At 33.7% G+C, this 54,506-nt stretch overlaps 3 protein-coding genes and 2 long non-coding RNA genes across 5 annotated transcripts; 1 reads left to right on the plus strand and 4 right to left on the minus strand.

Annotated features, from left to right (window-relative positions):
* Window positions 1-22,291: 22,291 nt before the first annotated feature.
* On the minus strand, window positions 22,292-26,065 carry LOC143076955 (uncharacterized). The gene is made up of 5 exons (XM_076252851.1): window positions 25,878-26,065; window positions 25,062-25,232; window positions 24,286-24,370; window positions 23,240-23,293; window positions 22,292-22,354 (listed from the first exon to the last, which is right to left on the minus strand). The coding sequence occupies exons 1-5, from the start codon at window positions 26,015-26,017 to the stop codon at window positions 22,292-22,294; spliced, it is 513 nt and encodes a 170-aa protein (XP_076108966.1). The 5' UTR covers window positions 26,018-26,065.
* A 7,581-nt stretch (window positions 26,066-33,646) lies between these two features.
* LOC143074980 (uncharacterized) lies at window positions 33,647-35,847 on the minus strand. The gene is made up of 2 exons (XR_012978204.1): window positions 35,599-35,847; window positions 33,647-34,711 (listed from the first exon to the last, which is right to left on the minus strand). It is a non-coding gene; the product is annotated as an uncharacterized LOC143074980 (long non-coding RNA).
* A 611-nt stretch (window positions 35,848-36,458) lies between these two features.
* Window positions 36,459-39,212, minus strand: LOC143074265 (uncharacterized). Its single transcript, XR_012977763.1, has 2 exons — window positions 38,937-39,212; window positions 36,459-37,794 (listed from the first exon to the last, which is right to left on the minus strand). It is a non-coding gene; the product is annotated as an uncharacterized LOC143074265 (long non-coding RNA).
* A 6,016-nt stretch (window positions 39,213-45,228) lies between these two features.
* LOC143074981 (bis(5'-nucleosyl)-tetraphosphatase PrpE [asymmetrical]-like) lies at window positions 45,229-51,506 on the minus strand. The gene is made up of 2 exons (XM_076250186.1): window positions 51,412-51,506; window positions 45,229-46,179 (listed from the first exon to the last, which is right to left on the minus strand). The coding sequence occupies exons 1-2, from the start codon at window positions 51,493-51,495 to the stop codon at window positions 45,349-45,351; spliced, it is 915 nt and encodes a 304-aa protein (XP_076106301.1). The 5' UTR covers window positions 51,496-51,506; the 3' UTR covers window positions 45,229-45,348.
* LOC143074982 (bis(5'-nucleosyl)-tetraphosphatase PrpE [asymmetrical]-like) lies at window positions 51,357-53,955 on the plus strand. The gene is made up of 2 exons (XM_076250188.1): window positions 51,357-51,504; window positions 51,919-53,955. Exon 2 carries the CDS (start codon window positions 52,016-52,018, stop codon window positions 52,865-52,867), a length of 852 nt encoding a protein of 283 aa, XP_076106303.1. The 5' UTR covers window positions 51,357-51,504; window positions 51,919-52,015; the 3' UTR covers window positions 52,868-53,955.
* Window positions 53,956-54,506: the final 551 nt, after the last annotated feature.

Consider the following 54,506-nt stretch of genomic DNA (forward strand, 5'->3'; position numbering starts at 1 on the left):
TTGAAAATTATAGCAGGTGTGATATAAATCAGTAGATTTAGGACAAAACTATAATATGGAAATATAATATGAAAATTAAGCCTGCTTTGTACTAGACTGACACACTGAGATGGATTTTTAACGTGTAAGTTCACAAGCTAACAGTTCGAAAGAAAGAAAAAAACTCTTTGTTAGACCCGTTTGGGATTCGGACTAAAGTCCTCTCGCTGTCGAGGTGAACTTATTCTCACGAGACCAACCAGGAGAGAGGTCGCATAGTCATACCAAAAACTCGAGCATAATAAACAATACAGTTTAACAGAATTATCACCGTTACTAATGCGATTTTAAATTCATGATCTTATCTAAATTAGATACCGTTATGTGATGTTGGTATCTACACGTATGAATAGAGATGGCCGACATCAGAGTAGATTGAGAGGACCATCGCTCTCTGCAAATTGAAAACTCTTCCTCAATGATGTTAGTGGTCCCACTGTAGCGAGCTGTTGCAAGGCTAAATTTCTATCCTTATTTAATCTTCTCTCATTATTCAGTGGTATTTCAAGTTTACTTTTAATCTTATTGTCGAACGACTATTTGAAGTGCTTCCTATTATATTTAAAACTTGTGTTCTCGTTATGAACACGAATGAAATATTTGCCACTGGAGGTGACTGAGGCCAACAACAATGAATCACCATCACTAAAATATAAGTATTTGTTCTCACAAAATACTTTGTAATTAATTAGAAGAATGATGACAATTTCTCATCTATTCACGTTTTGATCGAGCCGCTTCAACCTCAAATCTTGCTGCAATTGTTTTTCATTTAGGCTATACTAGTATCAAATACTATTGTATTCATTGAAGTTTACATGCGTAGTTTTTTTTATTCAAAAGAATAAATTAATATTTATAAATAAATTGGACTGAACAAACAACACTAATTATTTCGCATTTGCATGTAACGCAGTTTAGAAAAATAAAAGATTGGATTTTTTTTTAGATAAGCACACATGCAACGCATCCCCACTTAGGAGTCCTCCAAAAGTGTAAAATTTACCTGTAAGGGAACATGTATGTCTGGTGTATGTATATCACTCGTTCCATCTACAATATACGGAAATGACACGACCGGGTATTGTAAAGCTTTGAGGGACTTTTAATGTCAAATTCATATCCCTGGGCGAAGAAATTACCAAGTTTGGAAAACACCGTGTGTACACTGACTTATAAAAGTGTTTATGTCTTTCATGCTGTCTAGTCTGAGAATAAAAGTTTGAGCAGTTTTTGAAGGTAAAAAATAAAGGTTTAATATTATTGCAAAAGTCGGTGAATAATTGAAAATAGGGCGTTCCGGAAAACACAAGTCGCTATATTAAATGCTTGTAAATCTCTGTTACATGTGGTGCGCTTCTATTTAAATACCTTTCTGTTAATTAAGAAAGTGTAAAAACAGTTATTGAAATCCGGCTGAAAAAAGGGAAAACAAATAGTGACTATCTAACTTATTTTTCAAATATCGAATACACAAATAAATCTCTAACCATCCACGCTTACAATTTGTTTTTACTGACAGGTGTCTGCTGGCATTCGATTGGATATCAGTTTTATGTAGGCGTAACAATTCATCCCATTTATCCAATCAGCTGTCTTGTGTGCGATCTCATACGGTATACGTAGTCTAGTTTTTTATAATGATAGCGATAAAAATTATTCGTGCAGAATATACATACACTATAAAACAAAAATATCTTGTCCAAAAATGACTTACAAGACACCATATTAACCAAATAACTATTTAAAAACTAAGACAGCATACATATAAAATATTATCATTCATAACAATTACTATTTAAAAGGGAAATATTATACCAGAGACATATAATACTATTAGTATCATGGTCCCAGCATTTTAACAAATTTATCAAAACAGGACGTTGTTGCAATGGTGTGACTGGGACTTTACGGTGCGTCTTAAAATAACCTAGGCCGCCTCGGTGCACTATAAGCTCTCGAAACTGCACTAAGACCACGATGGAACACTATAGCGAACTTTCTATACTAATGAAATGTCCATGTGTGAAAAAAAGATCTTACTATACACTGTACGGACATTTAGACTTATTCACTAGCTGTGATATACAGTAGAAGATTTAGCAAGGATAGCAAGGATACAAAAATTACGATATTAATAACGCTAAAAATTAAAAGGAAAGTGTACGCTATGTCGCCCGGAATCCGACACTGTCAGACCTAGCAAATTACGACATAATTAAACCATTAGCAACTTTGTAAAAAAATATATAGAAAAAATGTCTTTTCTTTTCCTTAACCTGGGAATATTATGATAATCAGATAAAGGTCATGTCTGTCAAAAAACGTATTTTACGAAATAATTGAAATCGGATTTAGATTAGATTTGTGATCGTTGGAATTTAAATAATCTATCTCTTTATAATTAACGGAACACATACTATAGGAGATGTGGGATATGTTTCAATTTGACAGCAACCAAACGACAAAAAATCATAAATGAATCAAGAGCGCATGTTTAGTCTTCAACAAGAAACAGGTGTCTACACAAAAGGTCTGACAGCGTGAAAGACCAAAACCACACTATTATAAGTCATGGTATTCGAAAGCAGGAGATTAGTACTCTATAAGACAAAACTGCAATCACGTTTACCAAATACTTAACCAACGCACCACAAACTAATGCCTGCACCAAGTTAACGTATAATTGTGATATGAAGAGATGGCAGATACCCACAACCAACTTGGAACCACCACCAGACAGAAGGACAAATAAGCATTTAGAGGGCTGGCACCCCATATGGAATTTACTGACCCCATATATACCGTATTAGGTCACTAACACACTGTGTAACTAATAATATTCAGTATGGTGATGCAGCATCTTACATCCTCTAACTTGGAAACTAAATGAACATTGAACATTCATATGTGTATATCAGTGCCTTGTACTTGTATGATATTTGTCTTTATTTATTCATTAAAATATAAATCTCTAATAAGACTTTATTTACAAAATATAACACATGAGTAAAAAAAAAACACTTTCAGAAAAAAAAGAGTAACTATAAAAAGTGCGACCCCAAAAATTAAAAAAAATATCTTTCCTTTAAAAAGTATTTCATGGTAGAATTTGACATCAAAATGGGTTAAAATAACAAATATCAACTTATTGCAATACTAACAAAACTTAACTTAATTACATTGTTTACAGAAGCTCCCATTTCACCTTAGTTAATTCTTGTGTACCTAAAAATTTGTACTAAGGCAATATAATAAATATTTATTATTTTTTTTACTAAGGCAAACTGGGATTAATTATATATATATATATTTTGACAGCTAAGGCGAAATGAGAATAAGCCGTTCACACAGTGTTTTCACAAACCGGTAATTTCTTCGCCCAGGGATATGAATTTGACATTAAAAGTCCCTCAATAGCTTTACAATACCTGGCCGTGTCATTGCCGTATATTGTAGATGGAACGTGTAATATATGTTCCAGACCGTATGAGTATTTGGGCCGTACGCGTACGGTCTGGACCGTATGCGTACTTTTTCAAAATACTCATACGGTCGGACAGTACGCGTACGGTCTGACTAATATTAAGAAGTTGTCAAAGTTAATTAGATCCATATAACTTAACTCTCAAATAGATATAAAAAAGTTTAATTTGATAATTGAAAAAAACAACTATATATTTTAATGATTTAAAAAATTCACGCTAATTGAATCTGTTAATCTCTTGTATTTTAAAACATGTCGATCACTCAGTAAAATAATTGAATTATGATCACTAAAATTGAAAATATCGGAAGTAAATATAATGTGGGAGGACAATTGTTTTAGAATATTTAGCAACTTTACCAAAAAATATTTTTGCTAAGGAACATACAGAACTGCAAAAATGTAAATGTAAAAAAATTTAGTACGTTACTTGTGGTAGCAAGTGTAACATTGGTTGAGAGTACCAAAATTAGGATTAAGATATACAATTAAACAAATATTTTATTTCAATTGTTCATTTGTTCATTTTATCCGTGTAATTGTAATAATATTAAATTAGTAAATCTGAAAATAAAGATTGTGATTAATGTTAATTTTTTGAAATTTAACCCATATGATCTAATAACATGTATGGTCAGCTCGTACTGGACCATACGCGTATACTCATACGGTCCGACCGTACGCGTATGGTCGGACCGTACGAGTATACGTATACTGTCCGGACCGTGCGCGTACGGTCCAAATACTCATATGGTCTGGAACATATACACAATGAATTTCATACACCAGATATACAAATACATGTGAATTTTACCTTTTTGGAGGACTCCGAAGAGGTGGTGCATTGCATGTGCGCTAAGTTTGAAAAAAAATCCAATCTTTTATTTGGGGTACGTCTGAATACCGCTAATGACCTCCTGAGTGCACTTAGGACATACAATGTGCACTCAGGATCCTTCATATTCATCGTATTTGCAGGATGGATGCATATATTCGTTACACGCTGCTTATCTAAGAGTTAAATTTTGGTAGAATTTGAAATCGAACTAAGATAGATTTGTTAATTCTTTTGAAAAAATGACACCAATTACTGAGTGAATTATCCAACCAAGCAGGAAAGTCCCTGAATCAACAAAATTGATCGGATTATCTTATTTTTGTTTATGAATTGTGTTGTTAGTACTGGTCCGGGAACACAATGATCCCCCTTCAATTTTCGTTGTCAATTTTTGTCACAAATATAGTTCCCTTTAATTTCAGTATATTTTTTCTAAAAAATTTTTTTGCCTTTCCTTTGAATTTTTCCCCATTTTTTGCTATAATGTGAATGTAAGGTCATCTAAGAGAATTTCTGTAAAATTTCTTTTTGATATTTTGAGCAGAAATGAGTGATTTGGTTAGGTAAACATAGGTGGGATTTCCCCTTTTCGGAAGCTCTCTGGCTTAACCCATACTGGTGTCCTTGTGTTTAGAATTAGAATTTAAAATATTTATAAGACAGATCAGTATCTAAAAAAGAACACTTTAATGAACGAATGAACTTTATTACCTTAAAACTACATTTCATAGTAACAGAGAAAATATATATTTACAATTATTAATACCATGCACATTGGTTGAAAAAAAACCTTGATTTAACTTGCATGTAGCTTGCAGGACCGATTTACCTGTAACATTTGTAGAAATTTAGATTATTTTTATGTAAGATGACCGATAGTGCTGTCTCAATTCAGAGTTTGAACTTTAAAAAACATGATTAAGTGTGTATTAATATAGTACATAATAGTATAGAATGTGAAAGCGATTCCTTTGATATAAAATTTGCAGCAATATTCCAGTATAAAATGTCTGTCTATCTGTAGCTACATCCAACACTTAACATGTCATGATATAATGATATTCGTCACAGATATCTCTTGAGCCGCAGAAATGACAAAGTCTGTCTTGAAAGGGGTTAGTTATTATAACTTTATGAAGTTAATCTCTTTTCATGCTTTTGGAGAGTTGTCTCATTGGCAATCTATACCACATCTCGATCTTTTTTTTATTTTTTTTATATATATAAAGTTAGACTTCAATGCCCCCCCCCCCCCCCCCATTTTTCTTGAAACTCCTCGTAGATTTATAATAGATAGCTTACATATAACATATGTTTTGATAACTAATAATAAAGATCTTATTTTAGTTTAAAAACTTTACGAATGCCCAGCAAAGATTAAGCGTGTTGCATTCGAAGTGATCAGACTACCGCTAGGCCATTTCAACTCAAAATATATAAAATATCGTTGCATCGGTAAAACTTTGAATCATTTTTGACAAAACTATTAGAATTTAAGACTGCTCTGCTTTTACAATAACTGTTTACTTGTTATCATTTCAATGAATATCGAGTAATATTTGTCGATGGACGGTTGTTGAGTTAATGCACGGTATTGTGATTTTTTTCACAATTGAATTTATAGAACCTTTTGTTAAGATTCATTGTCATATGTATCAAATCAAAATAGCTTTCTATTACAAGTTCCTTGGCTTTGCAACACCACTGCATGGTCATCCAATCAAAAAAGGAAAGTTATAATATTTATTTTATTAATAATATAATCTATTATTCGTAAGCAATACAACTTACAGAAAATAATTATTACAAATATTCAATTACATCAGTGAAACATATTTACATTTAAACAATTAGTCAAATAATCATATAAGTAGGTATACCATTATAACAGTACAGCAGAATAGGATCAAATGGATTTTTAGCATTAATGAATGAATTTAATTTCGTACCTTCTCAGTCAGAAATAAAAACTTCCCTTTAATTGGTTAGTTCCTTTACATTATGAACAGATACTGGTGAGAACCCAACCACTTTAAATGGGGGTCCCAACCGAGCATAAAAAAAGGGGCGAGTTCCAACTGTATATATATGCCCCCTTTCAAATGCATTGATCGTCTAAATGTTTAAGATTCGACGGTTTTCTCCAACAATGTGGTTTGATAAATTTCTTTCGAAGTTCATTATACTTTTCACATACTAAAATAAAATGTTATTCATCTTCAATTACTTGTTTATCACACCATATTACAAAATCTCGGATATCTCTCAATATTATAAAATCGACAAGTTTCTATATTCAAACAGTGAACAGACTGATTTATGCGGTATTTACAAATAAATGGTTTTATAAATATAATTTACAGCATGATCTAAATAAAATTGTTGGTGTCAAATACATCTATGCAACATACATTTAAGCGAGTCTTCAAAAAAATAGTTCATTTCACCATTAAGGCAGCAACCATTTGATTTTCTTTGGGAGGGGGGGGGGGGGGGGGGGGGGGGGGGGGGCTATGGATTTTTTTCCAAACATTTTTTTTGGCGACAAATTTTTTTTCTTTCAATATTAGCATTACATATAGTGTCAGCTGAGGGTAAAACAAACATTTTTTTTTCTCAGGGTCAAAAACAAATGATTTTTTTTCCAAAACTCGAAACAAACTTTTTTTTCCAAAAAAAAAACATAGCCCCCCCCCCACCCCCTTTCCACCCCCAGAAAATCAAATGGTTGCTGCCTAAAGCTACCGTTTAATCTATCTTTGAATTCAATTAAAAACAAGTTCACATTTTTTTGTAACCCTAATGTAACCGTATGTTAAAGCGTTGTCATCCGTATCAATAAATTGTTTATCAAAATTGAAGTGCATGAGTATTATTAACGTCTGGGATGAGTGTGAGATTTCTCTGTTGATGGGAATAAACAAAATTTAGCTGAATTTGTATTATTCAAATTAATGAAAAGGCAAGCTAGTGTGTGTTTAAAATGCATGATATTGTTGGAATGGATTTATAACATTAAAAATGTGTGTAACCGATTTTAGGTTGACTTGGACTGCGAATTTGAAAATGATTTATTTGTGAAATCACATTCTTTAAGATGACATATTTTGTAAGTACGTTAACCTTTTATTCTAATTATAGTATCTTTGAAATGCATTTTATAGCTGACTATGCGGTATGTGCTTTGCTCATTGTTGACGGCCGTACGGTGACATATAGTTGTTAATGTCTGTGTAATTTTGGTCTCTTGTGGACAGTTGTCTCATTCGCAATCATACCACATCTTCTCTTGTATATTTATATAGCTGTTACTTACAACTGTCATGTGTACATGTTCCAGGCTCGTGCCGCTGAAAGAGGTCCCTTTTCAAGTTTGAAAATAGGGGAATAGGTCGGGAAAACTATCAGAAATATATATGATAAAAAAAACAGTAAAGTTCCCACTACTTTTTTGGTAAACTTTCTTGCTATTCCCGAATGTGTTTTTGTGATTTATGCAATTTTATTCATGGACTAGGTAGCATAAAGAATTACATGTACTTTAAATGTATAAAATAAATTTTTTCTACAATGATATATAATTAGGAATGGAAATTAAAAGCCTAATTCAAAAACATAAAAAGGATTTTTTTATTTGTATCTTTAAATATCCTCGAAAATGACTGCGTTTGAAAGCTTCTTTTAATATAATTTACAAGTATATCGAAATGTGTTCATACCAATTGTCCCGCTTAATACCGAACCCGCGTAACCTTAAAAATTAAGACATTACACAATCAAAACATTACAATTTTGTTTATTACAGATATTTTATCATATCCACGGTTGAATGCACAATATCCCCACCAAGAGAACCGTCTACTGTTAGAGGTGGGACGACAGCCTAAAACAATGTATTTGTTACATGTTATTGGTATTAAATTGTATATTTTGAAGATCATATTCCGTAATGTTATGCCCTGAATTCTATTCGATGTCTATAAAGCAAATAAAATCTATTTGTACTCGTAACAAAAAGGAGAAAAGATTGGGCTGCCTCTCTTCAATTTTGTCCAGTTACCAAAGTAAAATCAAAATTAAATTCTCCGACAATGCACATGTTGATATATTGTATATGTCATTCCAACACTTACACTTGTTCTTTTATTTGTGTGGCAAATTTAATGAGCATTTTAATTCAAAGCTTGGATTTGCATCCTTCATTCTCCAGTACGTTTGAATTTCTACATACATCACATGCAGTCAGTAATTAAAGTTGTGTGTTAAACGTCAATACGAAAGCAAACAATCCATAGTAAAAAAAGATATTTAGAGAATACACCACAGTTATCGTAAATTATATAAACATATAAAAAAAATCATTTTTTTTTTTTTTTAAGACAAAAAAGAGAAAAGAACTGATAAGTGCGGGTAATCCATGCGCCTTGCCTCCTTTATGTTTCGATATCTTAAAAATTAATTATTCTTTTATCTATTATAACACGTGAAAACTACACCGGTGAGTTCCATACATGTCATAAACTTACAGCTGGTCCTGAACATGCATGAAGTATTTGCCACTGGACTTTAAACAACAATCAATCACACTACAACTTATAGTATATATAGTTGTGAAATACAAAATGTATATTATAATGATACATTTAGATGAATAAATAGAATACAAATACACACTACTTTATATAACTGACACAATTTAAAGGAATACTCTCTAAACTATATAGAGAAGCGAAACGTTTCTTTTGAATACTAAACAAACTTCCTAACAGTACATGTTTTTTTAATGGTTTTACATGCGGCGCTCAAATATTTTGCATGGTCTTTTGGTATAGTGTTTAGAAATATATGATATTGTAAGAACCTTTAAGATTCACATTCGTTACTTTGCTCAATATAAAAAAAACATAAGCATTAATTTATATTAAAAACTGAAGGTCAGACATCACTAATACGTGTTCATTCATTCTTTATTAAAGTTTAGACCTTTTTATCAAGAATGATGATGAGAGTAATTGTAAAATATAATAGGCATGTACTTTCTTACGTTATGGATCATTGATTTTGTTACCTGTTGACCCGGTTGATTACTAGCACGTGCCATTGAACTCGACCGTTTTAACTAAAACAGATTTTATTTTAAATCAACGCAATATATACAAAGTATATACAAAGTACTATATACATATTATATGGATAAGAAAATAAATATTATAAGGATATATTGTTTGAATGAAAATTTTTATACGGTGATACTTTAACACCGTCCCGACAGAGACTGAATGCAGTATATGATCAGGTTTCTGGATCCGGAAAGTCTTTTTTCGAATTTCCGAATGTCGGGAATATTTTTTTCCAACTTTAATAGAGTAACTCGCACGAAAAAAAAAATAAACATACCAAAAAAAGCAACAGCTTCAACGGTAAACTAGAACATATATCAACAGAAAACGAATTAAAGAAACTGTCATGCATAAAACAAAAATATGCATGACTGTGTTAATTTGCCTCCGCTGCATTTCTGTGGATTTTCTCATTGGCAATCATACCACATCTCCTTAACTTTTTTAGGTTACGTTTAGGATTTTCCGTTACTAATCTTCAAATACAAAAAACATTTTTACCGGTGTTCACAACATTTCAAGGTTAAATGTATGGCATACATTCTGGTGTGTATACAATTAACGTATGTCCTTGCATTTAATTATCAATATATATTTATATCAACTAACATTTATTAAAAAATAAACAACATATATATATATAGACGAATAATTTATTAGTTCCTCAACAAAACAAAAAAAGAAATAAAGAATTAACACAAGATTTAATCTTTTTTTTTTAATTAATCAAAATATACTTCAAATTCTAATAATAAAATACATATATACATGTATTAATCTAAAATGCATTATCGAGTAGAAGGGGCGCAACTCGTGGTATCAAACCGGTATACTGAACGGATCAAAACAGGGTCTGAAAATTTTGAACGTTCTTTTGTATCCATGGTCTGTTTTGGTCTGACACGGTCTTAACGGGTCTAAACAACCCGCTAGACGATTCAGTCTTTTCCGTCTTGACACGCCTTAACGAACTGATTTACCCGATGAGGCTATCGATCTGAACGGCGACTTAACTATCTTAAATATCTTGACGATTTTTTCTAGCGGTAAATCCAGTCAATCAAGATGTGATCAGACCAAAATGACCGTTTCAGACTGAAATCGTGCTACTAGTGCATATATCTGTATAAACAGGTATATATTATTATATAAGTATGCCTGAGCCTGTGACAACTCTACAACAGATTTATTCATTGGATCACCAGCAGTGATGCTGATACATGGCTATGTACATTATGTATATACAACTCGTCTAAACATCAACCCAACAATGTAAGATCTGTAAATTTGCAAATGTATATATATATACTGACCGACTTTAGAAACGCAACACTAAATTATTTTTGTGTTATTTTTGAATGAATGTGTCACGGTCAAAAGCAATGACTGCATGTTGCAAACGCCAAAATAATTGTTAGAAAGGTCAACAAATTCTGTCCGACATGTTTTGGGTTCTGTTTTACACCTTCTGGTTTTGCATTTGTTCAACCCATTAATTGGTTTTGGCAATTATGCGGTTGGAACTTGAGGGCATTTAAGGTTTTCCTTCAGTTGATTCTTTGGCAATTCAGTTGATGGGAAACATTTATGGCATGAATCTGTACTCAATGGCACTCGGTAATTTGATTAGCAGTTGACGTTGCGGCCGTTAACATGTTTGGCAAATGACGTTGCGTAATCAAATTCTGTTGACGTTTCATTGTCTCTAAACGTTTATCTGTTCATTGATGGCCAGCAACAAATCTTGTCTACTTGTATCGTTGTCGGAAGGACAGTAAGACAAGTTTCTGTAGCCATTCAGTGTGGTTGCAGCACGTTTATGTTTTAATGTTTGCAGTATTCTTAAGGGGCTATTCAGTTTTTTGTTTCTCAGTCTTGGCAAAATAGAGATGCAACATTTTTAAACTGGTTTAAGTGAGGCAAAGGATTGAAAGAACTGTTTCACAAAGCAAAACAACTGAAACAATCTTTCATGGGTCCAAAATTTCGCTTTAAGAAATTCGTGCGACTTCAAAAACTCGGTATGCTCAATAACCACAGGTAAGTTAGATTTTGATTTTTAACACGGAGAAAGAAGTATGATAAGCATGCAAAGTAGTTGTAAGAAAATCAAACAAGATTTGGTAAGAAAAATTAACAAAATGAGTGTTGCGTTTCTAATGCCGTTCAGTATATATGGATAATTGACCTTTCCATGCATAGAAACAAGAGACTAAAGTCTGTAAGCATACCACATGTCTGTTACCTTTTTAAAGGTTATGTTTTGAATAGTTTTATAATCATGCGTAAAAATGCAGTGTAAATTTTAAAATGTGACCCGGCTTTGTTGTTAAGCCCCATTTGTGGGCATTATGTCTTCTGGTGTATGCGTCTGTTCGTATGTGCGTATTTCAGTCTGTTCGTCCGATTGTCCCTGTGTCTCGCTTCAGGTTTAAGTGTTTGGTCAAGGTAGTTGAATCTGACATCAGACTCAAACTTTTTTTGAAGTAAATTTTACTGTGTGTATTGTGTGTTTGATTTTTTTTCTACTTTGCCTAGAGGTAAAAGGGGAGGGGGTTTGAGATCGCAAAAATAACATGCTTAAATCTGCTGATTTTTTGGGCCTGTCCTAACCTAGGATTTCCTGGCCATTGTTAGGCTTGCGATTTAGGCATCCATGTACTAAAGACACATTCTTGTTTTCAATAATTTTGACGAATATATAATGAATATTGTCATGATGATCAAAGACCAAGTCATACGACGCTAAGATTAGTGAAGGCGAAACTGAGTAAACTAGTCACATTGACAAAAACTACAATAAAACAAATAATATATTTATATATATATATAATGAATATAGAAAAAATCTAAGAATACAGATTTATTTGATATAGTAGCATGTTCCAGTTTTGTAATTCTATAGAATGATACGGTTATAAGTCTTGACGACTGAAATAGATAATAAAAATAAGATAAATTTGGAAAAGTCAACCTTAACGATCCTTTATATAAGTCTAAAGGGGGTGGGGTTTGGAGGGGTGCACTTCAATACTTAATTGATAGGGGGTGCCGTTGTTTTGTCACCTTACCCAGTTTTACATTTTAAAAATATATACCTTTTCATAAATTGCGTAGGAAAAAAGTTATATCATATATATCTGATAGTTTTCTCAACTTTTCACTTATTCAAGCTTAAAAAGGTGTAAATAGAAGTGCCCCCCTTCAACCCCAACCCCTTCCGGAAACATAACTACTGTCATGGAAATACACTGACTTTTGAAAACACCCTTTAATGCATGTGTCTGTATCTATTTATTTAAGATAATCAATATTAAGATTTCTAAGCGCTAAATGTGTCGTGTCTTTATATTATTCTTCTTGTCGCTGATAAGTGAGACCCCACCCAGCATCAGATGCACAATCTGTATATATCAGCAATACCCGGTGTTTTGTTTTGTTTGTTGGTGTTTCAATATTGCTTTCCCCCGTAATATTTACCTTGGAGTGTTCTTCTTAAAATTTACATTTTAAATTGCCTTTCTGTTTCAATATATTTAAAATTAAATCTTGTAAATAGAAAAAAAATTGCGGTTGCCATGGGCACAGCTATGTTGCTAGGGAGAAACAACAGTGAATTGGCAAAAATGTGCAATTAATTATGTAATATTTAAATAGTGTACAAGTGTAAAGTTCACTACATGCTAAACAGGTTCAATTTCAAATATAGATATATTTAAGCTGTATAATAATCATATTTGATGAGTTTAATTCCGCCATTTTAGTGGTTGCTAGGCAACAGAATAAACGAGCTAGACCCAAAATTCGATTATTTTCAGAAGGTCTATGGTATAGACTTACAACATGACAAATTAAATGGAATTTGGGGGTGGGGCCAAAAATGGCCCTTATAGCCCCTAGTCCTTTAGCTATCAAATATGAAAATGCTCTAACGAGTGTGGCATCCTTCCACACGAAAATCCCAAGCAGAAATAAAATTACAACGTGTCCAAAGAACTCATCTGACCACTGTTTAAAAATAGCCAAACCTGTCCTTACATATACGAAGAACTCGATTGACCACTATTTAAAAATAGTCAACAGGTGTGTAAATAGGCTAAGCCTAATCAGTGTGCGTTTAAACACAGGTAAACCAAACTTAGGCCAAACGTACATATATACATAAAAGCGTATGTTAAAACTATGTATAAAATAAACTTGTGAAAAAAAGCGTCCTGCGCAAAGACTGCAAGTGCAATTCTCTGATCATTACGACAATTTCGAAATCATTATCTATATACAAGTTTGACTGAATAAATATGTGAATTACTCTATAAAATTCATCTGGATCGTGACATCACCTCCCCAATTTAAGAAAGTATTCTTACTTTCATTTATCTCCACGATCCTACATACGACTAAAAAAATCTGCTCCAACGTTGTCCTTTCCTTTGATGGCAACAATCCCGAACCTATACGGCTGTAACAAGAGTGACCATCTCATCAATCGATCATTTGCAATTTTAGACTTTTGCAAATATATCAAAGGTTGATGGTCTGTCTCCAATATAAACTGTTTACCATATAAATACCTTTGAAATTTGTTGATTGCCCATACAATGGCTAGGCATTCTTTCTCGATAGTGGAGTAATTTCGTTCACTAGCTTTCAGTTTTTTACTAGCGTACGATACAGGCAAGGCAATCTAGTATTACCTTCATCCTGTAGCAGTATAGCGCCTACTCCGTTATCAGAAGCATCAGTTTGAAGGATAAATACCTGAGAAAAGTTCGGCAACTTTAAAACAGGAGCTTTTACTAATGCATTCTTCAAACTCGAAAATGCTCTTTCATGATTAGCTTCCCAACGTACCTGATTTGGTTGTCCCTTTTTCGTCAGATCAGTAAGCGGGCTAGCTATATCTGAGAAATTGGGAACAAACTTTCTGTAAAATTCAGCCATGCCAATGAAACTTCTGACTTGTTTCTTTGTTGTAGGTCTATGAACATTTTTGATTACCTCAATTTTATCTGGATTTGGTGAAAGACGATCTGTTCCAACAATGTGACCTAAAACTTCAAGACTGCTATACGCTATATAACACTTTGAGGGTCTTGGTGACAAATTAGCAGATGCCAACCTCTCAAATACACTCTCCAAAACCTCCATATGGTGATTGAAAGAACGTGTGTACACTATAATATCGTCAACAAAGTTATCAACGTTTTCCAACCCCTCTAAAACTTTTCTCATACAACGTACAAAAGTAGCACCACTATTGACCAGGCCAAATGGCAGAACCTTGAATTGGAACAATCCTCTAGGTGTTTGGAATGCTGTTTTGGGTTTTGCAGCATCTACAAGACTTATTTGCCAATATCCCTTGGTTAAATCAATTTTAGATATAAACTGATAACCAGACAACTTTGAAAACATCTCTTCTATATTACCCATCGTTTCTGCATCGAAAATTGTAATACTATTTAAACCTCTGAAATCTATACAAAACCGATTACTCTGATCTTTCTTCTTCACAATCACAAATGGACTTGAATAAGGACTATCTGATCGCTCGATGATATCCATTTCTATCATCTTATCGACTTCCTTATTTACCGTGTCTAGCATAGCATATGGTATGGGATAAGGTTTAAATCGAACAGGATCATCAGAAGTCAACTTGATATCGTGCTGTAGTACATTTGTCCTACCTGGAATATCTGTCAACACGTGTGAGAACTTATATAGTAAACACTGTACCTTAACTGTTTCATTTGCTTTTAAAGCTTCGTTGATATGAACATCTCGTAATGTCTCCTTAGCAACTGCAACAGGCGTTTCGATTAACTCACTTTCGTAATTGTCCACATCGTCTGTATCTTCATTTTCAAGATCTATAACTGATACTGTAGCAACAAAACTTACCTTGTGATCTGGTGCACTAACGCACACGTTAGTTTGCTCACGTTCAACATACAATTTCAACATGTTGACATGAAACATTTTAAGTTTACCTCTCATATCAATTCTGTAATCAAGATCACTTATCTTTTCTACTATAGAGAATGGTCCTTTCCAATGCATCAGCAACTTATTTGCTTTAGTAGGTAGTAGCACCAATACCTTTTGACCTACCTTCATCTTTCTTGACGAGACTTTCTGTTATATATACGTGACTGTTTACGTGAAGCTTTCTCCAAGTTTTGTTTAACCAATTCACAAGTCGATTCCAATCTTTCTCGTAAATTGATAACATACTCGTATGTGGACCTCACTTCAGGATCAGTAATTTCTCTAGTCCACAATTCTTTAAGAATTGTCATTGGACCTCTGACTGGCCAACCATATACCAATTCGAACGGGGAAAATAAAATACTCTCCTGAGGTACTTCTCTGTAGGCAAATAATGCTGGTCCTAAATACTTATCCCAATCTCGCGGACGCTCTGCACATAGTCGCTTCAACATCATCTTCATCGTACCATTAAACCTTTCAACGAGTCCGTTACACATAGGCTGATACGGTGTAGTAGTAAGCTGCCGAAGAGAAATCAGTCTACTCACCTCAGACATTAAATTGGAAGTAAATTGTGCGCCCATATCTGTCAACATCTCTCTTGGAAAACCTACCCTACAAAATATATCAATCAATGCTTCCGCTACCCTTTCTGTCTCGATAGATGGTAACGCTACTCCTTCTGGATACCTTGTAGCGTAATCAACAAGAGTTAGTATATAACGATTTCCTTTATCAGTTACTGGTACTAAAGGTCCAACTATATCTACAGCTACTCTGCGAAAAGGTACATCTATGATAGGGGTTTTACCCAAAGGTGCTCTCACTTGCTTACCTTTTGGTACAGTGCGTTGGCAAATATCACAGGACTGGCAATACCGCTTGACATCGGATTCAACTCCTGGCCAGTAAAACTCTGATAATACACGATATACTGTACGTCGTGTAGCCATATGTCCAGCCATCAATGACTCGTGTGCTAATTTCATGACATCGCTTCTATAAACTTCACTAACGACCAACTGACGGAATAACTTACCATTTTCTACTTTTGGTGACATAAATTCTCTATACACAAGTTTCTTCTTCACTATGTAATTTACTTTTGTACCATTGGTCTTCTCAAAGTTTCTGCCTTCAGCAACATACTGTCTAAGCTTCGACAAACTTGCATCAGATTGCTGTTCATTCTCAATGTCCTCTAGACTAACATCCTTAATACTTCCTGGAACTTTTAATTTCGGATATGGATTATCTCTCTTCTTCGCTTGCTGTCGAGTTACTACACTTACCGACGGAGATATATCGGGATCATAAGGCTCCCTAGCACCATCTATGTTTCCTATAATAACATCATACAATGGTTGTTCCATACACCATGCTTTTACTTCACCTTGATAATAAGGACTGTCTATAGTAATTATAGCTATGGGTACTTTAACACTCGATCCATCAGCTAATACGCATGTCTGATAATCATCTAGGAAACAATCTATACTTACAAGACTTTTCTTTATAACGACTCCATTACATCCTGTATCGCGAAGTACTGTCACAACACGGTTACCTAACTTACCTTTAGCTACAGGCATTTTGATTGATTTCTTTTCACACGGTTCAGGTATTGTAAGACTACTAACCTGTGTAGTAATAATGCTATCAGTTAGAGTAATAACATTACCGCAAATAGGAGTTTCCTTTACTCGTGAACCACTATTCTGTATATTACCAACTTTGTTTTTTAATAATGGACAGTTCGATATCAAGTGATCTGATTTGTTGCACTTAAAGCACTTTCTATCAAATCTGTTTCCACCACCATAACCTCCTGTATGTCTATTTCTATCTCTGTCACTTTGCTTTGGCGGTTCTTGGTTCCGTGCATTGTTGGGTTTTTGAGACGGCTGTGGCTTACCTTTTTGAGTCTGATTTGTAAGTGATACTATATTTACTCGCCTTGCCTCCTTAAATTGATCAGCATACCGAGTCATATCATCTATGGACTTCGGTACTCTCTCTTTCAGAAATAACATTACCTCGTTATTACATATGTGTAAAAACTGATCTCTTAACATAAGATCATAAAGTCCATCAAACGTCTTCAAAACATTAGACATATCAATCCACCTACTAAAATAACTACCCAAACGAACAGAAAACTGTTGAAACGTTTCACCAAACTCTGGACGACAAGATCTAAACTTCTGCTTAAAACCATCTTCAGTCATGTTATACCTCTTCAACAAACATGTCTTAAGAGCATCATAATCTAATGCTTGATCTGATGGCAGCAAAGCGTACACATTTAATGCATTACCTTTAAGAAGTGCACTCAAATGAGTGGCCCATATTGATTTGTCCCATTTTTGTCGAGCCTGCAACTTTTGTTGCAGAAAGCTCGACATAGGGATAGAGATCCGGCGGCGGCGGCGGCGGCGGCGGCTACGGCGGCGGCTACGGCGGCGGCGTTAGCTAACTTCTTAAAAGGTTTATATTTTAGAAGGTGAAAGACCTGGATGCTTCATACTTTGTATATAGATGCCTCATGTTACGAAGTTTCGATCAGTCACATGTCCAATGTCCTTGACCTCATTTTCATGGTTCAGTGACCACTTGAAAAAAAAGTTCAGAATTTTTGTAATGTTGAATTCTCTCTTATTATAAGTAATAGGATAACTATATTTGGTATGTGCATACCTTGCAAGGTCCTCATGCCCGTCAGACAGTTTTCACTTGACCTCGACCTCATTTCATGGATCAGTGAACAAGGTTAAGTTTTGGTGGTCAAGTCCATATCTCAGATACTATAAGCAATAGGGCTAGTATATTTGGTGTATGGAAGGACTGGAAGGTGTACATGTCCAACTGGCAGGTGTCATCTGACCTTGACCTCATTTTCATGGTTCAGTGGTTATAGTTAAGTTTTTGTGTTTTGGTCTGTTTTTCTCATACTTTATGCAATAGGTCTACTATATTTGTTGTATGGAATGATTGTAAGGTGTACATGTCTAGCGGGCAGATGTTATCTGACCTTGACCTCATTTTCATGGTTCAGTGGTCAAAGTTAAGTTTTTAAGTTTTGGTCTTTTTATGTAATTTTATATGCCAAAGTTCAGCTATATTTGGTGTATGGAAATATATTATGATCTATATGTCAGTCCCGCAGATTTATTTGACCATGACCTCAATTGCACGGTTCATTGCACAGTGTTAAGTTTTTGTGTTTTGGTCTATTTTTCTTAAACTATAATAAGTAATAGGTCAACTATATTTGTTGTATGGAAGCTTTGTTAGCTGTACATGTCTGCCTGGCATGGTTCATCTGACCTTGACCTCATTTTCATGGTTCATTGGTCTTTGTTTAGCTACTTGGTTAATGTTAAGTTTATGTGACAGTTGTAATAAAGCTTTATACTTAGGACTATCAACATAATATCAATGATTAGTAAAGAAGGCGAGACATTTCAGTGTGTGCACTCTTGTTGCGATATAGCATACCTTTCATAACGACGCAAATATGCATCCATATCATCAGTACCTTCCTCAAAAGGAGGTAGTTTAGGTACCTTTGAGGGGTTAACATTACCTTTTTCTTCCCTGTGTTTTTCAGTTTCAAATAAACGAGTATTATCTAGCCTTTTCAATTCCAATTCATGTTCTAATCTTACCTTTTCAACTTCCCATTCTTCCTTCTCTCTTTCTCTTTCAAAACGTCTATCATCGCGTTGTTTCGCCTGTTGTGACTCAATGAACCTAATTAAATCTTCATTGGCTAACCCCAATGACTCACCATACTGTCGTAACTCTTTTAGACTCTCCATGATTGATTCCTGCTAATATGACTTGCTATGTAACAATAAACTAGACCAAGGACAATGCTAAATATATCACATATCTATATCTCGTAACACTACGCTTTAGTATCACAGTTGACCATAGCCTGGTCCACAAGTGTCAATCGCAACACAAAATAAACAATAGCCTTAGTCTACATTTACTCTAAATAACAATACCTACATTAAATCTACTGTTTGTACTTGCAGCGTGCAACAACACCGAGGCAATGTAGTGTAGAAATTTTACAAATTCTGAGGTTCCAAACTATCAGGATTCTGTCGACATTACAGTTTCTGAAAAATACAATAGTAAGCTTTACTACACGTTATAAATGTATATTCAATGTATAAAACAAATAATAATTCTTCTATAGAAAATATAAATTTAACTTCAAAATGTATAAGAAAAAAACAACACTTCAGACTTATCCCACTTCTGAAACCAATTGTCACGGACGGACGGATGGATAAGTCTTTCAGTGCTATTTTACAATATTGACTAAAGAATCAACGATTAGAATAAATAAATTATTTAATAAACAAACCAAAAAAAACCAATGAAGAAGAAAATATACATCAAATTATTCTAAACATTAAAGTTCAAATAAATAGTTCAACAGCTTCTGTAGTTTGTATATCCAGATTACTTCCCTTTGTATCGTTATGACGGTTATGGTATCGTTATGACGGTTATGGTATCGTGCACGACAGTTCCACTATAATATGTAGATATGTTGTTTGATGAATTATGTATGAATGCGTTCAATCCATATGACCACTCCTTAACACCGGGTATCGGGTCTGAGAGTAAAGAAATGAATTCAAGAATCGCTTTGCAATGAATGAACCACGTGAGACGATTGCATTTATTTAAATTATTAACCATATTGAGCCTCTTGTTTGTTTATAATACATAAAGCAGGTAACAGAATTCACCAAGAATATTGGACCGTACTACAGCTCGATTTAATGACTCACAGCCGACCTCTTAGGAAAAGATGCACAAACGGTGACAAAACATAAAGAACAATGCTTGATCAGGATAGTCTGAATTGGTACACACATAAATGTTATAGATTTAAAACTGCTAATATTTTAATAACTTCGGTCCCTATCCAGACAATTTGTTTTGAATTAAAATCTGCACCGTCTAAATACCAATTTGATTATTTCGTCAACTGGGGAATACAAGTCTAAACATAGTTTGATAGTAAGTTTAGAGTGTGCACTTTAAAAACAGAAGCTTGTTGTAGCTACCTTAAATTGCAAGGCAAGAAACCTGAAAATTAGAAATATCACGACCGGTCCCATTTGCCATAAAGAAAGTTTAGAAACCGAGAAAGTGTGTTCTACTCGGAATGCCATTCGAAAGTCTGATTATCTCTTTGGGAAATCCGTCTTCCTTAAGGGGGTACCCAACACTAAACACCAAAAAAAACCTGTCGTTTAATTTTTCTTGTTTTTATCCCATTGATAAACTAGGTTAAGCTAAACATTTTGTAAAAATTTCGAAGGATTTGAACCATACGTTAAAAAGTTTTGGCAACTCGAATATGACATATTTTGCATGCTAATATTAGCATAATTTTGAGGTTTCAGAAATATGGGTATAGGGGTATATATGTTAAAAAAAAAAAAAAATGATCCTAAATTGACAAAAGCATAGTTAATAGTGAAAACTTAGGCAAATATTAGTTCACCAGTTCCATTTGCGTGTATTTTTTTTATTCTGGATTTAAATTTTTGTCCGAATTAAAAAACGGGGGTCTTAAATTCAGCCCGCAAAAATGACTTTTTTGGGTCCAGTATTTGAAGACGAAATTAAAAAAAAAATGTGTTGTTTATTTTTTTTTAAAAACTAACCATTTGTACTGCTATATTAGTTTGTTAAATTTGTAAAATATTATAAACTTTTAACCACCAGATTTTTTTCAATTTTATTTTTTTTATAATACCACCACCCTCAATAAATAAGAGCAATTTCCATTCTGATAGTATATTTGGGGCATAATTTTCTTGTCTTTTGACCTAGGGCTTAGATATTTTGTATGTTGACGTAATATCATGAGGTAGAGTGTCACATTTCATGATGACTTCATGTGACCTTGTAATTTGACCTCAAGGTCAAATAAATGTATTTTTTGATAGAATAAAAAAACAAGGCCATATGCATTTTTTTGTCTTTTGACATAGGTCTTGCATCTTTCGTATGAGGATGTATAAAAAGAGATGGAGTGTCCTGTGTTGTGATGACCTTCATGTGACCTTATATTTGACCTCAAGGTCAATTTTACTTTTTACTATAAACACTCTACCATGCCATGTTGTCTTTTGACCTTGGCCTTAGATCTTTGGTATGTAGATGAATCATCATCAGATAATGTGTGTTGCACCATGATGACCTTCATGTGTTCTCAATTTGACCATAAAGTCAACTTAATGTAGTTTTTTTTTGCATGAAAATTACCAAGCCATAACTTTTGACCTTGTTCTTACATCTTTGGTCTATTAGATGGGTTAACATGAAGTGGTGTGTTCCTTGCAATTTTGACCATCATGAGACTTTAAATGGTTCTTATTTTTTTTAGTAGCTTCAGAGAAATAGTTTTTGGCATATCTATATGATAGGGTACAATATCCAACCACTAGTAGACGAAAAATGGCAAATTCTTTATTATTCAGTGTCAATTGAACTGGGACAATAACTCAAAATATAAAATTATAATGCAGGGAATTAATTTTTCATATAACTTTGTTTTATGTACACACTAATTGCATTCTTACCACCTTCTAAGTTTCATTAAATTATGTTGTGCCGTTTGAACTAACAAGAAAAGGACAGACAAACTGACAGACTAAAACATCTTATCCCTGGCAAATACATTGTGTTGGGAGAATAATAAAACAAGTATTCGGGTTGACACAGTCAGGTTATAAGAAAACGCAGACAGATATTTATTTTTTGGCCATACAAAATTCATTCCTCAGTCTGAAAGTAGTCCTGAATGCATTTCACACTCTTTGGTGGTATCTTATGGTCCTGTAAAACAAATTTCAATCCATTTACATCTCGTACAGATGCCAGTTTGAGGTGTTTCAACGATATACCATCTTTTGCTAGTTGCATGCAAACTGGCCTTGAAACAATTTTACTACTTAGTAAGCCAGAGTAGGAGTCCATGCAATTGTGGTATGACATGGCAAATACATCATCAGATTTCACTAGTAAAGCAAGTTTACTGTCATATAATGTTTTTAATGAATCCACATCCTCTATTGCATTGTGGGCGAGGTAATTTTCTCCTACAAACTGTTTGACAAGAGTCTGCTGCTTAAAATTTTCTACATCATGTTTGGGAATATACTTTCTAGCCACTTTCATTGTGTCAATAAAACCTTTCACTGTTTCACAAAATGTCGAAAACAAATTATATTCTTTCAATTTGTTAACAATTACAGGAATGTCAAAGTTACAAATGTTATGACCTAATATTATTGGCTGATTCTGTTCCTTTAAAAAATGTATGAAATCAAGTAGAGCTTTATGAAGTGATACCGGTTCAACTATTTGTCCTCGAACATACATTTTATTCGTTCCATGGCTGTAAGTTATACCAGTTATCTTACTGGCCTCAATCTGAATGTCCACTCTTGGAATGACATACCTATTAAAACTATTTGAATATGACTTAGCTGCTATTTGAATGATGTCGCTATTCCTTCCCAAGCCTGTTGTTTCTAAATTAAAAAAAACTTTGCATTCAGTGCCATCAATATTAAAAGGAAGTGGAATTTCTGTGGTAAGCTCAGGGTCCTGTTGTTGATCAAACTCCATTTGAGATCCATAGGTTTTACCTTCTCTTACAAGATGTTTACGCTCATTTGTATTGCGGTTCCTTTTCTTTTGTATACGGTCGACTTTTACAGCCGAAATTGCCATCGTAAATTCTCCAGGAGAGAGGTTTGCTGCTTCATTGATCTAAACAAAAATTGCAACATAATTAAAATGTTATACACATATGCATTAAAATATTAAAAATCATGAAAAAAACAGTAATCTCCATCTTGAACACAAATTTTGACCTATAATTGTAACTCTTTTTTTATTGTGACTTGGATGGATAGTTGATTCATTAACACACATACCACATCTTCTTATTTATAAAGATAATAATTTGAGAAGAAAGTCAAAGATAATTGAGTTACATACTAGATAAACATAATTTGTGACTGTAAATTGTACAATTTATATCTGCAGGGCTAAAAAAGCAATACTGTTACAGTAATCTCCTTGTATATAAACATTGGATGCAACATGTAACATGGTTTCAAAAGATAAAATTTATTAAGGGAGAATGTGTAAGATATCATAAATGCCTCCGCTGTAGCTTTGCAATTTTCCAAGTTAAAAAGGGACAGAACTATAGATTGACAAATGAGTCACAACACAAATTTGAACTCTGTCTGAGTGTTGTGATTCTTATATGTATCAGTTATATAAAGTCAAACTAATGTTAGAGTAAGGAAACAACACAATTTGCAATTTTCCAAGTTATAAAGGGGCATGACTCTAGAACATTAAGTGTGACTCACTTTCCCTGATTAGGCAAACTTCAGTTAAAACTTCAGTTAGAGTGAGGTAAGGAAAGAGGATAAGAGTATGGTCAGACGGACGAAAAGTCATGGAGTGGACATACACAGAGTACTAGAAATTTAATTTTCATGAACTTTAGGTCAAGGTCTTATTTACCAATCCTGGAACTTGAGACAAGTAATATACCCACATACTTCAAATTCATTATATGCTACATCAAAAGATTAATAAAGTTATGGTCTGAACAGGCTTTTCTGAGAAGATGAAGAAGAAGAAAGAAATAGAAAGGGAAAGAAAATGAAGAAAATGAAGAAATCGTATTCAAACACTATGTCATCCTTCATTCAAAAATAAGATGTAAAAATTTTCATAGTTACCTTGGATAAGTAGCCATATCCTTCATTTTTCTGAAGCACAGCTGCAGATAGCCTATTCTGAAGTGAGCATGATCCACCATAATGTCTAAAAAAGAGTATGAAGAACTATTTAAGTACATTAAAATATATTCCCCTCTTCATTTATTTGAACTTGATGTCAAAGGTGCAGGTAACAGTAACATACCAACTCACAAAATATGAAGACTCTTTGCAAAAGATTAATATTTTTAGATAAAGTTTTACTATGATAGTAATAACTACCTCCATTGAAAACTAATAAACTGCAACCTGCCTGACAAGAAAATTAAGTTTTACATGTATTTTTTTTTATTGTTATTGGCTTTCAACTAGCTGTCAGTAATTGCAATGTTACATATTTGTTTATCATTTATTTTCTTTTTTACATTAATTTTGCCGTTAGTTTTCTTGTTCAAATTGTGTTGACTGTTGTACTTTGACATATGTATAATTGGTTTCTCTTTATAAATTGTGACTTGGATAGAAGAGGTGTCTCATTGACACTATTACCACATCTTCGTATATAAATTTGTGATTTGGGGCCTTTTATAGCTAACTTTTTTCATATGAGAATTGCTCATTGTTAAAGGCCTTACTGTAACCATAGCTGTTAATTTCTGAGTCATTTGGTCTATTGTATAGAGGTGTTTTATTGGTACAGTAATCATACGACATATTTTTTTTATACTTATATTCATTGTTGCTTAAGAATGGGAACTGAAATGCATTTAATTTAATACCAAATAATTATAAATTACCTTGATTTAGGTGCCTTTACAGATACAATCTGGTTAAAGCTTTCATTTGACTGTGTAGATCCAAGATCATTTAAAGAATTACTCCTACCAATCATTTTTGTCACTAAATTATTCAATTCAACCTTTAATCCTTCAGACTTGAGTGGTTTCCCATTTGGTAAACTTTTATACCTGAAATGGAGATGAATGAAAATAAAGTTTACATTTCAAATTTGAATTTGCACAAAATACTTAACCTGAAACTTTAGTGTTAGCATATATGCTCTATATTTCTGTAAATGGGCAGATCAAGAAATTTTAAAATAGTGGCAGGAGGTGTTAAGAAAAAAGGGGAGGTCTTAGAAAAAAGAGGGCGCAGCTTAATACAACTGCAGAGGTCTGACTTTAAATCAAAAATCTAAATACATGGTTAGATTCAGCATATAAAAGAACCTGATATATTCCTCTTTTTTTAAAAATCAAATAAATTTCAATTTGGACCCTTTGGACCTCAATGTGGGCCAATTTAAATGGGGCTCAAAATTATAAAAACTTAATACACGGTTAGATTCAGCATATCAAAGAACCCCATATAAATGATATATATTAAATTTTTGCCATAAATCCAAAAACTTAATACACGGTTAGGTTCAGCATATTAAAGAATAAATTTTTATGATTGACATATGTATAATTGGTTTCTTTTTACAAATTGTGACTTGGATGGAAGAGGTGTCATTGGCACTCATACCACATCTTCTTATATCTATTATTTTTTTGAGAAATAAGACAATACAGAAAATGATATGTTGTCAATACCAGTATAGAAGATCTTACATAAATTTTTCTGGATTTTGATGATAGCTACACCAGTCAGCATCTTTACAATTTTCATGTGATCCAAAAATATGTGGTACAATTCTTTGCAGCCCAATCTTAATGTCATCTTCATTGTCACCTCCCTTAATGGCATACATAAAGCACCTCAAAATATATTGTTTTGTTTCATCCTTTAGCAATTCTTTGTAACTGCAAAATAAGAAACAAATAATGAATGTAAAAAAGCTCTTGAATACCGAATACGTTCGAAAATGTATATCACATATACAGGTGAAATTGGTATATTGCTTTTAAGGTAAACGCTTTTCATGATTTACTTCGTAAGTCAATAGTATTTTTACTTTATAACGATTTCAGCATTCCAACTGCTACTTACAATATCCAGAAACTCAGCATCTGCTCCAAATCCTATGGCGTTTACATATCTTAATGTCTACATTACGCCCGTTCAGTGTCCCGTTACATATTGTCGCCAACAACTGTAATGTGTCCTGTCACATAATCTGCATCAACATGGTTATCAAGCAGGACGATTGAAATCGGCACTACTAGTATATAGGTTTAATGGTGATCAACACGATTAAATTGAAGGACACAACATCGTTGTGTGTCAACAGACCGTCGACATTATTTTGTGGAATTTGATCCTTATGGATACCAAAACAATATGTAGTTCTCTGATTTATAGATGAACCAATTGTGTCCAATCCTCTTTTGGGATATTTTGACTGAAGAGGTATTCAAATGGCAGGCGATATGTATAAAGAAGGTGACCCTGTATTATGAGATGTTGAGGTTCACTTATTTTCTTATTCTAATGAGTCCTCTTGTTCAAAGTTGTCTCATTGGAAATAATGCAACTTCTGCTAATTTTTAACAGAACAAGGTTTGAACATCGGTAAATAACTGTTGGTTATAATAACCGATTAAGAAACATTTAAACGTTTTGGCTTTCAAATATTTGAAGGTAAATCCGGAAAAGTGCAGCAGACTCATGAACAGTTGTTATCCATTCGTTTGATGTTTATGAGCTTTTGATTTTGCCATTTGATTGGAACCTTTATTTTGAGTTTTCCTTGGAGTTCAGTATGTTTGAGATTTTACTTTTTATCAATCTGATGTTTTCATTTTATAAGTTGTGTTTTACAATGTCATGTGTACTATTGTTTTTCTGTTTGTCTTTTTCATTTTTAGCCATGGCGTTGTCAGTTTGTTTTAGATTTATGAGTTTGACTGTCCCTTTGGTATCTTTCGTCCCTCTTCTGTGGGAACAAACTGTGCGCCTCTTCTTGCCGACTTCTTCTTATTTTCATATGAATCGGAGTTCCTTCAGACACTTGTCAAAAACAAGAGGATCAAAGAAGCCAGATTATTTAATTTCACTTTCAGATATATTGATGATGTTCTTTCCATACACAATTCAAACTTTTCTGATTGGGTTCAATTAATATATCCCTCAGAAGTAGAAATTAAAGAAACAACAGATACCGCCTCATTTTTAGACTTATATCTCGAATTTGACTTAGACAGTCATCTCAGTACCAGAATCTATGACAAACGACACGATTTTAATTTTGAAATTATAAATAACCCCCACCTTAGTAGCAATATACCAACTTCACCTGCATATGGGATATATATTTCCCAACTTATTCGATACTCAAGAGCTTGCGGTTCCCACTCAGACTTTGTAAAACGTCATCAGTGTCTGAGTAGAAAGTTGATGCACCACTGGTATGTCAAAGAACGTCTCGTCCTTTTTCAAAAAAAAATTATCGGAAGGTACCAAGACCTGCTAGATAAATTTCCCGTATCAATTTCACAAATAATACATGATGGTCTTGGTGTATATATTCTGCGTACTGATGTTGTTTATTATCTTAACAACGTGTTATATTGTTCTTTCATTTGTCTTTGTTCTGTTATAAACATAACTTTTACTGTTGGATTGTTTTATGTGATATCCATTTAACGTGGCTCGGTACTTAAACATCTCGTCAATGTGTTTGTATTATCTTTCATTTTTCGCTAGTGTTGTTTGTACATCCGACTGTTTTGTGTTTCTTTGGTTCTTATAACGTGACTCTGTACTTTAAAAGATCCCGTCAATATGATATTGTTCGTTCTATTATATGTCATTATGATATATTTCTATTATGAATTACAAAAAACGTTGAACCACAAACGTCAAAATCATTCAATCGCGTAGTGGAATGAACTATTTGTGGGTTCTTATAAATTCTATATAACTTTAGGACTATTTTAAATATCGGTCTATTTCTGAAATTAATTCTTACATACTTTGATTTTTTAACCCTGTATGCTAACATTGCCCACGTGTAATTTTTAAATTGTTTGTATATACTTTGAACGAAAAATTTATGTGACGTATAAAATTTTCTGACGTCAGACACGCAAATCAATGAATGTGTTTGTAGATTTTGTGAAATTGTTCCTTTTAAAATTGTTACACGATGATGACTGTTGTACCCATATTTTTGACTATTTTATTTATTATGTCTGTTTAGTTCACATATCATTGTAAATATAACGTAATTTGACAAGACTGTCATCAAAGTGAGAGGTTTAGCGCTTTAAAGCCAGGTTTAATTCACCATTTTCTACATTTGACAAATGCCTGTACTATGTCAGGAATATGACAGTTCTTGTCCATTCGTTTTTCATGTTTTTTGTCATTTGATTTTGCCATGTGATAATGGACTTTCCGATTGGATTTTCTTCTGAGGTCAGTATTTTTGTGATTTTAATTGTTGGTACTGACGTTGTTTATCATCTAAATAACTCACACAACTCTGTCAATATAATTGAACTTTGTGTGACTGCCATACAAGTCAGGAGTCGATTTCACAAAAACAAACTTACGACAAAGATTGATCGTAAGTCAGGAACAATTCAGTGTACTTACGATTCATCTGTCGTAAGTTGTTTTGTGAAGTCGACTCAATTAAGAGTTTTAGCCATCTATACAACTAGGTCTAATACGCAATTTCTATGTATGAAGAAAAACCAACAGTCCTAGACATAAAAAACGAAGAATAAAATATGGAAACAATACTTCATAAATTTTACTTGTCCCAATCTATTTTCTGAACTTTCCTACATCATGAACTATCAAAGTCAAACACTAAAAAGCCAAGGATGTATAAGAAACTAAATAATTGATCAGCTTTATGACGAAAATGGCATAATGATGATAGTTTAATACATCTAATGTCAAATCTGCTTGAGGGGGATGAAACTTTAGTTTCTAATAATCTATAAATGTTTGAACGTACATTTTAAGAATTTTTTTTATATTCCATGTCAGTAGTACTCAGTACTAAAGTACTGACTACAGTACCAAAGTACTGACTACAGTACCAAAGTACTGACTACAGTACCAAAGTACTGACTACAGTACCAAATTACTGACTACTAATTTGACAATACACTCGGGGACTGGTAGTTCACCAGCAGCTGTATCCACCCAGTGCTGTAAACAAAATTAAATCAACACTTTTTAAATTCTATTCGTACGACACTCTTTTCTAGATTTACCTTCACAGGAAAGTTTACATCTAATTAATCGATCACAGGGACGTATGTTAAACTGGTCAAAGATATCAGGATAACAAGTTCGTACGCGTTTCGTCTACGAAAGTGAAGCTCTGATAAAAAGTAGTTATAAAGATCAAATAAGGTACGAAGTAGAAGAGCGTTGAAGACCCAAAAGGTCTAAAAGGTTTTTTTTTCAAATACAGCTAAGATAAGCTATTCATGGAGTAGGGAATCCTTAGTATTTCGAAAGGTTTTGTTAACAGTTGATTAACAATTATGCCTTTATCAATGATTGTTCATGTCAAAACATCTAAGTATTACTGGGCTTGTTATACTTTCGGCCAAGTGCCCATAACTAAACATCTTATAAAAACAATAATTAAAATTTTGTTCTGCAGTCCATCGTATGATAGAAGAATGAAGAGCATTCATATAACTCTATTCAGTGTCCATTACAAACATGATTTGTTGGATCATCCAACAGTACTGTAAACTGTTATGGTGAAGATCAGATACATACGGTTGATCATCCAACAGTACTGTAAACTGTTATGGTGAAGATCAGATGCATACGGTTGATCATCCAACAGTACTGTAAACTGTTATGGTGAAGATCAGATGCATACGGTTGATCATCCAACAGTACTGTAAACTGTTATGGTGAAGATCAGATACATACGGTTGATCATCCAACAGTACTGTAAACTGTTATGGTGAAGATCAGATACATACGGTTGATCATCCAACAGTACTGTAAACTGTTATGGTGAAGATCAGATACATACGGTTGATCATCCAACAGTACTGTAAACTGTTATGGTGAAGATCAGATACATACGGTTGATCATCCAACAGTACTGTAAACTGTTATGGTGAAGATCAGATACATACGGTTGGTCATCCAACAGTACTGTAAACTGTTATGGTGAAGATCAGATACATACGGTTGATCATCCAACAGTACTGTAAACTGTTATGGTGAAGATCAGATACATACGGTTGATCATCCAACAGTACTGTAAACTGTTATGGTGAAGATCAGATACATACGGTTGATCATCCAACAGTACTGTAAACTGTTATGGTGAAGATCAGATGCATACGGTTGATCATCCAACAGTACTGTAAACTGTTATGGTGAAGATCAGATACATACGGTTGATCATCCAACAGTACTGTAAACTGTTATGGTGAAGATCAGATACATACGGTTGATCATCCAACAGTACTGTAAACTGTTATGGTGAAGATCAGATACATACGGTTGATCATCCAACAGTACTGTAAACTGTTATGGTGAAGATCAGATACATACGGTTGATCATCCAACAGTACTGTAAACTGTTATGGTGAAGATCAGATACATACGGTTGATCATCCAACAGTACTGTAAACTGTTATGGTGAAGATCAGATACATACGGTTGATCATCCAACAGTACTGTAAACTGTTATGGTGAAGATCAGATACATACGGTTGATCATTCAACAGTACTGTAAACTGTTATGGTGAAGATCAGATACATACGGTTGATCATCCAACAGTACTGTAAACTGTTATGGTGAAGATCAGATACATACGGTTGATCATCCAACAGTACTGTAAACTGTTATGGTGAAGATCAGATACATACGGTTGATCATCCAACAGTACTGTAAACTGTTATGGTGAAGATCAGATACATACGGTTGATCATCCAACAGTACTGTAAACTGTTATGGTGAAGATCAGATACATACGGTTGATCATCCAACAGTACTGTAAACTGTTATGGTGAAGATCAGATACATACGGTTGATCATCCAGCAGTACTGTAAACTGTTATGGTGAAGATCAGATACATACGGTTGATCATCCAACAGTACTGTAAACTGTTATGGTGAAGATCAGATACATACGGTTGCTGGATGAGGCCATTTCACCTTTTCGCGTTTTCGTGTTTTTCTCCTTTCACTTTGCAAACGCGAAATCGATAAATCGGGAAAACAGGAATTAAGTAAATCGAGAAATCGAGTATTCGAGAAAGCGAAAACACGACTTCCAGAAATCAAACGTTTTCGCGTCTTTGCTCTCCTGATTTCTAGATTTCGATTTCTCGTAAGTGAAAGGAGAAAACGATAAAACGATAAAAGACGAAATGGCCATATCCGGCAACCATAGATACAGTCTATTCAATCAATCCACCATTTGCTAAAAAATCAAGTGTTCAAAGGGTGGTAACTCTTTTTCTAAAAATAACAAATTTAATTCCTATTCGTTTTTATTAAAAAGATAAATTTGTAACGAATCATTGAAGAGAATGAAATATTTCTGAATGTTTACCTGTTTGACATATTTATGTGTTATTTTTGAAAAAAGCATCTTCAAGTTTTATGTTGACTTATCGAGGAAGTTTTTAATTTAATCTTGGTATATATGATTAGTTTATTCAACCACAATTGTATCTTTCCCATATCATTATTTTTGTCTGATATATTTAGTATAAAAACAGTATTTCACTAAATATACACGAGAAAAAATACCCATATTATTTTATAATAAATAACTTATCTATCAGTCTGTATAGGGCATTTAGGAATTTAAATGTTTGTTTCGTATGTACCATTTTTTTAATGTTCGTTATTTTTTTTTGTATTCAGATTAAAACAGAAAGGATCATGTTTACTGTTTTACACAAGTCGAATCAAATAGTTATCAAAGGTACCAGGATTTTAATTTAGTACGTCAGACGCGCGTTTCGTCTACATAAGACTCATCAGTGACGCTCATACAATTTGTATTTGTAGTCTTTACGTTAATATATCGTTTATACTCAAAAGATCTCATACAGATATCAGGTTCCTACTTTGATGCGCGTTTTGTCAACAGGAGACTCATCAGTGACGTCCCAAATCAAATGATAAAACACATCAAACGAATGGACAACATCTGTCATAGTCCTGACTTAGTACAGGAATTTTCAAATGTAGAAAATGGTGGATTGAACCTGGTTTAATAGCGCTAAACTTCTGACTTGTAGGACAGTCGCATCAAATTCCATTATATTTTAATTATGTGTGAACAAAACAGACTTAATACGCCACTGTCTGTGGTGACGTTTGTTATTCTGAGGTTTACATGTTTAAATGTACTATTATATAATACAATGGTGCGTTTGTCTGTGCTGTTTGTTCTTGTGTGTGTTTGTACTGTATTCCTATAACGTAGTGTTGTCATTTTAGTGATATTTATTTTAACATTGTCATATAAACAGTAGGTTTTTGCTGGCCATAGAACCAGGGTCATTCAACCCACTATTTTTTCTGAAAACGTCCTGAACCAAGTCCAGGATATGGCAGTTGTAATCAAAGAGTCCGTTTCGATGTATGCGTGCGTTTGTTTTTCAGTGATTTTGTTGTTCTGTTGTTTACCTCTTATAGTTGATGTGTGTTCCTAGGATTTAGTTGCAACCTGGATTTGTTTTCTCTTAATCTATTGATGACGATTAAACAGCGGTATACTACTCTTTCCTTTATTTTTGAATCAGCGTGCCTATTACCAGCCCAGTGATCAGTACTGATATGTTAACATGAACATAAGTTTACCGTTTGCAAAACTTCAAATTGTTCGGCATAATGCAGGTTTTCACCCAATGAATAGTTTACCTTCATTTGAATTCAGCATAACCTTTCGAAATAGTTGGTCCTCGATGCTATTTAGATTTGTAATCCATTCGGCATTTCAAATAAATTGTTTGATTCGAGTGTCACTAATGAGTCTCTTGTTGACAAAACGCGCATCAAAGTAGAAACCTGATATCTGTGTGAGTTCTTTTGAGTATGAACGATAACTGGTATATCATTATAAAGACTACAAATACAAATTGCAAAAAATGTCTTTAATTGTCCTTCGTTGTTTGTTTAAGCAAACGATTTTCATTTACATACATTAGGAGAACATATGCACATTTCTTCAATATAGAATAGTTTACTATAATAATAGTACCATCCAATGGATGTTTGTCAATTCTTTTTGGAGATATATGTATGAGCAAAACTAAAATATTAATTGTTGCGTTGATAAAAATAAATCAGCAATTTTTAACTATCAGAACAATTTGCAGAAGTAAAGTTCCATTTTGTAGAAGTAAAGGTCCATTTTGCAGAAGTAAAGGTCCATTTTGCGATGACCATCAATGAGACCTACATATCTAAACATAGACAAGTAAACAGGGGTATTAAAATATGTATTATACATTACGATAAAATTCGAAACAACAATGTGTTCATTTAGGATTTAGTACAATTTCATCATTAAATAGGTATATCCGTAATCTCAGTTTTGAGCGGTGGTAAGCGATAAGGACCAGCTTTTCAAATCTCCAAATTAATCAAAATGTTACATCACAATAATAAAAAAAATAAGTTGATATTTTGAAAACGCAGCTTCTTGTTATTTTACCATGACTACTCTGTCTTTATTTTAGGTTTTTGATAAACTAGTTTAGCTCTAATTTGTAGGATCTTATTACTGTCTAAAAATATGCCAGAAATAAAACCTCCGTATAAACAGCGTGTATCTAGTCCAGTAGCATAGGGATATTGTTGCAAGCTACGTGCTGCGTCATGCCCAAAATACACGTGTCGTGGTCCGGACCAAAATGAGGCCCAAGGTTCGCCTTTAAATATTCTGGGAGATGCGATTAGTTCTTCACCAATTGTTTGTAAACTCCTCATTGAAATAAAATGAGTTAAATTCTGGTTTTCTAAAGACACTCCTGGAACTATTCCTCCGTGAACAATCAATGCATTTTTAGAAGGAATATCTATAGTGTACGGTAACTCTTCCAAAAAATCTACTTCGTCATCATTTAGTTCTGTTGTCCAACTACACTTCCTAGGTGTAACAACTTCCCCATTCCGCCAGGTCATATATTGCACGAGAGCAATTTCTTCATGATTGCCTCTTACGGCATACGCATTAAGTTCACGAACTTTTCTTATTATTTGCACACTATGTGGTCCTTTGTTAACAAGATCACCAACGAATATTAGAAGAATTTTGTCTGACTCATAGTTTGCCAGGACTAAGAGATCTTCGAGTTCCTCTAGACATCCATGGACATCCCCAATTATAAATATTTGGCGGTTTTTTATGTCATTTTCATACAAAGTCAGGTGAGGGTTTTTGGGAAGTTTTAGTTTATATTTACTTGATCTTGGTTTTGATGATTTTTCGAATCTTTTCGTGAAAATTGAATATAAGTAAAACAATATAACTATCATACTGGCAACCTAAAAAAAAAATTTGCAATGTATACTTTATGACATAGTTAGATTTAAATACGAAAAACAGATGTAACAAATTGAGAAAAAAATAATATTTATGTAAAGCAAATGTATGTCGTAAGATATGTACTTATAGACAAAGAAGTATTCATAACGTCCCTGTAGTTAAGAACATGTTACAGTATTTCAACATAGAAATATACTATGTTGTTGCAATATAGATATGGATGATTCAACCGTTTCTTAAATTGTTTCATTTCTTACACCAGCAAACAATTATATATTTCAAATATTATGTTCAAACCGTATGTTGTTGCATTTGTATTTATCATGCCTATTGAAAGAAACTTCTGTATTGTAAAAAGTCATTTATCAACATGTTGTTTCGAATTTTATTGTTATGTTAGTATATAGTTCTTATTTTTATTACCCCTTTTAATTTTTTTTCATATTTAAATATGTATCATTGATGTTCATCTCACGTCCCTTGAAATGCATCGTCTCTTACAACTGCAGATAGCATGACATGTGAAACTATAGTTGTAATATTACTATATTCTTAAATATTTACAACTTCCATATAATCTATAACAGTACCATTAAGTCAAATGACCCTTAAAAAGTGTATATGTGTATATCTAACAAGTTCGATGTGTAGCTGTAATGCAAAAAAGAAATAAATATAATATGACTCCAATTTGTCAGATATTTGTGTACTTTTCCTTTTGAGATATTAACTTACGAATTTTCAAAATGGAAACTTTATTCAGTAAACATTTTCATGTATGTATTGTCTTTTCTGTGTAACTGGATACACAATTACCTAGTTACTACACAATGTACACAAACATGAACGATTTAAGATTTTAAATTTGTCAAATCGATAAACTTACATGGTGTGTTCTTATTATAGTATCTAACTGCAACATCCAACATAAAGACGCGTTGGTAAGATACTTGATACTTTCATTTTCCCATCTACTTTCACTTTCATCCAAGGTAAACTGGAACCCGCTTGTATAAAACTCTACGCTATGATCAACGTGTAGGTGTCAGCCGAAAACCAGCTTATTTTCACGGTGATGGGTAAATATTTACAAATGAGGACTTTAATCCGGAATTACTACGATTAGTTTTAAGAAAAAATTAAGACACTGTTTATTTTTCAAACCTTTATTATCTTTTCCTTAGGTGTTGTAAAATACACTACTGTAATTATTAGGTGACTTTGTCTTGAATAATAGTACAATATTCCACTGTGGAAATGTCAGTTTCATATTAAATGTCTCTCATTGGAATGTTATTGCTGTGATATCATTGACATTTCGTATCTATATTGATCATCAAACTGAATATGAAATCGTAACAAGGAATTCGCGTGTAGAAGAACCACGCATCTTGCATACAACATTATAATTAAGCTTGTTTTCTTAAAATGTTTGACACAAATTTGAGATACACACGTAATATAGCTCTATGTACGGTGTAACGAATTTTAAATTCTAGTGCGACTTTTTTCGTTAGCAGTTAGTCCATTACTGATGCTTTATAATTTTATTCAAATGTTCGCTGCGTTGCACATATTGCATTTAACAGTAAATCATATATAATGGCACTACAGACTGCTGAGTAGATTGAACAGTATCAACAAAGTCGTTGCAAACAAATGCATTATTATACTGATTTGCATGCGCTCAACACTTGTTACAGGAATTTAAAATGGACACAAACGGACAACTTATTCTCTCTAGGAACATGCACATAACCTCAACTTTATTTTTTATAAAACATATATGTTCTAAGTCTGATTAAAGAATTCATTGGACTTAGCATTTCGTTATGGTGATATACTTAGTATTTTGATAACAGATATCTCGAACAAACTATCTCTACTCTCGAACAGTGAGCCAGGTTCACAGACTAAACGTTTGAATGCAAAATACAAAGAACAATTGTGAAGTGAACCGAAATTACCGTCATATAACTCAGTTCCAGTAATGTTGTTCTCACTTTACATGAAGGCAACAGCATTTTACCCATATTTAAAAGTCACAAATCGATTGAGAAGAAACAAATTCGGGTTACAAATCAAAACACATCAAGTAGAAGAGGAAAGTAAATGAACAGCAGGAACATCAAAGTGCAGCAAAAGCAAAGATAAAAAATGCAGCTTATGTTGCGTTAACAAAATAATTCAATTAATTTTAAAACTATGAAAAAGAGACTGGCGAACAGAAGCTGATAGGTAATTCCTGGGTATGTTTACGTCTACACACTTAAGGTGTTCGGTATACACGCTTTGCTTTAATTTGTAAAATCTTTTTACTGTCAACAAATATACCAGTTAGAAAACCGCCATATAAACATCCAGTATCTAGTCCCGTGGCAAACGAATATTGCTGTAGTCCACGCGCAGCGTCATGTCCGAAGTACACGTGACCAGGTCCAAACCATAGTGAGGCCCAGGCTTCATTTAACGATATACTGGATGAAGCGATTAATTTATCACCGTTCCTTTGTAAACTCCTCATTGTAATAAAATCTGTTAAATTCTGGTTTTCCAAAGACACCCCTGGTACTATTCCTCCGTGTACAATTATAGCATCTTTTGCTGGAATTTCTATAGTATATGGCAATTCTTGTAAGAAATGTATTTCATCTTCATCCAAGTCTTTTATCCAATTGTACTTTTCCGGAATGACAACATTCCTTTTCCGCCAGTTGAAATAATGCATGAGAGCCTTTTCCTCATGATTGCCCCTTACGGCATACGCATTAAGTTCACGAACTTTTCTTATTGTTTTTACACTATGTGGCCCTTTGTTAACAATATCACCAACGAATACTGGTAGAATTCGGTCTGCCTCGCAGTTTGCTAGAATCAAGAGATCTTTGAGTTCATCATAGCATCCATGGACATCACCAATTATAAGTATTTGTCGATTTTGTATGTTCTTATCATTCAAGATTAGATGTTGTGTTTTCGGGAGTACAAGTTTACACATGCTTGATCTATGCTCCGTAGATTTTTCGAATTGTTTAGTGAAAACATTGTATAAATGAAACAGAACGGCTATCATATTTTATCCCTGAAAGGAAAAATTAAGATTAAATTCAAATTAAATGATGTCTGTTTTAAATAATTCGCACAATTCAAAAACTTGTTTGTCAACATCTTAATCAAATTTATAATCGACTTCAACTACCTTTTTATATGCATCTTTGTTACATTTTTTATATATTTGTTTGAATTTGATATTCAGTTGACTGTGTTGTTTGTCTTTGATGTATTTTTACACAGTTTTTCTATCATGCTGGATCTTAGTTATCATCATACTAACCTGCGAAATCTTTTTGTGTTGCACACAAAATTTTTCAATAAAACGGAACTATAAAGTGAGAAGTTTAGCTACCTTTAAAACAGATTTGTCTCTTCAAAATGTAGCAAGTCGGGATATGAGGGTAATTTTCCATTCGTTCCTTTTGGTGATTAAGTCTAACCTCAGTTTTATGGACATTTCCTTTTTGACTTTACCTTGGAGTTTTTTTGTTGTTGTTATAAACATTTTTAACTTGTTTTACCACAATATTTCAATTTTCCCGTATAAAGTTAAAATTGAATACGGCATACACCAGCAGCGAGTTTGGTATTTAGGCATTCAGAATTGAAAATGTCATCATTAAGTACCTCAAATTAGATTTGCTGTACCTACCTTAAAAAAAAGTACAATTATGTACAATAAACTCATCATAGATACCAGGATTCAAATTTCACATATTTGCACTGGATGCGCGTTTCGTCTTCAAAAGACTCATCAGTGACACTCGAATAAAAAAAAAAGGCCAAATACAGTACGAAGTTTAAGAGCATTGAGTACTAAAAATTCTTAAAAGGTTTTCCAAATACAGTTAAAGTAATATATTCATGAAAAACTAAGATTAAATAATTCATTTATTGCGAAATTGTTATTGCTGATAAATTCAATGAAAGTTATAACATTATTTTAATTTGAGCGTCACTGATGAGTCTTATATAGACGAAACGCGCGTCTAGCGTACTAAATTATAATCCTGGTTCCTTTGATTACTATTATAACATTACCATTATCAGAACAATGTTGTTTGACATTCCAATTGTGTAATTGTAGAGAATTCCATTTAAGATATAATACAAAATTGTTGCGTGACTGTCAGAAAGTGCAATCCTGATCAATTAAATAAATATACATACATAAGCAAACAAAAGAAACCTGGTGTGATTTTCAGAAGATCTTGATAACTTTAAGCATCTTTCCCATTCAGTCAGCTGTACTAATAATGAAGACGATCTCGCACAGAAAAATGGACGCCCCACCTTGGCAAGCGTTTTACTGTCGATCGGAAGAAGACCAAGGATTTATCGTAATTCTATTTCTCAGTCAACATAAAGGGTTTTTTCCACAATGTGTATTCCTAGAAAATTGAAAAAAATGATAAAGTAACAAAACATTGCGTAACTGTTAGAAGATGTGAACCCGATAATTTTAATGTACACACATCATTTTCAAACAATTAACATTCAGAAGGTGTTTATAAACAGATAGAATTCATTGTCATGTAATGTTACACCATTACGTTGTGATTTAAAGAAGGGGCATTTACACAGTTATCTATGTCCTACAGATTGTTTTAATCTGTGCATTTTTGTACAAAGAATTTCCCTAGTTATCTTTCCTATCTATCCAGCTAAAAAAAGAATAAGCCATGTTTTTTTCCTTTGGTTTTCGATCCTTTCCCAAATATATGACGTATCCTAAGCGCAAGGTATGACTGGTCACGAGCCTGTAAATCAGTGGTTGTCGTTTGTTTATGTGTTACATATTTGTTTTTCGTTCATTTTTTTACATAAATAAGGCCGTTAGTTTTCTCGTTTGAATTGTTTTACATTGTCTTATCGGGGCCTTTTATAGCTGACTATGCGGTATAGGCTTTGCTCATTGTTGAAGGCCGTACGGTGACCTATAGTTGTTAATGTCTGTGTCAATTTGGTCTCTGTGGATAGTTGTCTCATAATTGGCAATCATACCACATCTTCTTTTTTATATGATTGGTGTGAGAAAAAAATCACCAAAATACCGAACGCCGAGGAAAATTCAAAACGGATAGCCCCTTATCACAAGGCAAAATCAAAACCTCAAATACATCAAACGAATGCAAACAACTGTCATATTCCTGACTTGGTACTGGCATTCTCTCATGTAGAAAATAGTGGATTAAACCTGGTCTTATAGCTAGCTAACCTCTTACGTGTATGACAGTCGCAAAAAAAAAAATTCCATTATATTGACAACGATGTGTGAACAAAACAAACGGACATAACAATTAAAAATGTCGAAAATTTACTAAAATGGATAACAATGTAATATAGTTTTAATTCTCATTTCAGATTTCATTCTTAAGTAAATAATGAATCCCAGAGAAAAATAGTTTTACAAAGGAGTAGGTCCGGTAAGGGCCGATTTCGGCCTCAATTTTCAAGTTCATCTAACGAAAGATTTTAGACACTTTCTAAACACTTAAGTGTCTATTTCAATTGATTCAATTAGTTAATGGGGAAGATTTTAACTTAATAAGTCATTTAAAACGCCCCGATTCAAGCTTAAATATGAAAAATCTATCAAATATGCCAAAAATCGTCACTTTTCAGATGGTTTTGTCAAAAATGAAAGTGGCCGCATCCGTGTTCATCCTCAACCTTTATATATATTATGTATTATCATCAAGTACAACTTACATTTCAATATTATGAATGAACACGAATGCGGCCACTTTCATTTCAGACGGAAACCGTCTAAAATATAACTAAAATGCTACAATTGTGAAGATTTCAGTAATTTAGCATGACTTAATGATGCTAGTACCCGATATATGTGCATTGTTTTGTCAAAAACAGCCCATATTTATGTAGCAGAAGCATTCTACTTTGCAATAAATATCTAAACGATAACATTTTCACAATTTTCTAAAACTGCTATATTTTGAGGCCAAAAAGGGGTCTTACTGAACCTACTCCTTTGTATTGACAAAAACGTCATAATCACTTGCATGTTCCTCGATTGCAATCAAAATTGTCAGAAAAGACCAATCAATTATACCAGGGCATCATACATATATATATATATATATATATGCATTTCACAGAAACGACAATAGACGAAAAATTAAAATAGAAATAAAATACGAACACGGACTCGAGCTCAAACTCGAAGTCAGGAAAAAAGGACGCAAGGAAAGAAGTTCCTTTTACCCCTTCGAAATGCAATTCTCAAACATGTTTTTCAAATTTCCAAAATAATTTTAATCAATGTCGTTTCCGTCCTTTGCCAATTGTGGACTTGTTCTAGACCGGACAAACTTGGCATCTGCCTATAAGAGCAAAGATGATTTATAGGCGTTATAATCAGTTGTCATTGTGTTTTCCTCACAAATTATTAACTTGTGACTAAACGGTTTGAAACATAAACCTTCAAAAATAAACACATAGCCCGTAATCTAATTTAAACATATTTGTTTGCAAAAGTAGCAAAAGGGATTGGACACAAGTTGTTACAACATTAGTGATGTCCTATCCCAATATAAATATAAATACAAAGTACATAAGATAACGATGTAAAACATTGTAGGAATACTTTAATACAAACTACAAACAAAAACAAAAAAATACAGTATAATATGGAATAATAAATAAAACGCACAGACAAAGCTCTTTTCGCTGTATCTTTATTAGCAATGAACATGTACGCCAAAAACACTTCGTATAAACGGATCAATAACGCAATGAACATGTACGCCAAAAACACTTCGTATAAACGGATCAATAACGCAATGAACATGTACGCCAAAAACACTTCGTATAAACGGATCAATAACGCAATGAACATGTACGCCAAAAACACTTCGTATAAACGGATCAATAACGCAATGAACATGTACGCCAAAAACACTTCGTATAAACGGATCAATAACGCAATGAACATGTACGCCAAAAACACTTCGTATAAACGGATCAATAACGCAATGAACATGTACGCCAAAAACACTTCGTATAAACGGATCAATAACGCAATGAACATGTACGCCAAAAACACTTCGTATAAACGGATCAATAACGCAATGAACATGTACGCCAAAAACACTTCGTATAAACGGATCAATAACGCAATGAACATGTACGCCAAAAACACTTCGTATAAACGGATCAATAACGCAATGAACATGTACGCCAAAAACACTTCGTATAAACGGATCAATAACGCAATGAACATGTACGCCAAAAACACTTCGTATAAACGGATCACTTACTAAAGTGTCGATAACGCAAAGGTGAATTGGCATTTACAAGTTTTAAAAAACAATTAATATGTTGATGCAGAAACATTTCAGCTTTTTGCCTCCATGAAACCTATGTCAATGGAAGTGCATTATACTACCCACTCCTTAATTAGGGGTGTAATAAACTACCTCCGCAATGATAAGGGGTGTAATAAACTACTTCATCTGTGATAAGAGGAGAAATAGACCACCCAATCCGTGATCATGGGTGTACTAAATATTCATGTCTGTGATAAGGGGTGTACTAAATATTCATGTCTGTGATAAGGGATGTAATTAATATTCATGTCTGTGATAAGGTGTGTAATTGATATTAATGTCTGTGAAAAGGGATGTAATAAACAACCTACTCAGTGATAAGGGTTTAATAAACAAACCTGTCAGTGATAAGGGTGTTGTAAAAGAAGAGGGACGAAAGATACCAAAGGGACAGTCAAACTCATAAATCTAAAACAAACTGACAACGCCATGGCTAAAAATAAAAAAGACAAACAGAAAAACAATAGTACACACGACACAACATAGAAAACTAAAGAATAAACAACACGAATCCCACCAAAAACTAGGGGTGATCTCAGGTGCTCTGGAAGGGTAAGCAGATCCTGCTCCACATGTGGCACCTGTAAACTAGCTGGTCAATGATAAGGGTGTTGTAAACTAACCGGTCAATGATAAGGGTGTTGTAAACTAACCGGTCAATGCAAAGAGTGTTATAAACAAGTAGTGAAATAACCCACTACGTGATAAGGGTTGTAACAAACTACCGTCTCCGTTATAAGGAGTAACAAACTAACCTTTCCGTGATAAGGGGTGTCTTCAACTGCCCGGTTCATGATAAAGGGTGTTATAAACAACCACCTCCTAGATAAGGAATGAAATTTAAAAAAAAATATTCTGGGATAAAGGGTGTTATAACTACCTTATCCGTTTTAAGGGGTGAAAAAAACTACCAACTCCGTGATAAGGAGTACTAAACTAACCTCTTTGTGGTCAGGGGTGTAATAAACTACAAAGTCCGTGATAATAGGTGAAATAAATTACCCTCTCCGTGTGATAAGGGCTGAAATAAACTTATAACAGTCCATCATGCACTTCACAGAAAAGACAATAGACGAAAAATTCACATTAAAATAAAATACGAACACGGACTCGAGCTCGAACTCGAAGTCGGGTAAAAAGACTCAAGGAAAGCAGTTCCTTTTATCCCTTCGAAATGCAATTCTCAAATATGTTTTCAAAGTTCCGAAATTATTTAAATCAATGTCCTTTGCCAATTGTGAACTTGTTCTAGATTGGACAAACTTTGCAAGGGTATACGTAATATTCATGTCTGAACTTTGCAATCCGTGATAAGGAGTGTAATGACCTATCCAATGCGTGACGAGGAGTGAAATTAACTACATATTCTGCGATAAGGAGTGTAATAAATTACCAACTCCGTGATAGGGAGTGTAGTGTACTACCAATTTTTGATAAGGGCTGTAATGAACTACTCACTCCGTGATAATGGGTGTAATAAACTATTGACTGTGTTGTAAGGGGTGTAATAAACTGTTCACTCTATAATAACTATAGTCTGTGATAAGGAGTGTAATGAACTACCCAGCTCCGTGATAAAAAGTGTATAAAACTACCAACTCCGTGAAAAGGACGCAATGAACTTATCACTTTGTGATAAGGAGTGTAGTAAACTACCCACGTCGTGGTAAGGGAAGTAATAAACTACCCACTCCGTGATAACAGTGTAATACACTACCCAACCCGTGATAAGGGTTATAATAAACTATCCACTGCGTGATAAGAGAGTAATAAACAGCTTACCTCAATCAGGACATTTTCATAAACTACATTTTCCCCAGAATTTGCGTTGTTTATTTCGTCTCCTACTTCAATAGGAGTGTTTATCATCCTTTACTTCAAAAACTGTTTCATAACAAGTGTAGAAACTAGAATGTGTTTGATCAACACCCGATAAGTCTGAAATTTATTCATTCTTCATTAAATTGTATGTGCATTTTAAATTACATTAAAGAGTAGACTTGAAAGTATATATAACAATATTAAATCGTGTTGATATTTTATTTTTAGTTATGTATGCACATGTGTCACCTTGGTCTTCGATATAAATATTTCAGATTTTTCTGACTTTGGGAAGAAGGCATTACATGAAGTTGGATTTCGAAAGCAGTTTATGCCAGTCGCCACTCGGTCCTTGAGACCTTGACGTTTTTATTCATATCTTTCGCCAACCCGTGACAAGGTCAAATGCAATGCCAAGTATATAAGAATCAACAGAAACTAGGATCATGAATACTCATAGTGTGCCTGTTTATCTATAGAAATGCATAGTTAGTTGTATGTAAATAAAGACAACAGTAGTATACTGCTGTTCGAAATTCATAAATCGATTGAGAAAAAAACAAATCCGGGTTTCAAACTAAAACTGAGGGAAACACATCAATTATAAGAGAAGAACTACGACACAAGAGAAACACAACATCAAAATGTAACAAACACAGTCTAAACGAACTATAATATAACAATGGCCATTTTCCTGACTTGTTCTTTGATAATTTTTGCATTCTTGTCTTTTATTTTTGCTAACGTACTTTGTCTATTTATCTTTTTGTGTTTCTTTAATAGATATGACGTGGCTCTGTACTTATACATCCCATCATTGTGTTATTGTTCTATGATATTTTTTTGTATTCCTGTCTTTCATTTTTGCTGATGTGTCTTGTCTTGATGCCTGATTGTGCTTCTTAGTTACATATTTGTATGTTTTTATAATGAATAAGATAATATTCCACAATAATGTTTGCTGCTGTGCCTTTATTTTTGACATTTTTACCCATTATGTCTGTTTTGTTTTGTTCACACATCGTTGCCAATTTAATGGAATATGATGAGAATGTCATACAAGTGAGAGGTTAAGCTAGCTATAAAACCAGGTTTAAATACCATTTTCTACATACTAAAATGCCTGTACCAAGTCAGGAATATGGCAGTTGTTACTCATTCGTGTGATGTGTTATGGCTTCCGATTTTGCCATTTAATTATGGAGTTTCTTTTTTTTTTTTTAATTTTCCTCGGATTTCAGTATGATTGTGATTTTACCTTTTACTTTATAAAAACGAAATGTTAGTACCAATAACAATATTTTAAGATTTTACTATGGTGCAAAAGTGATAACCTGTAACAACCATTGAATCAATGATAAGCACATTTCTATAAGTAATAGACATCTAATTGACAAAGTTTTCTCTGATTTCTATTCAGGAGTAACATAAACCTTTTTAGCCTTGACATGTATCATCATCTGACTATCCAGAAATATGCCTGTCAACCAGTTTCCGTACAAACATCCGGAGTCAAGTCCAGTGGCGTAGGAATATTGCTGCAGTTTTCGTGCAGCGTCGTGTCCGAAATATACATGTTCTGGGCCTTCCCACAGCGATGCCCACGGTTTACCTATAAGCCGATTAGCTGATGCTGTTAATGTGTCTCCGTCCTTAAATAAGCTTCTCATAGTAATAAAATTTGTATAATCCTGTTCTTCTAGTGGTGTTCCTGGGACTAAACCGCCGTGAACGATAACTGAATTCTTAGAAGGTATATGTATAGTATATGGCAGTTCCTGTATGAACCGGATGTCGTCTGCGACAAGCTCTGTAGTCCATTTGTATTTATCTGGAACAATATAATCCACACGTTCCTGTCGACTCAAACATTGCTTTAACACAGCTTCGTCATGGTTACCTCTGACAGCATAACCGTTCAGTTCGACGCGAATTCGTCTGATGGTTGAAACGTTATGTGGTCCTTTGTTTGCTAAATCACCAACAAATATTGGCAAAAGTTGTTTACCTTTTAACTTACTTTTTGCTAGGTGTAAAAGTTCATTAAGTTCGTCGAGACATCCATGAACATCACCAATAATAAATATTTCACGATCTTTAATATCTTCAGCTGTTAGTACAAGATGAGGTGTCTTAGGTAGATTGATATTGTTTTTACTTGACCGTTTATTAGATGTCGTTTCTGTAATTTTGTTAAATAGTGATGAGTATATGCAGTATAATAAGGCCGCCATTATTGATATCTAAAAGAAAAAATATAGAGTGAAAAGGACAATTATTACTGTTTTCTCTTTGAAGCCACCTTTGGAAATGATATAGACAGTAATTATTTTCCATTAACATGGTTAACCGATTTTGCCATTTTGATGGCCACGGTAGGGTATAAAAATTACCAAAAAAAATGCAACCAGATGCTCCGCAGGGCGTAGCTTTATACGACCGCAGAGGTTGAACCCTGAACGGTTGGGGCAAGTATGGACACAACATTCAAGCTGGATTCAGCTCTAAATTTGGATTGTGATTAAATAGTTGACACAGCATATGTTTCTGACACAGAATGAATGTGTTCTAATGAACTTAAAATTTTTGTTTTCTCTTAGAGCAATTCACTATGCTGTTGAATATTAATCCTCTCAAAAAAATGTTTGAAGAAATTTTCTTTTTTATTTATGAAATTTCAAATGAGAAAAATTGAACCCAATTTTTTAAATCACATCCCCCTTTCCCTTATTCCAAAACTAATCTCAATTAAAATTTCTAATGGAGTTTGCAACAATAACTACTCATTGAAATACATCATAAAATATTAAGATGTAAAAAAACTGCTAATTATCACTGAATGGTAAAGATTATTTTAATTTATCAGTTGGTAGTAAAAAGTGAATATACATTGTATATTGTATATAACAAAGATTTAAGTTGATTCTGGACAAAGAAAGATAACTCCAATTAAAAAAAAATCTTGCTATTGCACAATATTTTGCAATTATATATTTCTTGCTTACTATTCTGGACAAAGAAAGATAACTCTAATTAAAAAAAAATTTGCTATTTCACAATATTGTGCAATTAGATATTTCATGCCATTGCGCAATACTGTGCAATTGAAAAGACTTGCTATTGCACAATACTTAATATAATAATTTTATATCCTGATTTGGACCAACTTGAAAACTGGGCCCATAATAAAAAATCTAAGTACATTTTTGGATTCAGCATATCAAAGAACCCCAAGATTTCAATTTTTGTTAAAATCAGACTAAGTTTAATTTTGGACCCTTTGGACTTTAGTGTAGACCAATTTGAAAACAGGACCAAAAATGAAGAATCTACATACACAGTTAGATTTGGTATATCAAAGAACCCCATTTATTCAATTTTTGATGAAATCAAACAAAGTTTAATTTTGGACCCCGATTTGGACCAACTTGAAAACTGGGCCAATAATCAAGAATCTAAGTACATTTTTAGATTCAGCATATCAAAGAACCTAACTGATTCATTTTTTGTCAAAATCAAACTAAGTTTAATTTTGGACCCTTTGGACCTTAATGTAGACCAATTTGAAAACGGGACCAAAAGTTAAGAATCTACATACACAGTCATGACAGTTAGATTCGGCATATCAAAGAACCCCAATTATTCAATTTTGATGAAATCAAACAAAGTTTAATTTTGGACCCTTTGGGCCCCTTATTCTGTTGGGACCAAAACTCCCAAAATCAATACCAACCTTCCTTTTATGGTCATAAACCTTGTGTTTAAATTTCATAGATTTCTATTTACTTATACTAACGTTATGGTGCGAAAACCAAGAAAAATGCTTATTTGGGTCCCTTTTTGGCCCCTAATTCCTAAACTGTTGGGACCTAAACTCCCAAAATCAATACCAACCTTCCTTTTGTAGTTATTAACATTGTATTTAAATTTCATAGATTTCTATTGACTTAAACTAAAGTTATAGTGCGAAAACCAAGAAAATGCTTATTTGGGCCCTTTTTGGCCCTTAATTCCTAAAATGTTGGGACCAAAACTCCCAAAATCAATACCAACCTTCCTTTTGTGGTCATAAACCTTGTGTTAAAATTTCATAGATTTCCATTCACTTTTACTAAAGTTAGAGTGCGAAAACTAAAAGTATTCGGACGACGACGACGACGCAGACGACGACGCCAACGTGATAGCAATATACGACGAAAATTTTGTCAAATTTTGCGGTCGTATAAAAACCATACTTTACTGAAGTGGGAACGAAATCGATATCAAATGAAACTAGAGGCTCTCAAGAGCCTGTATCGCTCACCTGATTCTACTTGGGTTTTTGAAATCATATAAAAAAATATAAAATTTGGCTAAAAGTGACAACACAACCTCATTTATAAGGAAAGGAACATGTTTAATTTCATTCAAAAGTCACCCACTGGCGGCCATCTTGGATAATGGATCGGCTACAAAGTAACAACACTTGGTCAGCACCACATTAGGAACATTCATGCCATGTTTGATTTCATTCCATTCAGTGGTTCTCTAAAAGAAGTCATTCAACCTTACATCTTTCTGGTAATTGTTATCAAACTCTTCAGTCAAAGGTACAAGAAGATTTACATGGTGTAGAGGCATGGTGCAATGATAACAATATGTTCATCAATAAAAATAAAACAAAATATATGATTATTGCAACGAAGCAAAGAGCAATGCCACATTACAATGAGAGTTGTTTAACTATTAACAATCAAGTGATACAATCTTCCACATGCGAAAGTCTTTTAGGCATTAAAATTGACCCTTCCCTCACATGGACAACCCAAATTGACTTGATCTGCTCAAAAATATCATCTAGACTATATCTACTATTAAAGATTAAAAAATTTCTAAATCTAGACTGCAGAAAATTATTCTATAATGGTTATATCTTGCCACTTATTGATTATTGTTGTATAGTGTGGAGTAGTTGTAGCAGTCAGGGTTTAAAAAGGATATTAAAATTACAAATCCGTACCCCTTGAGAAATGCTGTTCAAGGAAACCTCATACTCCCTAAACCAAAAACAGAATTATTCAAAAAATCTTTTATGTATTCTGGACCATTCTTGTGAAATAATTTGCCAATACCGTTAACAAATATTACAAATATTAATTCTTTCAAATACAAAATAACAGATCATTTATTAAAATCAACCTAGCTGTATAAATAATATAAAAAACTGATCATGTCATCATGTTTATTTTTTCATCACATTTTATCAAGTTGTATTGAACATTATTATCACACTTGACTTTTTATGCTAATGTATGTATGCAATGTACTAGTATATGTTTGTGTTTTGTTTCATTTTTCATTACGAGGGCCTCAGGAAAGATTAGTTATATAGCTAACTGTGTAACCCTCTTAAAATAAAGTATTGTTGTTGTTGTTGTTGTTGTTTCCCATAGGTTCCTATGTTAAACTAAGTCCCACGCTGGCGGCCATCTTGGATGATGGATCGGCTACAAAGTAACAACACTTGGTCAGCACCACATAAGGAACATTCATGCCATGTTTGGTTTCGTTCCATTCAGTGGTTCACTAGAAGAAGTCATTTGTATGCATTTCCCATAGGGTCCTATGTTAAACTAAGTCCCCCGCTGGCGGCCATCTTGGATGATGGATCAGCTACAAAGTAACAACACTTGGTCAGCACCCCATAAGGAACATTCATGCTATGTTTGGTTTTATTCCATTCAGTGGTTCTCTAAAAGAAGTCATTTGTATGCATTTCCCATAGGGTCCTATGATAAACTAAGTCCCCGGCTGGTGGCCATCTTGGATGATGGATCAGCAACAAAGTAACAACACTTGGTCAGCACCTTATAAGGAACATTCATGCCATGTTTGGTTTCATTCCATTCAGTGGTTCTCTAAAAGAAGTCATTTGTATGCATTTCCCATAGGGTCCTATGTTAAACTAAGTCCCTCGCTGACGGCCATCTTGGATGATGGATCGGCTACAAAGTAACAACACTTGGTCAGCACCCCATTAGGTACATTCATGCTATGTTTGGTTTTATTTCATTCAGTGGTTCTCTAAAAGAAGTCATTTGTATGCATTTCCCATAGGGTCCTATGTTAAACTAAGTACCCTGCTGGGGGCCATCTTTGATGATGGATCGGCTACAAAGTAACAACAATTGGTCAGCACCACATAAGGAACATTCATGTCATGTTTGGTTTCATTCCATTCAGTGGTTCACTAGAAGAAGTCATTTGTATGCATTTCCGATAGGGTCCTATGTTAAACTAAGTCCCCGCTGGCGGCCATCTTGGATAATGGATCGGCTACAAAGTAACAACAATTGGTCAGCACTCCATAAGGAACATTCATGCAATGTTTGGTTTCATTCCATTTAGTGGTTCTCTAGAAGAAGTCATTTGTATGCATTTCCCATAGGGTCCTATGTTAAACTAAGTCCCCCGCTGGCGGCCATCTTGGATGATGGATCGGCTACAAAGTAACAACACTTGGTCAGCACCTCATAAGGAACATTCATGCCATGTTTGTTTTCATTCCATTCAGTGGTTCTCTAAAAGAAGTCATTTGTATGCATTTCCCATAGCGTCCTATGTTAAACTAAGTCCCCCGCTGGCGGCCATCTTGGATGATGGATCGGCTACAAAGTAACAACACTTGGTCAGCCCCTCATAAGGAACATTCATGCCATGTTTGGTTCCATTCCATTCAGTGGTTCTCTAGAAGAAGTTCAAAATGTAAATTGTTAACGACGACGACGACGGACGACGCCGGACGACGGACGACGACGACGGACGACGGACGCCAAGTGGTGAGAAAAGCTCACTTGGCCCTTCGGGCCTGGTGAGCTAAAAACGACATGCATATGATTGCGTTATGCGATTGCCGAATTTCTAACGAGAGAGTTCAAGGCGAAGTAACAGCTGTTACGTAAAATCTGTCGGGGAATTGGAGTACGGGAAGACAATTTAATAACTATACATTTGTGTCAGTGTCTTAGACCCCGTTCACACACATATATATATATATGTAACCCACTCATTGTTGCCATTCTCTATTCTATCAACTATTTTGTTAAAACTAGTTGATTCGTGACTTAACATGACAAAGTCGATGAAATGGCCATTTGGGATGGGATTTTGATCCATCTTATATTTTATTAAATTCCGTTTGTGATGCTAAACATGTTCAAAAAACTATTCAATCGACTCTGACATGCATTTATCATTTAAAAGTCTTAAATCTTATACATAAATTCACACTTTTATAACACGGTCATGTATTTAATCGCGACCAACGACCCGGTAACTCGCCATGCACTTACTGACAAATTTATGTAGTTTACTAGTAGCGTATATTCCAAATGAAACTAACAAATAAACGTTGTTAAAATACCGGCATACTAAATACGATTAGTTTTGTTGTATATATCCAGAAATGTTTATTTGACTTTTAGTTTTCTACTTACAAATGTTAACTTTCGTACATGTGTTAAAAATGTTGTCGATTTACTGAAATATTCTGAAACAGAAACAAGATAGAGTGTCAGCATAACAGAAAGGTATTGTAGAGAATAACTTAGAAATAATTCTTCCGATGTTTGGCATTTTCCTTACCTCACTATAAGTAAAACATGAGGAGGAATAAGTCAATTTCAGAGGCGGATTTAGGGGGGGGGGGCCTTTTTGGAAAAAAATTTGGTTGCTTATATAGGGAATCATTGACGCGTGACTGGAGCGGGCCCCCTCTTAGGTCAGTCAGTGGGCCCCCAGTTATGAAAATTTCTGGATCCGCCACTGAATTTGTTTGTTGAAGTCGTTTGATAGTTGTTCAGGGTCAGATATATTGCTTGGAAAAATTGTCGTAGAAAAAATATTTGGTTTGCGTGACCACAGCCCTTACCATTTTATCATTTTTTGCATTGTTCGTACTTTACCAAAACGCATTGAAATTTATGAATTCATTTCATTCGTAGGCGCTGATAAAGCAATAGAGCTGCACCGTTCCTCAGTTGTCTGCAAAGAGAGACCGAACGAAGAAAGAATCTGATTACTACATTGGTATCAGTCTAAATGTACAGTGCTTCAATGACATCCTTGTTAATTATTATAACATCGCTACTGAGAACCAGAAAGCCGATATCTACCGTGAGAAGGTTCACTAAATATAAACTTCCGCTTCCAAAATCTCTCCATCTTACTTTAGAAAATAGCTTTATACAAGGTAGAGACATTTTCATTATTGGTGATGTCCATGGGTGTTTGGACGAACTAGAAGAGCTCCTCGAATTAGCTAAGCTAGAAATAAAAGAAAAGAAAATGTTACCTATATTTGTGGGTGATTTGGCGAACAAAGGACCGCGTAATTTAATGACCATCAGGAAAGTCCGACAGATGGATGCTTTAGCTGTACGGGGAAATCACGAAGAAGCAATAATTCAACATTATTTAAATTTGCAAAATGATTTAAACTATGTTATACCAGAGGTATTCAAATGGATCACGGAGCTTAACACGGACGATATCACTTATCTCTTAGAATTGCCGTACACCATATCTATTCCGTGGAGGAATATACTAATTGTACATGCTGGGTTAGTGCCCGGGATTCCAATTCATCAACAAAATCTTGATAACTTTATTCATATTAGAAACTTATATCAAGATAACGATGGTAACTTATTAGCTTCAGAACTGCCATTTCAGGGTGAGGCTTGGGCCTCTTTGTGGTCAGGACCTGAACATGTATATTTTGGTCATGATGCTTCAAGAAAATTGCAACAGCATCCATATGCGACCGGACTTGACACGGGTTGTTTATATGGTAATATGCTTTCGGGAATATTTATTAACAGTAAGAAAATGTTACAAGTAAAAGCCAAGAAGGTATATTCGGAACCAAAAGGTTTTAAAACACCTAAATGAATAATTTATAACATGTATAGTGAAGTTATGTATATATACAACAAAAATGAATATTTTTATAATAAAAATCTTCATTACTTGTGGTTCTTGTTTAAGGATTTGTTCATATATTTTTTACTCTTTATACATGACAATTTTATAACATATTACACATATTATATATTTGAACACTTCATCATGATCATTGGGCATTACAACTATAAGCATGATATAGTCTTCAGTCTTCTCATGATATATTAGAAGTTAGTAATGTATATGTTATTTTACAAAGATAACATAGGCTCGTAACTTTCGTTATTTTTCTTTTGTTTAGTTATTGTCCCATAGACATGGACGAAAATCTCAACAGCTCATTATATTCATGGGTATTTATTATAAACAAAAAGGATTTCAGAAAAGAACATTTGAACCTGCTTTGTTTTACAGAAGTTCAGTTTTTCTATACTTCAATCCAATATGTATGAAACAGTAGCCGCTTAGGCAAACAAAACCAAAAAACTTCTGAATGGTACCAAGCTTGTAACTTAGTACTTGTTCAAAATGATCAATATGAGCGAATCAATACTACGATCGAACACAAGACCCACGATGATATGGGATTAAACCAGTTTTACGTGTTTGACAAAAGCCTCCACTTTTGGCTATGTAGACCATACATACATATTCTGTAATACTTAAACATGCAATATAAACCTGCGCAGTGCAGATACCAATAGGACAAATAACTTAAGTTATATCAACTGTAGTATATTTTTGCTTATCTAAAAGACTATGTACCATTATTACAACATCTTGATGCATTCAATAAACTTAAACACATTCTAAACCCCATCCCTAAACTTGTTTGTCATATTGGAGTCTTCATAAAACAGTCTTTAGAACTGAGGGAGTCAGACCCATGTCAGGCAAGGTTATGATGGTGTTTTTTTTTACATACATTTATAATTGAACTCTAATGTTCTATTATTCTATATATTGTATTGTATTATTTTGTATTTCATTGTATTACATTGTATTTCACTGTATTGCATTGTATAGTATAAAATTATTGTTTGATTGTATTGCTTGACCCTCATGGGTGTAATTTTGCAATAAAGATTATAATCTTTAAAAATAAATGATTTGCTATTTTAATACATGTATATACTTTTGATTAGATCGTATGGAAGTGTAAAGAGTCGAAACAGGAATGCACAGGCCGAAATGTCTCGTCTGATTTACTTGTCACGATTGAATTTGTGTTGAGAGCTGGTAATATTAAGGTTTTACTACAAGTAACACATTAACTGAACATTTACAATGATCAAATAAAACATGAGGCCATGGTCAGATGCATACTGCCAGTTGACTTGCACACATAGCTTACACTCATTCAATGCACCAAATATAGTAAGCCTATCGCCAATAGCCCTGAGAGACACTCAAATTGATTATTGACCAATAAGTTACCATAAAAATGAGGTCAAGGCTAGATGAACCTGCAAGCCAATATTTACACTATGCAACCAACCAGTCACCAAAATATAAAGTTGACATGTAGCTTATTGAAACAAAAATTGTTTGATTTATCTAAATAAACAGATCTAGATAAACACATGAATATATTATCTTGGCCTATGAAACAATGAGGTGAAGGTCA

Source organism: Mytilus galloprovincialis, chromosome 5, assembly GCF_965363235.1.
Source record: "Mytilus galloprovincialis chromosome 5, xbMytGall1.hap1.1, whole genome shotgun sequence".
In the NCBI taxonomy this organism is placed as follows: Eukaryota; Metazoa; Mollusca; class Bivalvia; order Mytilida; family Mytilidae; genus Mytilus; species Mytilus galloprovincialis.

Bases quoted from the DNA above. Each gene is read 5' to 3' on its own strand.
- LOC143074982 (XM_076250188.1), top strand. From the start codon at position 52,016: ATGTACAGTGCTTCAATGACATCCTTGTTAATTATTATAACATCGCTA.
- LOC143076955 (XM_076252851.1), bottom strand. From the start codon at position 26,017: ATGTATGCCATTAAGGGAGGTGACAATGAAGATGACATTAAGATTGGG. The intron at 25,233-25,877 runs GTAAGATCTTCT...TCTCCATTTCAG, and splicing joins CAAAATCCAGAAAAATTTAT to GTATAAAAGTTTACCAAATG. The intron at 24,371-25,061 runs GTAATTTATAAT...ACTCTTTTTTAG, and splicing joins GTAAAGGCACCTAAATCAAG to ACATTATGGTGGATCATGCT.
- LOC143074981 (XM_076250186.1), bottom strand. From the start codon at position 51,495: ATGCTGACACTCTATCTTGTTTCTGTTTCAGAATATTTCAGTAAATCG. The intron at 46,180-51,411 runs GTAAGTAGAAAA...TTTTTCTTTTAG, and splicing joins ATGTACGAAAGTTAACATTT to ATATCAATAATGGCGGCCTT.